Below are 68824 nucleotides of genomic sequence, written 5' to 3' on the forward strand. Positions count from 1 at the left end.
AATTTTTAAAACTCCATTAGGAAAGCAGTCCAGGAAAAGCCAGAGGGGCCTCATGTTAGTTGACAGTGATAAGAGGAATGGAGTATTTTGAAAACAAGACATTATCTAGTAGAAGTCAGAGAGGCAGCTTGAGGGGTAGGAAACTCATTTATTCTCCAACGACAGTGTGCAGCGATTATAAAATATAAATAAGATCTCTTTTTCCCAGTAAGTCATCTTATTAACAGTATAACACCTCATGTGAATCCCAGGTCACTAAATTACCACATCTCTTCATTGTGTAACAGCTCAAACCTTTTCCACCTTCTCCCTGTGCCGTTTTAAGTCAGCATCCATGACAGCTGAGAAATAAGCCTTAGCAAAGATGAGAAGAGAATGTCATTAATGCATGCACACACATGTACTCATGCACATAGTTACACCTTTATCATTGTCACGTACCTATAGGAGCCATGGCTTTTAACTGAGTGCAGAATTCTTGAGAGAGTGGATCACAATCTGCCCATCACATCAATTGATTGACCTGATGATCACTGCACCAGATATTAGCCATAAGCACCCAGAAGGCAGAACTTGATTTCTCCTATTGTGTGTGCTGAGTTGTAAATGGGATGCAATATAAGAATAATTTGCAGCTGCCTCCCAAAGTGAAATTAAATGACAGAAAATCCACCAAGAGCTGGTTCACAAAGACCTACCATTGACTCTGTAACCCTTGAAAATTATTAGCACAGGATGGACTTTGTATCAACTTGCAACCTCTGTTAGTGTCATTGTTCAAACACATTCATTCTCCAAAATGATAAAAGTTAAGGTGATATTGGATGAAAATGCTTCTCAACAGGGGCATGTGCCTTCCTCCAGACCATTGAACATGATAAATGAGAGAACTGGAAGTAACAGAAATAGTAAGTTGCATATATCCTTCAGTTTTATTTCACAACTGTAAGGGAGTGATCCATGTGAAATTGTAAACAATTGTAAACAACAAATTACTCACTTTCTTCATTGGAGTAAGTAGGCCTAGTAATAAAAGTCTTGTTGAGATTAAGAACAAGGGTTTCAAAATTATTTGGAGGGCTTTAGGTTCAGTGCTCCTGGGAAAGGAGATATCTGTTTCCATAAAGCAGCAGGAGTTTTCACCAAACTGTAGTTATCAGTTCAGAGACTAGGGACATTGGGTGTCAGGTCAGAGAAAATAAATCTCTCTCTGTTCTTCACTGGCAGTGGATTTGGAGGAGAGAGTCTACAATTCTAATTGCACGTATGTCCTGACACAGACATTGCAACACAGTCTATGGGGAAGACTACGAGGTTTCAAGAAAAATTCTCTCAAATATTGAACTGTGACAAACAAACAAGCTTCTTAGGAATGTGTCACTTTTTTGCTGACTTTTAGCTTCATGGTTTAAAATGCTTTTTCCTTTCAAAAAGTTTACAGACCAATTACAGCAAAAAAATTTCACTTTAAACTTAAACTAATTTGAAGCTACCACAAAGTGTATTTTTAATCTATTGGAAAAACATTTTTCCTGATGAAGTCAATTTTTTTTTTTTAAGCTACCATTGCAATTTTGGTTTTTTTAAGCTACCATTGCAATTTTGGATAGAAGAGAGACTTCTCTGGCAGCATCAAGGAATGAGAACAGCAGTGCTGTGCCACATTTGGTTTCCAAGGAAAGGGCAGACAGTGCACTAAAGTTGGTTTATTTGAGTGCAGATTAGAATCCAAGGCTTCAGTGGATCACCCATGTAGATCTAGTGATCTCCCAAGTAGAATAATATCAGTTGCCATTCCAGGGCACTCATAAATATCCTGGACTTTAGCAGCGATGGACAGAGTAAACGTGCTCTATTCAAGCACTGATGCATAGGAGGTGAAACCAGACTTATTTACAGTCTCTTCTTTCAGCTATAAATTCAGCTGTTGCCAAGAGAGCTAGCAATAATTCTTGAAGTATTTTAGCTTTCATGAAACTTTCAAAGGCTTTCTAAAAAGTCCTTTTAACAAAAGTAACATCTTAGTGTAATTAATGGCAGTTTGATGCAGTCGTCTAAAAGTGATGGTGTTAAAATATCTGCAAGCCATTATCACATCTGAAGGAACATCACACTGTAAATTAGAATGGAATGAGTATTACAGCAAAATTGTTTAAATAACAGCTTCAATGACTGATATTTTCTTCCATCTTAATCTAGAGGCCTATAAAAATTGTATGTCCTTTAATATGTGATGAATTTTTACTGCATTAAAACACTTTCTAATCAACTCAAGCTGCTTGATTTATCTACTTAATATGCTTTCCAGTGCAGAGGAGACCTTTAAAATAATGCAAAACAATGCAAACTTTCTACTTATCTTTTATTTAGGAAATTTATTTGAATTTTTTTACCTTCTCTCTTCCTCACTCACCTGCATTCACAATGTAGGGCAGTTTTCTTGCTTAAAGCCTGAGAAAGGGGTTGGAAAGACATTTTGTTACATTTACTTGAGATTCTCTGAAATGATGATCATACTTGCACATAAGTATTTATATTAATGTTCAGTCTAGGGTACCTTGATTAAAACAAGTTTGAAAGGACAATGTGGCTTACCCACAAATAAGAAATCAACCTGAAAGAACCTTGGCTGATTAATTTTTGAAACATTACAGCATCTTTGGATTAAAGTTAAGGCCTCAGGATATAATGAACAAGGAAGACCAATAGCTATAAACATAAGAAATTTAAAAATCTCATCATGATTTTGGGTTTTTTGCAGGCTAAATTAATATTTCCCATGGCAAAATGTAAAAGATGAGTTTGAACAAATGTTGTTTCTTTTAGCACAAGTGTGAATTTTGCAACATTGTTAAAGTCAACCCAGCTGAAGCATAGCAAAGATATTCTGTTCTGTGTAAAGATCCTCTCATAGAGGAGTATGTTTTTCTTATGGCTGCAGTCATTTGTTTTGTAGTATTAGTGTTCTTCTCCAAATGTTTCCTGTATGAAGCTCCATATGTCTGTGTTACATGAAGTCCTGTATGTCTATTGCGAATAGCCAGTATATTGGAAGGAGCTGGCAAAAAGAGATTTAAAAAAGCAGGATATATCCCCTGGTATGTGGTCCCAGCAAAGCTTTGGAAGTGCAGTAGAGACCAAGAGAGTCTACAGGTGAGATTAGCATTCAGAGAAATGAAGACTGGGGATGATGCTTAGCTTTTCTCATATCTACAAGACATATTGAGAGTGACTAATAGTTTCATTTTCCTGAGAGAATAGACAACTAATTACTCCAAATGACCGGGAAACAGATCAACAAAAGGTTTTTAGTACTTAAATCTTGCCTAAATACAAAGTTGTGAACCATTAAAACCCATCTCATCTGGTGCTGAAAACTTGGAAGTGCATATATATATTTGGTGCAGCATCTGTATGAACCCAAGCTAGATTCAAGTAATCCAAGTTGAAATAATGTTTCCAAGACTTAAAGCTCAGATCCCTCTCTCTTGGCCCACGTTTACATCCTCCTAACAAGCTATGTCCCTCTCTGTCTGTGCAGACAGAGGGGCCCAATGTGCCAGATATCCTTACATCATGTCAGCTCAGGGTTGTCACAGAAGAGCACAGAGCCAGTCAAGAGACAGGGTCAGTGTGCAGGAACTGTGTTGTCCTGACTCAGCCTAGGTCTTTCTCCTCCAAAATCAGCTGTCTAGCTACTAGATCTTACACCTGCTAAGACATACCAAATATGGAAGGGTTTCAACAGGCATATCTCATCCTGTGTCCAGGACACATCTCAGATTGCGAGAGTCCATAGCTCCATGGTTAGGATGCTCTGGTTAGGGGGAAGAAAGAAAACCAAAACCAACAAACCAAATCAACTAAACAAAAAAACCTTCAAGGTGTGTCGATTCAATGTGAAACTTCCAGTCAGGGATTCATGGACAAGAGGCAGGTGCCTACATCTCACAGTAGGTTGAGATTTAAGAGCTATTTCTGTTCTGAGTATTTTCGAGTGGCAATCACAATGTCTGTTCAAAGTACTAGTTCCTGATTATCCTACTCTGCGACCCCTCATTTTTCCACTGTTCTGTGTTATGAAGAAGACAACCTCTGGTGGTCAGGCACCTAAAAAGTCAGGTCAAAGAACATGCTGCCCTGAGGCACTCTCATTTTCTTGTCTTTTTCACTGTTGGCATTTTCACAAGTTGGGAACTGAGATGGAGTCATAAGCTACATTCACCCATGACTTTGGACACAACTTGATTGAAGGCTCTCTGATAAAACTTAATCTCTAATGTCCATAGACTCACAAAGCACTGGTCTGTTGTGATTGTTTAAATAAATGAGGAAAAGATAGAAAAGGAACACTCTGAATCTAAACAAAGTTGGGAAAAAATCCCTAGAAAGTTTATACTTTGTTTCGTGGTCCATAAAAAAATTAAACCTCATCTTTAAAAAGACTATACAAAAATAGAAAGCATGGTTTCAAATTCAGTGCATATCACCAGCTACTTCTGAAGGCTTTCTATGGCTTCATGAGCCTGTAGCCAAAGAAATCATAATATCAGCCTATGAAATGGAGGGTGTGAGAGGAAAGTTGGAGAGGGCACTATATGGTGACATCTGCAAACTTTTCCATGGGTAAAGTTACTGTCTACCTAGAAACCGACAATCCTTTTAAACAACAACAACAACAACAACAAAAAAAACCACAAAACCAACCAGGAGTAACTTCTTGAACACATAGTGGCTTTTACCCTGGAGAAAATCCTTACCAAAATCTTTCTGAGTTTTACTTCCATCCTCTACCAAGTGCTGACACCCACCAGCACCAAGAGTAGCACCAGCACATGCTGGAACAGGACATACACAGAAGAAAACGACAAGTATGTAAAGGATGGGTGTCAGGAGGATGAAGTCGAGCTCTTCTCAATGATGGTCAATGATAGGACAAGGGGTAATGGGTATAAGCTGGAACATAAGAGGTTCCAAAGAAATACAAGGAAGAATTTCTTCAGTATGAGGATGATGGAGCACTAGAATGGGCTGCCCAGATGGATTGTTGAGTCTCCTTCTCTGGGGATATTCAAAACCCACCTGGACGAGTTCCTGTGTGACCTACTCTAGGTGGTCCTACTCTGGCAGAGGGGTTGGCCCAGATGATCTTTTGAGGTCCCTTCCAGTCATTGTGATTCTATGATTCTTTGAAGTAGCACTTGGTGGAGATTTCGTTGGTTATCCCCAACCTGGCAGAAGGGCTAACTCAGATTAAGTGTGAAAAGAGCCACAGAGGAAACAGTTACAAGATCCTTTAAAGGATATTGTCCATTTTTCCTATTTTCCAGTATATAAGTAGAAAAATCTTGTTTTATTAAACTCCCCTTCATAATAAATAATCTACACCATTCTTTTTTTTACAGGATAAAGATAATACCCTAAACAAATGTCTTCTGTGAGCATACATAGAGCTACAAGAAATTTCAGTGAGCATGAGGGACACCACAGACTGAATAAATAACACAACTCCCAGGAAAGGAAAAAAAAAAGGAGACTAAACTTAGAAGTTATTTTCCTAGATTCCCAAGTTTCAGATGATTTATTTGATGCAGACACCTACTCCTCTCCCAGTCTGCCTGAAATTTCGGAAAAATCATGTTTGTTCTGTGTTTCCAAGACACCTCCAATGAACTGGCAAAGTGGGTTTCACATCTCCCTGGTTGATAGTGTCTTGCCTGGTGTGTCACAGCATGTGTCACAAAGTACTCGTCACCCGGAAACTGGAAAAACTCCACATTTTATTCTTTAAGCAAGAATTACACAACATGTATCTAGTTCCACCTGATTCACTTTGGTGATAGGGAAAAGGAGAGTATCACACAATGGACCAAAACCAAAAAAAAAAAAAGAGAGAGAGATTCAGATGACTCCAAGTGTAATATTCACTGTCTTTTTCTGACTGATATGAGGCTGAACTAATTTACACGTGGATTTGACCACTGAATGAGGCAAGCGGGCATTCATGCACTTTCACTGGGGATTATTGAAGGGCAGATCGGCAGCATGAGGTGAATGAGTAACTCACAGTTGTTCACAGTGAAAAGTGCTACCCCCAGATCAAGAAGTAGGGGTAGCTTTTTTTCTTTTTTCCAGTTGCACTGCAGGTCAGTCCTCGGTGGAAGAAAACCCCCTGGTCCTCAAAGGGAGCTGCATAGCAGAGAGAGTCTGCATAGTAGAGCACCACACAGGGAAACACCCTGCATGATGTTTCCATGCCACAGTAAGCCACAGGATCTTAGCCACCAATTCTTGAAGGAGATGTCCTTTACCAGATCTTCCAGCTAGTCACTGCATAAACAGGGATAGGTTGTCTCCTTGCCTGAAAGGGATGTGTACGTCCCTTACATCCTTTCTACTCTGGATGCCAGGGTCCTTTGGTGCTTTGACTAGGGATATGGAGACATGTTTCTGAATCTGAGTAAACCTGTGTCATAGTTCAGTCCCATCTGGAGACAAAGCACCGTGAAGCCACTCTCACTCTCTCCCACACACTACCTTCATTAGGATGGCAGAGACTCCAATGAGATGGGAAGAGAAGAGATAACCAAGGACCTTACAGATCGAGACTTGGGCAGGGAGAGCTCACTGCCAGTTATGGTTCCGGGCAAAACAGACTCGACTTATGGAAGAAAGTAAGAACAATTTAATCCAGTACCAACCAGAAACAGTACACATGAAGTAAAAAGAAAATAAAAGAAAATAAACCAAAACAGAATTATGAGAAAAAAAAAATAATACGACCAGCACTTTAAGATGTCTTTCTCACACCTCTTCCTTCTTCTTGGGCTCAGCTACTTGCTCCTCACATCCCTACCTACTCCCTGTCAGTGGCACAGAAGGTCAGGGCATGTGGGTTGTGCTCAGTCCCTCAAAGATGGTCTTTGCTGCATTTTTCTTCTCAGAGGACTCCCCACATTCTCTCCTTACTCCAACACGGAGTCCTTCGCATAGGATGCAATCCCTACCAAACCTCTCTGGCATGAGCCCTTCCCAAGGGCTGCAGCTCCTCACTAACTCCTCCCCATGGGTCTCCTCCACAGCAACACAGCTCCAGCCACCTTTTGCCTCAAAGTTGACTCCCCACAGAGTCATGGCCCCTCCAGTCATGGCCACCCCCTCTGCCCTGGGATCCTCCACAAGCTGCCGGCAGATCTCAGCCCCACCATTGTCCTCCATGGGCTGCAGGGGGACAGCTGCCACCTCACCACGGGATGCAGGGAGGTCTCTGCTCTACCACATCTCCTTCTCTCACCACAGTGTCAGGCCACCAGGCCATACTGGTGGGCACAGCAAGCCCCACTTGGGATGCCCTGGATGCTGTGGCTTCTCTCCATCTTCCCACAGCTCCAAGCACCAGGAAGACTGCTTCATGTACTGCTTACCAGGGATGGACTCTCTTCAAGATGCCTAATTCAAAGAAGTAGACTTGGTTTTCTTATTCTGACTGAATGATAGGATTTGCACGCAGTCCTCAATGATGCTTATTGAAAAAGGCAAGGCTGGACAGAGCTGTAAATAGCAAAAAAAGTCAAAGTTGCATCTTGCAACTTTATTACGGTAAAATTTACCTAGGAAGGTTTCATAGCTGGGGGGAGCTGAAATCTGCTGCACCCTCTCTGAGGTCAGAGATTACTTTCCTCCCAGAGCACTGTATTCATTGCTCCCCACTCCCTCCAAATCTCAGCATTTTGAACAAGTATTTTGCATTGATGCTAAAATAAATAATTGACAGTTTCTGGAAAGGGTTGGGGGAGAGGATCTCAGGAAAACACATTTGTCTGAAAGTAGAAGCTAGAAAAAGTCAACTTGAAATTGAAGTGCAATTATTCACCAGTGAGGCATTGCAACAACTCAGCTACAGATCTGGCAGATTCCCTGTCATCTGAAATTTTTCTCCCTGCATTTAATATCTTTCTGGAAGGGATGATTTAGTGAAACCAAGTCAAGATTTTTCATGCAGGAGTTGTTGGGTAAACACTCAATATGGTTTGTACAGATTAATGAGTATAGAAGTTATTTTTTAGATTTAAAAATTATTCTCTTTCTAAAAACAGTGCATGACATCCCACAAAGATTTATTTTACAAATCAGAGGAGCATGTTAGTAAAGGGCTAGTTCTTCATTAGGGCTGAGCATGATGTGTGTATACGGTTGGCCAGCTCAGAATTGCAACCATGAATGTGTAAAGCACTCCAGATGCTCAAGCACTTTGCTCACTAGCCTGGACTAAACATGCAGTTTTGCAGCCTTTTTTCATCTGCAGACTCCCAAGTACTTTTTAGTAAGCCTCTCTGTAGTATATTGCAGCTTGCTTAGAAACAATTTGCTCTTCCTAATTACCGTGCTGTAGAAATAGCCATGGGAATGGATTTACGGATCTGAGAGATCTAAAAACCACTGTACTGAATGACTTTTATCTGACCCTATGACAATTCTGAGTTCATGCCCTCTTATCCTGTTACCCTCTTTAGTCTTCAGCAGGGATCCATGTTTGCCCACATGCTACAAATTTCATCCAAATCCTATTGGACTTTCCAAAACCTCAAAGTTTTATTCACATAGCAGACAATGCTTTGTATGGAGGGAAATAAGAATTAAGCTTAAAGTAAGATCAGTTCATTTTATTGGAGTTGGAGGGAAAAAATCATTCTGCTTGACTCTGCTTGTCACATTTCATATGTCTCATTTCCTAACTCTGTGAAAAACCTAGTGCATTCTGGGGTTACTTTGTTGTTACATTGTCTGTCTGCCTGATGTAAACAAAAAATACCTTCACTAATGACTTTTTTGGCTTAGTGAGACCCCTGCCAAGACAATGATGCTCCACTCCCGTCTTCTGCCTTATGCCTGGTTATTTATATCTATGTAGACAGTTGATATTTCAGGTGGCCAAGATGCATCAGAAGCATAAAGCAATTAAAATAAATGTATCATGCCTCTCTCCTATTTAATGAAGCTTAGCATTATCTGACAGCCCTTCAACTTTCCTCTAATTAACTTTCAGCTCTCTGAATAAACTCTTTGAACATGGTGGAACTGTCTGTGAATGCAGTGTTTTGCATACTGCTTCAGAAGATTTTGACCTCTTTGGTGTGACTGTGAGGCCAGATTTTTTTAGTTTCTTTCTCCACTAATTGCTCTTTCCCTTGGGAGCTGTATTGGTGCATTTCCCTAAATAGAAATGTTATTGTACTTTCATGAGAAGGCTTAGCAGGATATTATATAAGCTCCAGAATTAAAAATATTAATGTGCATCTTATTAAGCAGAGTTCTATGTATTCACCTGTTTCTAGTCACGTTCTCCTTTTCAAACATGGGCCAAAATAATGGGGACTGTCTTCAAAAATTGGCTGGAGTCTCTGGCATCCCTTTTTTTTCCCCAGTTCTGTGTCACCCTCTCCTCCAAATAGAGCTGAATGACAGCCATTAGAAGATATTTTGAAAGATACTTAACATGGAAATATGAATTCCTAGTGTCAAGATTCACTTATTATTGACCAAAAAAGCTAAATGTCGTATTTTGAAATCACACTTTGATTCATCCAAATTTAACACCTTGTCCCTGTGATGAACGGTAGGTATGAAGCAAGTCATGATCCCTTTTCTCCCTTCACTCATCATCTTCTGTCACAGACTAGCTCATATGTCCAAAGAGGATTTAAATCCTCTGAGGGATTTAAAGCCTTCAGATGGAAGATGGAGCCTAAGCCACCCTTATCCTTAGAGACGGCTGTAAGGAAGTGTTGTATTGCACAAAAGCAAAGATCTTTTGCTTTTATGTACTATATCCTATATGTAAAAATCTTCCTTGCTCTCTTGGGCCCCAGTGTAGGTGGTTTCATGCTGCTGATGATGGTGGGTGGTTGCAGCAAGTCATAAACTTCTGTTGGGAAGAACCTGATATTTACACTGATGGTTTCTTCTTCCTCATCCCAGGATCCACCTATGGGCATTTTAATATTTTCTAGCATGCATTTACACCTTTACTCGTTACCCACAGACACCCAATTAGAAAAATATTATTACAGCTAAACCAAGTAAAACAAAGCTGTAGGCACGACATGAAATATTCATATAGAGCAAGCCTGACATGCCTCAGCCCTGAGACCTTGCAAACTCAGGATAAAGCTTGTGGCTATTATCAGCAGTGGCAACACCGTATTACATGTATACAAAATAATAAAATCCATATTAGCATATTTTTCAAATGAAAATTTCAATGATAAACAGTTTGTCTCTATTGTTACTATGTGGACTCTGTGTGTCACTGGAAGTCTTCCTAAGGCAGATAGAAAAGTTTTCTAAAAATCTGCAGCCTGTACACCACATCTGCAGCTCCCTGTCCTGCAAAATATTATTCCATACTATTTTTGATGCCAGAAAAAGATAACAGGGAGAAGTTGAATGGTATTGCTTGCTCTGGAAAAAGAAAATCCCCCCAAAATCCCAAAACACCATCTTTCTCTTCCATTTCTGTGAAACTGCCTTTCAGGACCAGAGAGGTTAGCCTTACACTCATAAATCTGCTTCCAATTAGTGCAAGTATCAAATGAAGATTATATACAGGTAATTGAACATTGCTGTTGTGATTGAGTAGAGAATTGTAAGCAAGCTGTGGATTGTAGACCAAGCTTCTTCCCCTCTAGAAGCTACCTGTGGTAGCAGCATAAATCACAGAATCACAGAATAATTGAGACTGAAGTGCACCTTTGGAGATTATCTAGCCTGACCTCATGCTCGGAGCAAGGTCAGCTGGAGTAGGTTGCTCAGGACTATATCCAATCAGATTTTTAATATTTTCAGGGATGAAGACTCCGCAGTTTGTCAGGGCAACATGTGCCAGTGCTCAGTCATTCTCACAGTATTTTTTTTTTTCTTTAAGTGGAACCATCTGTGTTTTGTTTTGGGCCCACTGCCTCTTGTCCTGTTACTGGGCACTGCCAAGAAGAGACTGGCTCTATTTTCTTTATTTGTTTCTCATCAGGTATTTATACATGTGAGTGAGACATCTCTGAGCCTTTTCCTCTCCATGTTAAGCAGTCTCAGCTCTCTCAGCTTGTATGAGAAGTGCTGCAGTTGCTTATTCATCTTTGTGGTTCTCTGCTGGAATCTAGTGGTTCTGTGTAGTCCAGAGTTGAACTCAGCACCTCAGCTGTGTCTCATCAGTGCTGAACAGAGGGGACAGATCACACCTCTCAACCTGCTGGCAACACTTTGCCTAATGCACCCAGGAGACTGTTGGCCTTTGCTGTAAAGATGCATTGCTGCCTGATGTATATCTTGGTATTAAACCACCCCCTGAGCCTTTTCCTGAAAACATTTTGTGTCACTTGCAAACCTGCTGACAGTGCACTTTAACCTGTCGTCCAGGTCATTGGCCTTAGTATTGATCCCTGGTATGTGCCATTACTGACCGGCCTCAAGGTCAGCTTTGTGATGCTAGTCACAAGCAGTTCAGTTTTCAGTTCACCCCACTGCCCATTTATCTGCCCATTCAACAGTTTGCCTGAGAGGATGTCACAGAATATAGTTTCAAAAACCTTGCTAAAGTTTAGATAAACATCTGCTGCTCTCTTCTCATCCACAGAACCACTAATCTTGTTACAAAACGCTATCAGTTTGGTCAAGTAAGACTTTACCTTCATAAACTCATTTTGACAACTCCAAATCACCTTCTTATCCTTCTTGCATTGACATGCAGAGAGCTGGCAGCAGCTGAAAACTAAAGACTAGAAATGGGGGTTTTATTAACCTCATTCTCATTTTCAGGTGAAGAATTTCCTTGCAGTTTCTTTTCCTAAACACTGGTGCCTACGGTGTGCTGGCTATCAGAGAAAGAAGCAACAAGCATCACGACTTTATGCTCTCTCTGCTGAGTCCCAAGTATGGTACAACAGAAACCCACCTTTTTAAAATGAAGACAAGGTTTGAATGATGGCAGAAAGAGATTAGATGGGGAAAACTAAATCAAAGAATGTTTCTAAGGAAGTCAGGACTGAAGCCGGGAGTAGGATCAGAGCAACATGGAAAACACAGAAAGTGAAAGATGGACTCTGGAGATGGAGGTTGAACACAGAAAAGGTGTTGGTAGATAGGCAGGAGGTTATTTAAGAAGGGAGGAAGAATCAGGCATGAGTTTTGTGATGGGGTCAAACACAGAAGGGCTTCAGGACCATGCTTGATCAACAGGGAGGGACTGTTGAGCCACATTGACGGTGAAAGTCTGTCCTGAAACAAATGCTAAGCTAATAAAGTGTGCTGGGATTATTACATTGCATTTAACAACTGGCTTCCATTTCTTTAGTCATTGACAATCATAGAGGGCAAATAGAAGCAAAGGGAGGAGCAGTGGAGAAGGAAAGAAAAAGAAAAAGGGAAGAGAGAGGTGGCAGAAGAGAACACAGGACTGGAAGCTGAGGTTACCATCTCTTGTTATTTCAAACAGCAGCTCCATCTCCAGCATTTACTCCTCATCTCTAGTACTCTTGTGTTCAGAGATGCTGTTCTGAAAGATGTATTTGTTATAGGAGCTGGAAGCTACATTTTTGAGGGGAAAAATGAGATCCTGGTGCAGAGCGTTGTAGCCTATCCTCACAATGTGAGTCTTGTTTTGCCCTTACCAACTGCTCTGTATATACTGCCAGGCAGGATATGTAAACATGGCATTTAAAATAGATACATAAATATGGCATTTAAAAAGAAGCAGTCATGCTATGTGCAACTTCTCCACATCTAACTTGATTATCAATACCTGTCTCACAGTTGCAACTAAAATGAAAACCGGCTGCATAGTAGGTATTTACAGTGCTACATATTACTGAACATTGGGGGGGAAAAGATGCCATATACTTCAAACCTGCATTCAAACTTGGGAATCTTCTTGTGACTCTGCTCTTATTGTGCAGTGGGAACTGTGTAGAAGACAGTCATGGCAGTGATGAGGCCCAAAGAAAGTGTTGGAGGAATAATTAATGACATTATCATCAGGGCATGGTTTAAATGGCCTACAATGAATGAGTCAGAGTGTCAATGCACTGAGCAATGAGTAGGAACTATATTACTCCACACATGTCTGTAGTGACAATGTAGGGCCTAAAAGAAGAACAGCTAAATGCCATGGCAGGATCCTTAGGTTTGTGGAATCTGAACTAAGGTTGAATGGGTAGCATTACTCCTAGCACTGCTCAGCTTTTAGAGATTCATCCTGAAGCCTTAGTTCTTGAGATGATAATTAGTTGGTATTAGTAAGAAAAGCACTATAAAGAAGAAAAAAAGGAGAAATGATTTCAAAGGATTTTATTTTACCTTGTGTATGTTAAAAAAAAATCTATAGACTTAAAGAAAAAAAATAGAAGGCATGAAAAATCAATGCTGCTTTTCCAAGTAGTATTCAAGTTAAGTCCAGTGAACTTGCCACCACTAACATCCAAAGCCTTCATCCAGCTATGTTTTCCAGAGCTCAGCACTCTCCTGGAGGCGAGCCCTGATGGCAGCAGAGTTCCAGGGCCTGCCTGGCTGGGTAAACCTGGATGCTTGCCACAGTCTATCACGGAAAAGGGCAGGAGGACATCAACATACCTGTTTAATGGACCACAGTCTCTCTCTTTCCTTCTTGGTCCATCTCTCATCTTGCCTGTCATTTTGGCACCTGAGACAGCTTAACAGAAACACAAACTCAAAATCTCTTCCCATACTTTTACACTGTTAAAAAAGCAGCTTTCATCAGAGGTTAGTTACTGGTATAAGCCTGACAGGTTTCTTGGCTATTGGCTTCAGAAACAGTGGACAGACCCAGCATCATGAACAGCTGCAGTGTGCCTGTGCCACTCAGAGAGCAAGGCTGCTGCCTAGCCATTATTAGACACCAAAGAATCCACACAGGAGAAGGTAGTACCTATTCTCAAGAGGAATGACAAAAAACTCCAGCTGGGGTCTCTGACCTGTGAGATCCTTGTATTAAGGACCTGTGTGCTAAAACGGAGAGAGTTTATTCTCCAGGTTCATATTAAAACAATAGCTCACTATCCATGCAGAATGACAGTCTTAAATCACATGTGTTTTAATGTGTCGCTGTGGTTTAGCCCCAGCAACGTGCTTGAGCCTTATGTTTTTAGCACTGCAGGAGCATGCTTCCCAGACTTCTTGGTGGGCAAGAAGTGGTTTTAGTAGAAAAAATCACGGCAAGAGAACTTTGCACTTGGGGTGTTGGCATCTAGCGATTTAAACATCAAAGTCGGTATCTTGAACTTCAGCTAGGTATCAAGTGGATCCAGCCCTGTCTCAAAAGTAATGACACTATGTTCTCCCAGTACCTATTTTTTATGGGCAATTTGATTTTGCAGCAGGTGTACCCTGAGCATTCTCCAAACACAGCTGACTGTACTACACAGTGCATTAATCCAAACCCCAAGCTTAAAGTCAAGCTATCTTAGGTAAAAATATGTGTTTTGGAGAAATAGCCAAAGCTTTCATGCAAAGCAAAAATGACCAACAAAGCCTCTAAGATTTACCTTTATAAACACTAGTCAAAACAAGGGAAGGGTAGGATGATGCATTGAATTGTGCTTATTACTCCAATGACATTCTGCCTTCCCAAAAAAGCTGTAGGACAAATATGGAGTTTTTTGTCTTTGTTCATTTCTTCACCAATATTTTTTGTCATTTTTTCGTTTTGTTTCTCTGGGAGAATCGTGACATCCAATACTTCATGAAACAAACCAGACTAATTGTTCTGATCTCTTTAATGGCAACTTGGCACCCTTCTCTTGCTCACCCCCTATCAGATAGTAAGCTTACAAAAAGTTTGGACTCCTTAGATAGTCAAGGACTGTGCACAACATCCTATGATTCTCAACTGTACTGAGAATAACATCCACAATTTGACTATCTGAACACATCACTGCTTCAGATATTCATGAAATATCATTTTATCTCTTTGGTGGGTGAGTCAGGTAGATGCTATCTCTGCTTGTATCCACCTTCTTCCTTATAGAAAAGACATTCAGTCACAGTGTTCTAAAGGAGGCCTTCAGTCACTTTGCAGTCTAGTTCCTGATGCTGGCAATGGGTGGAGCAGAAATCAGGATGTGCAGTGACCCTCAGATGCAGCTCAGCTTCAGTTGATACAAATTAATCGTGAGCTTCTTTTTAGCAATTATGAAACACCCACTAAAGGGTAAATCCTTAATTCCAATTTCATCAAGTAATGCATTTTAAATAGATGAAATTCCGCCATGCAAGTGCAGATATGTGAACCTAAATCCCCAGGCCATTCACACTTCAGAGGAGGAAGGCCTCTAGTAGTCACAGAAGCTGGTTGTAAGGCATCCAGGAACCACAGGTGGGATGGAGGGTATGCTTGTATGCCTTGCACTGTGGAGTAACAGGAATTTGGGAATTTCTTTACAACTAATTCCTGGGCATCTGTGAGTCCATAGGACTTTTTATTCACTCTCTGGCCTGAACAAAAGTTGTGTACCTTGACACCTAAGTAGCTTTGAGGAACTTGATGTCAAGGGAAATTGTGTGACTGTATCATTTGGAGCATAAACAATAGTTGCCAAAAAATTCCAGGTTTATTTTGTTTGGGTTTTTTTTAGTCTGGATTTGGATGCAAAACTGCCTTGGAGCCAATCTATAATTTTCAGCGTTCTTTTTTTTTACATATCTGCCTTTTGGAGTCTTTCAAAAGTGCTTTCCAGATCCCACAACAATATTCACATTTATGCCTCATACTTGTGATGCTTTGAAAATACTAATGGTCATCTTTCATGAGGCTAAGGGAACTGAAAAACCTCTTAAGTAACTACAAAATGCTGCAAACTAAGAGCTGCAAGTTTTCCCCCAATGAATATTTCTTTGGAGATTCAGCAACTGATGTTTTACTGAACTTGTTCTGCCTGTGGGCAATCATAATAGCTCTCAAAAAAGTAATCCACACCAAAGCTTCGAGCTATAAAGCAGAAAACTGCAGGAAATTAGTTTTAGTTTGCTCTTAATGGAAAGAGGCAAAATCCTGCACTAACTTAACTGGGGTTTTTTTTCATTTTTAAATGACTGAAAGAGATTAATAAAATTTGAGAGACAGAATGAACTTGTGCTTACTATGAGCATGAAAGGCCACTGTATACTAACAGTAGATCTCTGCAATAACCATAAAGCAGAATTTAATGAAATTGCTTCAGAGAAATGCAGCAATAAATACATGTAATGAGCCGGCAAAAGGAGCCAGGAGGCAAGGTGCTTCCATAGATATGAGTCAATAAGTGTATTAGCGAAAGGAAGAATGGTATCTTAGAGAGAAAATTGTTTAAAGTGATCAGAAAACAGAAGTCATTTGTACAAAACTCCTCCAAGAAATCTTTTTTCCCCTGATTATATTAGAATATGTGCACTTTAATAGAAATCTGAGGGGACCAAAACAGTAACTATGCTTTTTCTGTCAGATAAAGTAGCTTCAAAGGCTGATGTGTGGTATTAAACAAGGTTGTTCATTCCAGCCCATATGCATCATACCAACCAGAACAGAAAATACAGTGCTGCTGCTAAGGAGACCAGCAGCCTAAAGATGACTTTTGCTGGCTGGAGCTTAATATTGAAATATGCATCACTTAGGATGGGGTGCATACTAAATGAACTAGAACTCTTCAGAACATAGATCTTTATGGTTCACAGCACAGTCTCCACTCAACTGGTTACGGCAGTCCCCTTATCATGGACTCAGGCTGCAAGGGTGAGTTCCAATAGAGCAAGGTCAGAGGTATGCAGGTGATAGCAAAGTAAAACTCCTGTCCCTTTTCCCATATGGCTTTTGTTAAGCCAGAAGAAACTGGTGAAGGAGCTGTGCATCCTATAGATGCTGGCCAGCCACAATTTGCTGCACAGAAATAGCACAAACACAACAAGTTAGTGATGCCATTCCTTGTCCCCTACTTTTTTTTTTCACTGATATTTGCAATATCTAGACAGTTTCTGTAAAAGACTCAGAGAAATGAGAGAACTATCAAACTACCTCTGTTTGCATATGGCAAATGCACATTTTCAGGCAGTCACTTGTATGTCTCACTGAATTATTTTACCTAGAAGGATGCATGAAGATCTGCGATAGTAATTTATGGCATGTGTTATATTTAAAAGACCTAATCTAAATGTAGTCAGTGTGTAAAGCTGTCTATTTCTAAAGCATGAGGTGGAATTCAATTGTCATATGCAATACATACATCTCCTGGGTCGCAGACTGTGGAAAGCAGTATAAACAAAACACTGTAGAGAGGACATGGAAATAAGACATTTTCCTGAGATCAGAGTCACTGCACAGGATAGAGTACAGGTGTGATGAGCACTGCTATGACACCAAAAGGCTTTGTAAAGTCCTGTGTTGCATGGTTTGTTTGAGATGTTTTTTAGGAGAAGGTTCCAGGGAGCTCCAAAGAGTACTCTTGCCCAAAATAAATTACAGAAAGTTCTCTTGCCTATAGCTGCTGCCTAGAAAATAATTACAGCTAACCTGGGAAATTAGAAATCCAGCAATAGTGATTATTTCCATAGAAAATAAGTGTCTTGAAGGATATTTAAACTCCAATCAGTACTCATTCTCAACATTGAAGCAGATTTCAGTGTCTAATTGTTTAAGTATGTGTAATTTCAACAGATGTGGATGTTCCATCTTCTACAATTGATTTTTTTTTTTGGTCAAATCTTAATAGATATTGGGGGAAAATTATCTTCATAGAATCATAGAATGGTTTAAGTTGGGAGGGACTTTAAAGATCATCTAGTTTCAAAATCCTGCCATGAACAGGGACAATTTCCACTAGTCCAGGTTGCCTAAAGCCCCATCCAGCCTGGCCTTGTACACTTTCAGGGGTGGGGCAGCCACAGCTTCTCTTGGCAACTTGTTCCAGTGCCTTACTACACTAACAGGGAAAAACTTCTTCCTTACATCCAATCTAAATCTACTTTCTCTCAATTTGAAGCCATCACTCCTTGTCCTATCACTACATGCCCTTGGAAAAAACTCCCTCTCCAGCTTTCTTCTAGGTCCCCTTTAGGTACTAGGAGACTGCTATAGGGTCTTCCTGGAGGCTGCACTTCTCCAAGGTGAACCACACCAACTCTCTCAGCCTGTCTTCATAGGAGAGGTGCTTCAGCCCTCTGATAATCTTCATGGCCCTCCTCTGGACTCACTCCCACAGAATCCCCTCCCTCAATCTGATGACCTCGCTGCTTTTGATGCACCTCAGGATATAGTTGCCTTTCTGGGCTGCAAATGCACTTTTCTGGGTCATGCTGAGCTTCCTGTCAACCAACACCTCCAAGTCCTTCTCCACAGGGCTGCTCTCCATGCATTCTCTGCCCAGACTGTATTTGTCCCATGGGCTTGGGATTGCCCTTACCCATGTGCAGGGAGGGTTTTGCAGTTGACCTTATTGAACTCCCGGAGGTTTGCAGAGCCTTATCTCTCAGGCTTGTCGAGGTCCCTCTAGGTGACCAACTAAACTTTCTTTCCTTGTTGGTGAGAACAAGCTCTAGCATAGCACCTCTCCTCTTTGGCTCCTCTTAAGCAAATTTCTGTATAAAAACCTTTCAACAAGCAGACCTTTCTAAAACTAGGAGTACTGCAGGATACTTCTCATTACCAGGTTATTGACAGCTAGTGACCAAGCAGGAGTGTTCCAGAGTTCCCCAGTGCTTTCTTCACAGCATCTCTGAATGGCAAAAATTATAGCCTTCACCATAAAAGAAAGGTAAATATAAAGCACAGTTAATCCATCAGGTAAGAGAAAGCCTGGGTGTTGCCTGCATCCTATTGAATCCCACTTTCAGACCAATGTAGAAAGTCTAAGCAAGAGTAGGGCAGTAAAAAACAAAAGTTACACAGCTTTCCAATAGAAATGGGAATGACGGGCAATTCCTTGATCCATGGGAGCCTGAGTTTACATTCACTCCTAGAACCATGACTCTCCTTAGCTCGATTTTCCCCCAATTACTCGTCTCACCAAACTTTTCTGCAGACACATGTGTCAGCAATACCATCTACTGGCTGAATTTAGCTGTGTCCAGAGGAGCAGGCAAAGGCAGTGTGGTTGATTGCCCACATGGCTTCTGCTTTTCTGTCCCTCTCCTTCCTCCCCCAGGAGGGTTTCTGTGCCTGGGGCAGCAGACAGCCAGAGTCAGGGTGATGCTGTAGCAGGCAGAAGGCAGTCTCTCTCAGTCTGTCGAGTCAGAAATGTATTCAGTTACTCCTATTCCACATGTCTGTCACTGTTCTGTCTCTCAGCCCTGGTTCATAGGAGTTGGGGATTTAGAGACTTGTAATTATCATCCTTAACAGGAAAGAAATGCCTTGCCTGAACACTTCTCTGCTCATTTGCCCATGCACATGGAAGAGCAGACACAAACTCCAAACAGCACAGGAACTGGGCACAATCCCTTTCCCATATCTCAGGAAAAGCAGAGCTCTCTGTGCTGTGCCCTTTGCTGGGGCTTTGACTGTAGCAGTGCCCCTTTAATCCAGGATAAGTGTGCAAAACAATTAAGATCATTTTTATGGCATGAGATAACTGAAAGAAGAGAGCATGTGCAAAACCCCTTCAGGAGCTGAGTTGAGCTGAGTGTTTTCACTAGGTTTTTATTTTGGATTAAGCTATCTGGTTACATGAACCAGGAATGGGGAAGTATCTGAGAAAGACTGAAAGCAACCTGGAAATACTAAATAGCTCTGGCCATTTTCTTTAAACTATTTTTTCCCTGGGGTGATACTGTATTTACAAATGGAATCACAATATTTTTGCCACTTAGCTTCTGTCCAGGGAGTGGCTAAAGAGACTGGGAGTCTTTGGCCTGGGAAAAAAAGAGACTGAGGGATGGATGAGATAAAAGACCGTTATGAGAGTACCTAGGAGAGAGTAAGAAACAATTGTTCATTTTCTCCGATAACATTAGCTGGAAACTCTTGGATAACAGATGGCAGAATTAGCCGTACACAAAATATATGCCTGAGTTACAGATCCTGCCATGGATACTTAGAATTTTCATGGCTCCTTACAGGCTGGAGTGATGGGTCGAGGCCAATTGCATGAGGTTCAAAGCCACGTGCTGGGTCCTGCACTTGGGCCACAACAACCCCATGCAGGGCTACAGGCTTGGGGTACAGTGGCTGGAAAGCTGCACAGAGGAAAAGGATCTGGAGCTGTTAATTGACAATCATCTGAGCATGAGCCAGCAATGTGCCCAGATGTCCCAGAAAGCCAACGATGTCCTGGCTTGTATTAGAAATAGTGTGGCCAGTAGGACCAAGGAAGTGATTGTCCCCTTGTACTTGGTGCTGGTGAGGCTGCACCTGAGTACTACATTTGGTTTTGGGCCTATCACTACAAGGGCACTGAGGTACTGGAGAGTGTCCAGAGATGGGCAACGAGGCTTGTGAAGGGTCTGAAGCACAAGTATAATGATGAGGTCTGAGAGAGCTGGGGTTGTTTAGTCTGGAGAAAAGAATGCCGAGGGGAGATTATGATCACCGTCTACAATCACCTGGAAGGGAGCTGTAGTGAGGTGGGGGTCAATCTCTTCTCTCTAGTAATGAATGACAGGAAAAGAGGAAATGGGCTGAAGTTGTGCCACGGGAGGTTTAGATTGGACATTAGGAAGAATTTTTTCACCAAGAGCATTGTTGAGCATTGGAATGGGCTGCCTGGGGAGGTGGTGGAGTCACCATCCCTGGACATACTTATTTAAAAGATGGATAAATGAGGTGCTGAGACACATGGTTTAGTGATGGGCTTGGCAGTGTTAGGTTAGTGGTTGGACTTGATGAACTTAAAGGTCTTTTCAACCAAAATGATTCTATGATTCTAATGTCTTTGCCTTGAGGGCACCACCAGCACTTACTGTCCCATGGAAGCCCTTTGGGGTTCCCTCAGCCTGCCTACGAGCCTGGGTCCAATTTCAGTCCCCCCCAGTTGCTACTCTTTGCCCCAGAGATGCCTTATCAAAACATCTGTTTACATACTTTTGCACACTAAGATACATGAGAAACTATTAGTGAATTAAAGTCAGACAGTCTTGCTGGATAACTTGGGTAAAAGAGAGGCTTAGGTTTACAAGAAACAAAGAAGATCTATCTCCAATGCATCAAGGGTAGGAAAGACAGAGAACTGAATAAATTTCTTTCTAGGAGGGGATTTGAAATTGCTTACCTCTGAAGACTATGTCCCAATAGCCCAACAAGTAGAAAATACTTTACATATGTTTTATTCTGTTTCTGTAAGAAAGATCAGCAATTTACTTCATTTGAATTGAGCTATTTAGTGCTGCTTCTGTTTATTTTATAGCCTCAGAAAAAAAAAAAACGTATCTTGAAAGAGAGAAAAAGCTGCTTCTTAACCTTTGCTCTCCGAGGAAAAGTTTTAGGTAGAGTGTCTATCTGACTGAAAAAATCTCTGAGACCTGTGAGCAAAGCCATTCGCAGTCAGTGAACAAAGAGTAAGTTGATACTCCCAGGGACTGAGGAACGCCTCATCTTTTCTGTGGGATTAATTAATAGACTTAACTCCAGGGAAGTTACCCGCGCTCACTAAAATCTGATAAACTAAGGACCAGAAATGCATTTGTCACCTCTCCTGGACCCATGAATGTGCATAGAGCTATTTCAGAAAGAGATGTCTATAGTTCTCATTGAAGAGACTTAGAAAGGCAGAGGTCCTGCCTACTAGTTTATAGGAAAAGTGTTAATCTAAACAGTTAGAAGGGACAAAGAGTTTGTCAGCCTCAGCTCTCACGCTCATTGAAAGGGTGCAAAAGGCAAGTCATGTGCAGGAGTGATGCACCTTCGGAGAGGTTTAGTGAAAGCCAAGCAGCTGCTTGTTCCATGTAGAAGTTCACCTTACCAACAGTTCCTGTTTTGGGACAAATGTTTAACAAAAAACCAAAATAAACATAATCCCTGTTCCTCCAAATAAGTTAATAAAACTTGCAGTCTCAACGACAATGGGACAACCCTATACTTGTCATAGTCATAGCATCTTTCCAGGGTCTGTATGAAGCTTCTGGATTCTGAGTCAGTGTGCTTTCACGAGACAAAGAGCTGCTCTAACTGCTACCATTGTATTTTTCAGACCACAGAAAGAAAAGCTTGAGGGATTTCAAAAGCCCCAGACTCAGCAGAGACTCTATAATTTAATTTGTGAAGCGACACAGCTGACAGATTACAAACTCAATTTTACTTCACAGGTACTAAAGCTATGAATATAGTTCTGTATCTCTTTATGATGATCAGTGAGTTTCAAGCCCTTTACAAATGCAAAGGAAAGTAGTTCAGAAAGTAAAGACTTCACCTGGCATAGAAGAGAAACAAGATTGTTTCATTGTGACATGACCCAGTATTGTCCAGGTGTGCTACCCAAGCACTCACGTTGGGCTAGAATAAGAGTTACTGTGTTGAATGAGGATATAAGAATTTGAAACATTTATCTTCCCATCAATCACTGCTGTCATTTAAGGAAACTGGACTTCCCAAGTCATCCTAAAGAGCACTTTTTCATCAACTGTTGCCTATCTACATGAAAGTGAGTATCCTTTGGAGCAGTGATCTCAGTAACATATAAAGAAATAGCAAATGATTTCTTGATATGCAGAGAAATAACTCACCAGAATTTTTGGTCAAAGGCAGTAGAGTTCCAACTGGGACTGCAGAGGAAGGCGGTCTCCTTTTTGATAGATATAGTGCGTGAGTTAAGCGAGAAAAAGTGGCTTCAGGAGTATCAAGTCCTGGACATATGGCTCTCAGGAACATGAGTCTAGGAATTTAGGGACACAAGCACTCTTTTCTCTCTATGGTCTTCACTAATTTGTTATTTTACAGCTGGTCTGTCCCATTTTTCTAAACTAGTAAAGTAAAATTTATTTCCTTCCTAGTCATCTTGAAGTTAATTCATGTCAATGAAGAGGCAGAAGGACATTCTCTGCATATGCTCCAAAGGTGTATATTACATTTACTAGATTAGGATGTCTGTGGTTTCCAGTTAGGAGATAAAATGAAACATCAAGAAATGGGCAGGGTAGCTGTACATCTTAGCACACATCTGCAGAACAAAGAGATGAGTCCTGGGACATGGCTGATCCTACGTCGCAACTGCTGTAGAGCCAAATCAACTTTGCAACAATTTGTTGTGTCAGATATCTTTCAATAAGTCAAAAGAGAAATTTCTTGCTTAAATCAGTTTTATTTTGTTGAGATGTTGATTGTTTAGTTACATAGTTTCATAAACAGTCCTGTCTCCAATAGAAACAACATCTTGAGAAGCAATTTGCTGGCATTGTCCTCTCTTTCAGCTGGTCTCTGTGGGTAAAAGCTCCTAGACATGCATCTAATGGAAAGGGCATTACTGCCCTCCCATCTCTCTCCAGCCCCACAGTATACCTGCTGGATGCTGGCAGACATCTCTGGGACTTGTGACTATACAGGGATCTCCGTACTCTGACTTCTAGTAAAGATCTCCTGTTGTGTATACATACACAAAGGCACTCAGATCATCCAATGTGCTTCTTGCTGAGGAGATAGGAGAAAGAAATATGCAAATCAGCAAAAAAGAACCTAACTCTAGAGGGTTACCATCTTAAGTTACATCTTTTCCTACTTTGTGAAATCTCTATCTCCTTTTCAGTAAACCTCAAGTGAATAAAAAAAAACAATTGCAGGAGTCCAACTCTACTTTAAAACATCATCAGAAAGCACTATTTTCACGGTATTTGCATTTTAGTTTTATCTTTATCATAAGTCTATTTGAAGAAATTGTCCTATATACTACCCACCTGCAGGCAGGATTGCACAGAATTCAGACAATTCACAAAATCACTGCTATCATTTAAAAAGTGAATAAAAGTAATAATAATTAAAAAAAATGTATAAAACATTTTTTTTTAGAAAATATCCTATACAATTGTGGATGACTACTGTAAAACTGCTAACAAAATTACAGCAAGGAGTCTGATAAACAATCTTTCAAATCCTGCATTACGTTCGGAATGTTTTCAAATGTAGAAAAATATCCAAACCTTATCTATAATGAGCTTATTCAGTTTACATCTTGTACAACTTCTACAGTTTATAACTAGACAAGTGTTGATGCATAAAGCTGTAATTTGCCAGTGTTGATCACAATTTATATTAAAATAAATAAGCAAACAAATTGAGATGATAGAAGTTGTGCATACAGAATTCATACTAACTGCACTTGATCGGAGGGATTCAAGCAGAGTCACGCTATGAAATTTCCAGAAGAAAAGCAATCTAGAAGCAACATAACACCTTCTCAGAGCAATTTTCTCCTGGTATTAGCATTACTTCTATAAACCCATTGGCTGAAGTTAAAAAATAAGATGCTTAAAGGCAAATGATAAAACCATTACATTAAAAAATGTTTCTTCATCATCTAAAATGTAATAAGCTGGATCTTCAGCTTTCAGATGTGTCACCAAAGCAGAGATTCTTCACACTTTCATCCTCAAAAATTAAGCACTAGGCTCATTGTCTATTCCCTGACCATTTCCTGTTTAATGCAGATGCAGCCTAATCAAGATGCTGATTTTAGAAGGATCCACCTTTCCATCCAAAATGCCTGCTTTTCTTCAGCCTATGCCAACAGATGTCTATTACTCTTCCCCACCAGAAAAGAAAGAATATCGAGGGCCATCTTAAATCAGTCAATGAATTTTTACAGGGCTTAAATTATGCATGATGGGTCAGATAAGTGAAGATTTCTAAATGTGTCACAAGGGGAACTGCAGACCTAACTGTTTTTCATTTTGTCCCGTTAAGGCATAATCCAGTGTCCCACAAAAACAACAGATCTGCTCCTCCTGTATTTGGTCAGCACAAAAAAAAAAGTCAAACCATCATACTGGATACCTACAGCCGGCAGTTGTCTTGCCCAGCTTGAGGATTTCTGTTTCAGTGTACATCAAATATAAGCAGCCAAGTAGCATTTGATCCATCCTTTTTAACTTCCCATGTGCGAAGGGAAGACTTGCACTGCCCACACTGGCACACTAGTAAACATCAAAATAAGTTTGTGTATTTGAAGGCTGACAGTCTCCACACTTCTGAGATGAGGACTCATTGCTGATGTTAACAATGTTGTCAGAATTTTCACATACCAAGCCCTCTCTTCTATGAGACTCCACAGCTAAGTGAAAAAGAAAAGTGTCTCCGAAGTACCCAAGTGCAGTCCAAACCAGAGCTTCAGCATCCTCATTCCTGCCTGTACAGACAAGGTGATATTCGCTGGTGAACGCCCACGAGAGAGCAGAGGGATCATAAGCGCTCTTTGGTGTGTGGCAGCAGGATGTGTTTCTGGGAGGGAAAGAAAAACATACACTGTTAAAGTTTAGCTAGAGGAAATATTTCTTCTTATGACCTCAGTGGAATAAGAACAACAGGTCACATTTGTTTGAGAGACGCATAGGCTGAGCCAGCAGCTGACTGGGAATAGAAATTATCTGTTATCTTTTTAGTTTGTAATGGACTTTCACGTCAGTATTTTCATTGTTTGTTTTGTGACCACATACTAGAGGTGTTATAATACCACTCCCATGGAAAATTGCTATGAATGAGGTAGCACCTCTCCAAGAAAAAGAAATTACCTCACTCTTAAGATGGTCTCTTCTTGGGTGGGGAAAAGGGATAGAAGCTGTTGTTTTTCTGACACATGTTGAGAAATGCTTGGAAAATATCACCTAATTTTCAGAGCAGAAAGGGACAATATTCAATGCTCACAAGAGCCTGTTATAGTCTATTAGCCTGTGTCCTTTAAAAATAATACAGTACAAAGAGAAAATGTGTAGCTTAGACGTGTGACTCCCATACGTCTCAAAGCATCAGGAATAATTGATTTTAATAGTTGATTAAAAACTTTGCCCCCAAAATGATTGCACTGTAGGGAGCTGCCATCAGCAGTGACCTACATGCTGTCCTGACAGAAACACTGCGTTTCAGATGCTGGCCTAAATACAGATGATAGTTGGTTGATGCCCATCTATCTGCAGCACGATCTACTTAGAAAATAAATAACATCTGCCAGAGGGCCTCGCTTGCTTTGCAAGTAGGCTCATTTGGCTCTCTTTCCTTATCCATACAGCGGTGTGGATACAGCCCTCATGAGTAACAGGCACATGAGCACTGCTTACAGAGAAAATGTAGCTGTCCTTAGTACCCTTAATATATACGTGAAGTGCTGGGCTAGGATGCTTGTTTTCTTTGTAAGGAGCTGTCAACCACGAGATCTCTGAAACTGTGGCAGAGAATCAAGAGACCTATTTTCAAAGACTATAGTAATTTTTAATGCTTTTTAAGGGTCTCTCAAGATGCATTTCCAAGCTTCATGGTGCAACCATTTAGAATTGGTCCTTTTCAAGTGTCAGATTTGCCAGAAGTGGTGGCAGCAAGGACTGAGAGAGTTGGTCAGTCCTGTGCTTCTTGACCTCAGGATTTTACAAGAGACCAACAACAATCATAAATTAACACTGCAGGCATTTGCAATACTACTGATGAGATCAAGGTCTTTCCTCAACAAACCTTGCTGTGTTGTTGAAGGCACCATTTTGAACATGAAAGGCTTAAATGTGGAGAAGGAAATGTTTCAGCTCATCTGGGAGGAGAAGTTCAGTTATTTTTTGATGTTGCTTGTGTCCAAAACACCTCCTGATGCACAGGCGACACAACTGCATCAAGGACAGCGGCCCTAGAGAAACAGCCAGGGAAGAAATTGCACATGTGGCATTATCATGCCAAATTTGTCAAGTTGAAACAGCAGCTGCTTATCACCACTACCCCCTTCCTGTAACCCACCTCAAGCCCCAGAATGCTCAGCAGTGAAAAGCCAGACCTGCACTCACTGAAGGACATCAACCCAGCCGCAATTAAATTCAGGACTTGTCATTCACTGTAATTGCACAGCCACAATTAGCATTAGCGGTGTCAGTCTTTCTCTTTTAAGCTGCACAAGTATGAAACAGTTTCTATTGCCTGGGAAGAGGAGATGATCAGCACTTCCTCCAAAGTCCTCTATCACTCCACCAGTGAGATCCAAGTTTTCAGCCTACAGCTTTCCTAAGACTTATTTTGTAACAGTGACAAATACATAGCAAAAGAAATACTATATAATCTTTTATTTAAACCTTGCTGAAAACTGCTGTGCTATTGGAAGAGCTGTGCAAAGTCTTCAACTAGGAGTCAACAGATCAGTTAGTTGAGACATCAACTGTCCATCAGGCATGACCCTTCAGAGAAGGGCATGTTGGAGAACATCAGAAAAACACTATTCAGCAACAAAATGCCCTTCAGGCATTTATCATTTCTGCTTTTGATTGCTGAATTTCACTTAGAAAAGTTCCTTACTGTCTGAGTTGTCAGCCCAAGCAGAGTTTCTCAGGCTGGCTCGTCAGGGTGTGACTGAATTATTTTTCTATCTCAAGTAAACAGGACACATACAGTGTCAAAGGAGTCAGGAGTCTGAAGCAGCAGAGATCAGAGCTCAGAAGGATCACTGCTCTGTGCACCATAGATTAGGCTGGGAAACCAAATATCAGTTCCTCACAAATAACATGCACAGAACAGTTGTTTTCATGCAACTGTTTTCATACAATTATTTTCATGTTACTGCTTCAAGCAAGGCCTGATTCATCACTTTGTTATTCCAGTTTCTGCTCGATATAAGTCTTTTCATGACAACAATCACGTCAATGTGCAGCTGGAATAATAGAGCCATGGACTATATCATCAGGGACTTGTTAAAAAATAATGAAAATCCAGATTATTTAGTAATGTGCATAGTTAACTGACTGAATGAGAACATCTAAAGAACACAAACACACCAACAAGTAGAGAGGAGAGACCTTGCTCTAATTTTCGTCGAGAATGGTAAGTAAAATTTCTCTGCATAATTCATCAAAGTGTTCATAAGCAATGACATAAAATGATGTGGAAGTGTTTCATTCATAGATACAAACCAAGCATTTCCTGAAGGTTAACATTACTGTTTTTTACTGGTGGATAATTCAGCACAGAATGTATGCCTTTCAAGAAAGCTTAGTGTATAAATCTATATACACATATATATATATATATATATACACATTATATAATTCTTGTACAATTTCCCTTAATCTCTCCCCCCCAAAATAAGATAGAACCTTTCATTTCAAAGATATTTTTGAACCTACATAAGAACTCGGCCCAACAATGAATTTAAAGGGCAGAGAACTAGAAAATCAGTCTTTCAAATTTTTTTTTTCAGTATCATTTTATGGTTACAATTTTGCATTCATGATGAGACCAGTATCTAACATGTACCTAACTGTGTAACCAAAGATCCCAGTCTTAGCACTCACTTGCTATCTTCATCTCTCACCAGAGATGACTTGCTGCCTGCATTTGTCAGTATGCTCCAGGTAACACTCCTGGGTCTACTTCCCTCTCAGGCACAGGGCAACTGAAAGGTCCCCACTGTTTTCAGTGCTTTAGGTAATCAGAAAAAGCTAATATTAACTTCCAAGGAGTGTTTAGCCTGGGGTTTCTTAGCCTAAACTCTGTTCTGCATTATATTTCAAGTTCCACATAATTGCTCCCCAATGCAGTACATTCATCATTCATGGTGGTTGAAAGATGGGTTATTGTTGTTAGCTTTAACACTGATAGTGCTTTACTATATTCAGAGACCAGAAAGAGCCATGTCTATATGCCAACAAATGGAGGTAAACTTAGTTATTCCGAGTTTTACAGTGCTAGTAGCATGGAATAGCCTTTTACAGCATTCTATGGTTTTTGTCCTTAACAAATCCTGAGTGAATGAATAAAACAAGTGCTAAAGGGCACCTTCTTTCTGCAGAAACAGTTGGCCCACAGGACTACTGGGCAGGACCAGCTCCATTGGCCTCTTGCTCTCGGTGTTCTTCACCCAAATGTCTGCTCCAAAGTCAATCAGCAGCGTTACTAGCTCCACATTGCCGTTCCTGGCGGCTGCATGCAGAGGGGAGTCCATGCCTCTGCCACTGTTCACATTTGCTCCTGAACACCAAGAGATGACAAAAATTGACTATACAGTAGCCTATTTACATTTCCTGCATTAGTTGCTATTTCTCTGAATAATCTGTAACTGTTGTAGCATTCACACAGTGGTGGATTTCCTTCCACTGGGGCTCTGTGTGTACGTACAACTCACACTGGTTGAGAAAGAGCAGGGTTATGACCAAGAAAATGGTCCCAGAGGAATGTTGCATGGAGAGAGTTCAGCACAGGGCCACAAAAATGGTGGAGCGGAGCATCTCCCTTATGATGAAAGGCTGAAGGAGATGAGGCTCTTCAACTTGAAGGAGGTTGAGGGGTGACCTCATTAATGTTTACAAATATGTAAAGGGTGGGTGTTGGGAGGATGGAGCCAGGCTTTTCTCAATGATGTCTAATGATAGGACAAGGGGCAATAGATATAAGCTGGAACATAAGAAGTTCCAGAGAAATATAAGGAAGAATTTCTTCACTGTGAGAGTGACAAAGCACTGGAAGAGGCTGCCCAGATGGGTTGTGGAGTCTCCTTCTCTGGGGACATTCAAAACCCACCGGGATGAGTTCCTGTGCGACCTACTCTTGGAAGTCCTGCTCTGGCAGGGAGGTTGGACTAGATGATCTTTTGAGATCCCTTCCAACCCTTGAGATTCTCATTCTGTGATTCTGTGATCACAGGACTTCAACAATTCTACCTGTGGCCCACTTTTGTTCCCCATCCCAGGGTCCCATCTCCTTAAAATACGTGCAGGATTTCAACTTGCTCTGCACTAGTGGATTAATCTGATGAGATTACTAAATGTCAAAGTATTTGTTGGGGAAAAATTTTGGGATTAAGGCCTTTAGTAGAGGACAATATAAGAAAGCACCCCTGATGGGTGTTCCTCCATTCATTTTCATGGACTAATGGCTCCTAAAACGCTCTAAGAAGAAAGAGCTGCAAAACTAATTCAAAGTCATTTATAATGTTTTTGTAATATACATGCTCATATATAGAAGGCAACAAAAAACTAGATAGCAGAAAACAGAAAATAATACCCAGACTTTGAACATTTAGATTAATTTGTATTTGACTTCATCAAAAGAAAAAAAAAAAGAATCACTGTGCTAAATAGTGACCTATCTAAAAGGTGATCTACATAATGCTTGCTTTGTTGGTCCACTGTTTTCGTACTAGTTACCCAACTACTTTAGATTATGAGACTATTTTGCTTAGAAGAGTTGCACTACTGAAGATAAGAAGAAAAATGTCTTGCATAATGATCCAGGAGCTTAGACTCTTAGCTAGGTTTGTTTGATGCAAAGAATATGTAACTTTTTTCTATGTTGGAAATGTTTCAAACTTTTTATGAACTCAGTGGGAACTAAAAAGTGTTTGCTGAAATATTGGGTAAAATATTGGAGCTGATAATTTTGGACAAATAGGAAGGAAAAGAAATAAAAGGATTTTTTTTTCCCCCTATTCACTTCAAATAACTGCAGCATAACATACAGAGACAATGGAAAGGACGGTGTTTGCTCCAGGCACCATTGGCCATGTGAAATTCAGTATCATTCATTTTTTTGTTGAGAGCTATAAAGCTGAGTTCCTGGGTCAAGAAGACCCTAGTTACCCTGCTACCCCATTTAACCCAGAGTTACCATTAAGAGTAAAATGTCTCCTGGTCCCAGAGCGGGAGCTTCTCTAAATCTTTGATGTGAAGAGGATCCAAAGATAGATGTTGTAGAAAACAAAAAGCTCACCATCTTTTTTTTTTTTTACTTTTTACCTGACTCAAGCAGCTTCTTGGCACAGTTCACTTGCTGGTTCTCACAAGCTACATAAAGTGGAGTACCCAGATGCTTGATGTTGTGATCTATATTTACACCATGGGATGCAAGGAATTCAACACATTGCACATGACCTTAGAAAGGATAAAGGAAAAGTCAGCTCACAGATCAGGATTTTTTTTTCCCCCCCCCCGAAAATTTTCTATTGCAGCAATGTAATTTGGCAAAGATTCAACGTTCTGTCAAGAAGAGATGGTAGTATAATGCTTTCATCCACTCCAGTGTTTCCACCCTGGAAAACAGGAACTATAAAGCCATGGTTAGCAAAACAGGCTAAAGCCCTCACATTTTATCTGACTCACTTCAGATGTCTATTGAAGCTGAGACAAATCGCACCATGTTTCTCTCCACTGCTTTTGAAGACAGCCAGACAACTCCCTCAGATGTGCACATTGTAAGCAGCTGACCTGGACAATGCATCCCTTTCCACGTGTCACCACAAGAACTCAGTGCCCAAGAGCTGAGCTGAGCCACCCTCAGTGGGCACCAAGGGCAGGAGGAATCATACCACTTATAATGAGACCAACTAGAAAGGTTAATGTTCCTCTTGAACACGCTGCTAGTAACATGGAAAGAAGTGATAATGCCCGTTGGATTACCTCTCTTAGCAGCTTCATGGATGGGGGATGCCAAGTCACAGGGTGGGTGTAGGCTGGCTCCATGTTGCAGCAGTAAATTCAAGCAAGCCACACTGCCACTGACACAAGCGTTGAACAATGGAGTGTGCCAGTCAACAGTAACTCCATTCACCTGGGGGAAAAGATAACACAATCCAGACTTTTATTGTCCTCTCAGTATCTTAAAACTTGGAAAAATTATCCAGTTTCTCCATAAAAAATAGAGTTCTCAATACTTTTTATTTAATCCAGTGCAAAAACTGCCTACTGCTTCTGAAGATTACAACTTTTTATTAACAATATAATAGAAAAATGTTTTTAAAAATTGCCCCCAAGTGTCTCCTCCTGCAAGAGAATGTTTAACCAGTGCTGCTCTAGAGTCTCTCAGGAGTTAAATACCAAATTAAACATGTGCCCATTTTTCAGTTATCGCAGCTGAAACACGCCTGTATGTAGCCCTCTCCTGAAACACTTCATTTTTAGGTGAAGGTGTGCAGTCTCCTCTTCTAAAAAACCAATTAAACTGAAAAGTAATACATATAGAATGAGTTACTTTTTTGAAATTGACCATAATTTTGACAATAGCTTGGAAAAGAGAAGCCATGAGACACATCCATTTCATTTGCACGTTGTTTTCATTTTTCTTCCCATTTTAGCACTAGTTGATCCTAGCAGTCATGAAATCAACATTAGTTGATCCTAACAGTCCTACACATCTACTTAAGACTCTGTATATTGGCACTAATGAGATTAGTGTGTGCAAAAAACAAAATACACCCTCAACTGTTGCAGGATTAGGAACTCTTTGCAAGAATAACTTAATCTTATTTTTTCATTAGATGATGAGAGCATTGCACTTTCATTTAGAGAATAATAACTATTGTTTATATCTGTGATTTTTGGATCGCTTTATTAAGAAGTGCAGTTTATAACATTCATATCTCAAGGAAAGCTAAGTACAGTGTGTAAATCAGTGATATGCTGACAGGAAATAGTACATCAACAAGCATTAAAATATGGTAATACAACATACCAGATAATACATACGTCATTATAGATAATACATACAACACTAGAGACGATGGTCTGTCCATCACAAACTCACTTGAGCGCCATGTTTTAAGAGGATGCTGGCACAAGCAGCGTGACCTCCTAGGCAGGCTTCGTGGAGAGAAGACACATGGTCTGCTGTAACAAGATTAACATCACTCCCCTGATGAAATAACAGAAAATATCATTACAAAACATCTACCAAAACCACCAACCAACCAACCAAACAAAAATCCCCCAAACCCTGCAACTTTCTAGCTTTAAAGCTTTATGTAACCACATCTTCTTCCGCTGCCCTTGACAGGTAAGCAAAGACAGAGGCTATGACATTTTTACTGAAGTGGGTACTGGCACAATATGCCAGAAGGCAATGGTCATGCCTTCTACACACAACTAATTCTCATAGGAAGCTGTAGGCAATGTATTGTCCAGTAGGACAGTACAGATATCCTTTCAGGAACTCAGCATTGTTTTCTTTCTACTTCATCATGAATAGCAAAATCTAACATTTAAAAAAAATAAAAGGAAAAAAACCATTAAAAACTACTACTAGAGTTCTTGGCAGGGTCGTAACTGCCACATTTTTACATCACTGCTTAAGACTTCTGACCATTTGCCTGTCAATTGTTTGACTGGATTGAATCCTGAAATGCTTTTGAGGTGTTTTCTGCTCTTTGCAGAGAGGCACACTCTGAGGGAAAGCCAGTCCCTGTATTAGAAACCACTGGTTTGATTCTACAATATCTTTCATTCCTAATAACCTTGGTGCTTTGGCTAAGATGGAAGTCTCCAATGCCCCTTCCCTTTCCTTCAGCTTCTCCACAGGCTAAATCCAAGAATTTCAAAGAAATAGAGAAGTGAGGTTCAGAAATTGCTTCTCCCTAGATCTGCCCTTCTGCAGCAGGAGAAGAGGCCCCGGATACCCTCAGGCACTTCAGAAACAGATGTGTGGGTGGCTGAATTGAAAATTCAACTGAAGCTTTGTCTAAAGAGTTGCCCAGAGTACCAAATTCCACTCACAGGCACAGGAGCTGCAGAAAGAAACCCTCAGTTGCCCAAAGATCTCAGTGACTGAGATCTTACTACCTGCACCAGAATTAAACTATTACCCAGCTTATTTCTGTACATCATCAGCACAGAGCATGGAACGGCTTGAAGAAGAAAAAAGTACGTTACGCATAGATTTCACTGCATTCTAGTCAACATGATTTTCTCACCCTGGAGGTTTCACAGCAAAGTATTCAACTACATTCAACCACTGAATAAACCCAGCAGAGATCATATTAGCCGAGCGGAGGGGTACCTGTTTGATCAGTTCCTTCAGAGTAAGCAGACGCCCATGGATAGAGGCATCGTGTAAAGGAGACCAGTCTGAAACAAGGTCTGTATAAAAAGAAAGACAGGGAAAAGGCTAACAACTCCATGGAATGTTTCATCACTGTACTTCAACTATGTGATCCCAGAAAGCTTCTCTTCTTCTACCTTATTGCTTGAGCTGCCAGGCTCTCCCTGGAAAAGCTGCCAGGAGACAGGAGGACAGGTTCTCTCTGGATGTTTTTAACTCACCCCTGCTGAGCAGCTGCACCATGCTTCAGAAGACAAGAGGAGGATTTGCAGAACATCACATTGCTCTGACTGAGCTTGTCCCTCACTTTGAATCATTTCCAGTGTTTTTGCTTTCACAACCACATTACATTTTAACAATTAGCTCTAAAGGAATTAACACAATCTAAAGGACTATGTTTTGAAGAGGATATGGCTGCTCAGTCATTTACCCCTACTGAGAGCTGGGCTAGAGTCAACAATACCTAACAAAAGAAGGTATCAAAGTACAAGCAGATAAACTGTGTTATCAGTTGATTTTGCCTCTTAGTTTCAGTGTTTGGTGTTAGTCTGTGCAGTGGTGCCTTTTTAGATAGTAGCTGTACATACAGCAGTACCATGCTTTAAGCCCAGCCAGGAACAAAGCGCCACACAGACCCATTCCCCCATCCTCTCCCCATACTGGGATGGAGTAAAAATAACGGAGTGCCTTGTGGGTCAACACAATGATAGAGAAAGCTCACTCACCAATTACAATTCCAGGCAAAATAGACTCAACTATTCCACTCAGGGGAAAAAAAAACACTTTAATCCACTGCTAACCAAAGACAACTAAACAGAAGGCAATACAGAGTAGGATGATGAGAAAAAATCAACCAGCACTTTCTGCACCTCTCACTTCTTCCTGGGCTCAGCTCCCTGCTCCCTATATCTTTACCTCCTCACCCCTCGGCAACACAGAGTGGTAGGGAATGGAGGTTATGGTAAGTCCCTCATAGATGGTCACTGTCACTTCCTTCTCCTCAGAGAAGGAGAACTCTTCACATTCCTCCCCGGAACAGGATGCTTAACAGTGGGAAGTCTGCCTTCAGCAACAAAAGCTAATAAACCACCATAATTCTTTAAAATATTTTTTGCAGATTAGCTGATAATGTCATGTTGCATTGTACTGTTTCAGAACAATGGCTCATCAATGGACTTAGCTACGGTAGATTTTAATATTTCCTCTTTGGACAACAAAAATGTGGGTTTCTGTAACAAGCAGCTAGTCAAATTGGTATAGTCACATACACATCACAAAAAGGAACACAACTGCTCCTTGTCATAGTGCTCATTAGAATGAAGTAATTAAAAAAAAAAAAATAGTGGAATAATCAAGACCATCTCTCTTGAAAGAATCCTTCCATAACAACGCTCCAGCATGCTCCTGTCTCACAGAACAATCCCAGTGACATCCTAGGAATAAGCTCAGCGTGTGCTTGAAGCCTGAAGAAGGGTGAGCTTGTGGAACAATGCCTTAAGGAACAAGACACTCATTAGGGATGATTGGATAAGTAATTAATTCATTATTTTCAACATTTCTCCTCATTTCCTTGTCTCTGGTTATGACTTCTACCCCGTTACAGGAAAGGAAAGGAGGAGGGCTTGTAAAAAATACTAGTTCATTCATTGGGTTTTGCTAGCTTTATATTTACTTGACCTAAGCTACCTCTGGGCAACCATTGGGCCAGAAAGGAGGTATATTTTGTGTCCCCTGGGAGACTGACCATGACTAGTGACAGGGTGCAGGTATGGTGGATATCCTGGTCATATCCCACTCATAGGTGTAACTAAAATGACTATCAATCAGCTTTGAATTCTGAAGAAGAGTAGACTGGGAGGGATGATCAGTCCTGAGGCTGTGCTTCTTCTGAGAACTGGGCACAGTCTTTTTCTTGTGCTCTCCCCAGGAAGGAAGCTTGGTGCCTGCTCCTGCACTTCACATATGTTTATTACAACTGTGGTTTTGGGTCTTTTCCTTGAGATTGTAAGTTTGTTACCAGGGAACTAGGAAGGTGTTTGACGATCTGTTGACCATGGACTACATAATAGTGTTTGGTGAACATTTCAAAGCCTGCCGTCTTGTCCACCACTGCCTGTGACTATGAGACACTGTCAGAAACTGTTCAGACTTTGTAGGTAAATCTGCACTGACAAATAAAGAAAGATAGGATAATTCAGCACTGAGCTTTAAGTGGGTGAAAGTATGAAGGCAAATCAGCCTGTACCATTTGGTCTCAAAGAGACAAATGGTCCCAATCTCTTTTATTTAACAGTATAGAAATAGCTAATTAGACAAGACCTCATGAATCAAATGATCTTTTCCAGTCTTGTATTACTTTCACTATAGAAGTCAAAGGGAAAAAAATTAGAAACAGAACCAAATCAAACTTCAGAGATACAGGAAAGTTTATCAACTGAAATGTGATTCACGTTTAGAAGAAGCCAGAAAGCTGGAATTAGAAACCCAATAGAGCTTTATGAGTGGTGCAAAGTACATAACATGAACAGAGGAATGAACTTGAGAAATCCAGGTAATGTATGTTAATGAGTTCTTAAAGAAAATTATGTTCTTTGCTACAAGCATCATTTGAGCTCTTCCTGCCTCCTTCTGTATTCCATGGGGCACATCCCACAACAAGCATACAGTTCCAGTAAATTCACAAATATCTGTTGGCTTTAGCAAATGGACAGGCATTTCAAGAAGCTGTGGTTCTGGTCTCATAAGAATAGTCAAACTATGCTACAGCTACTAAAGCACAGTGTTATTAACTGACTAGGATAACTTTCTATAAGTGATGTGTGTCAAATGATGCTTATCTCAACATGCTGTTCTTGCTGATCCTGCCTGTGTTACCATCAGTTATGTTTCCAGACTTTGTTAAAAAGCTTTTGATTTTTCCATTTAAAAACTAATGGCATTGCCAAATCTGTGTGAGTTGCAAGGGAAGCATGCTTGTACTAATTCTAAAAATCTAGATTGAGGAACAAGTTTTCTGAGCTGCAGTTTGATCTTTTTTGGGGACACATGAATACAGGTGGGGTTTTGTACAAACTACCAAGTAGTTAGATCATTGTGTCAGCATTTTAATGACAAAGAGGGAGGTGCACTGTCATGTCACCACATCAATGTGCAGAACGTACTCATTCAGTGCTTGCTTGAGAAAAGGAAGGTTTCTACTGAGACCTTAAAAAAAAACAGACCAAACCATACTCACCTATGGACTGCAATTTTCCCAAGTTTTAACAATGAATTAAAAAACTGAACACATAAGTGTAAAAATTAAATTGAAAATAAAGAGAAGCATGTTCTAACATGTTGTAATCTAGCTGGGAATTCCATACCAAGAAGAACCTTTTTTTAGGCTTTTATCCTAAATGGAAATGAATGACAAAGGTAGCTTCACACCAGCCTTAGATACATTGAGAAAAGGGGTTTAAAGTCTTGGCTGGTGTCAAGGTGTATCTCCATGAACAGCATGGCCCTAAGCTGTCATCTCTCATGTCCTAGCTTTCTCTGTAGGAAACATCTCCAGCCTGAAGCAATCTTCCTGCAGGGGAAGACAACTTCCCTGCAGGGGAAGGCAAGTTTCTCCAATTCCTGCACCCAGAGTGTCATCCTTCTGCAAACCAAAAAGTTTCTATTTTCTGCCTACTCCAGGATCGAACTCATGTTTTGAGCCTGGAAGAGGAAGGAGGCTACAGTGGATGGTGAGACAGTGAGATCTCACTCCAACCTTCTTCACAGCACAGGATGCACACTGTCAGTAATATAAGTGATTAGTATTTATACCATACACAGGCTTTTGATGAAAACCTAAGCAAATGTCAGTGCTAACTGACCACCGACTTTTAAAATCCTGGAATAGTGACTTTGAGGAAATTCCTTAAAATGCTTTGTCTGTCAGAGCTGATAGTGAAGGAGTAAGATCGGGATATGTGGGTGGCACAGCTATGTTCACCATATGTACCACCACAGGAATGAGGATTTCTGATTGGCCAAAATATGTATAATTGCTCTTTCACAAAGAAATGAGACCATTTATCCAAATTTGAAATTTACCTACACCTTAGTCCACAGGTAAGCTGAGTCAGGCCTCAATAGTTTCAGAATCTAAACATCCAAAACCCAATGGCTTTCAGAGGCATGAGATCACCTAGCTCCCCTTTCACTACTCAGATTCCCAGGCAGCCCAGAGGTTTAATGTAATCATATTTGATTGCACCACCGTCATCTGAGTATATGAATATTGACAGGGTGATGTACACAGAGGGAACTTTAAAGCAATAACCACACAAACATGCAAACCCTGACTGCTCATGAAGACAGCAAAGCATTCACAGGACCTTTCCAGAAGAGCACTTGTTTTTGTGATGATGGCTGAAAGCATCTTTTTCCAACATCTGAGCATGTGGAGGGTGTTGTATACTCCATGCCTGTCTCCTGCATTGTTTCCTTCCACACTGGTCAGGCAGGGTGCAACTTATAAGGGGCTTTGAAATGTATTCCACAGAGGTATGCTTTTGCATACATATATGTCTATGACATCATATATAACAGTATTAAAAATGAGATTTTTCATATTCTAAAGCTTTCTCCTAAAGTTGGTGATATATGTAAACCTGAGCCAAATACATTCCTGCTGTAAATCACCAGGGGAGTTAATTGGCTCTGCTAGGGAGCAGGCAGACACAAGACAAATGAGCTGAACTCTGAGTTTCAAAGGACCAAATGATCTGTGTGCAGCAGTGTGATGTGGGGCTCCTCTTCCAGACTCCATTGTGCTGGAGTACATCTCCATTGTGGACCTGATTCAAGTATTGTTAGTAACATCTGCGCCCCTTCCCTCCCACCCCAGTCTCTGAATGTACATACATGACTCGTGAGGAGAGGCAGACAACACAGCAGATATACTAATCATCTTTGTATTGTTGTTTTAGGGTCTTAATTTTATGTTTGGCATGAATGGAAGCACAGCCCAGGAAAGCAGTGAGAATAGTGTAAAGTCACATTATCTTAATTTGTCTCATTCCATGTGCACTCACCACAAGCTCAGGGAGTAACTTCTCAGAAAACAAAGCTACAGGCTACACAATCTGCTAAAGTTATGTGAGGCTAAATTACTTGTCTTTTATCATCGTGTCTTATTTTCAACAAGTCTTGACCAGACAACAGAGCAATGATCAGAGTGAGGATATTCGTCTGAGTAACTGTTCACTGGTGACAATAACAGTACTGGTCACAATTGGCTGTAATGCCCTGGCCATTGCAGTAGAACATGCTAGGGTTGGTGGCTCAGCCTGAGCAACACCACTGGGGTCTGCTCATCTGAAACAAAAAAAGAAAAGGATAAAGGAAAAAGGAAAAGGGAAAAAGGAAAAACAAGAAGAAAAAACCCCAGGAAAATAAACCAAAAATAAAAAATGATAAAAAAGAAAAGAAAGGAGAAAGGAAAGGAGGAAAAGAAGGAGGAAGAGAATAAAAAGAAAAAGAAAGGAGAAATTGAGCCAGTTTTGATCTTTCAGATGGCATTGAGCGAAGTCAAACATTCCACATTGCAACTTTTCAGTGTGCTGTGACACACCAAAGAAACAACTAAAAATTCAGTACCAAATAGCTTACTAAAATCCCTTCTGACATACAAGGGCATGAGAGAGTTTTGTGGACTGACTGTGGACCTGCCCTGGAAGCAGGACGTGGGAAGCAGCACACCACCATAGCCTGACCCTTCCCTTTGCCACCGCTGGCAGAGGTGAAGGCTTATGGCAAGGCAGGAGTGTTACTTACCCCTCATCAGCGGGTTTGATAGAGATGTTGTAGACACCTGGCCTCCGTCTCCTTGCAATTTGCTGTCATGTTGATTTGTTCCCTCATCATCCATCTCAGCCCTGTCTGTCCAATTTATGTTTTTTCACTTCGCAGTCGGTCTCGAGAGTTCAAATTCCATCGTCCCCAGTGAGCCTCCCAGCAGTTGGAGTGATCTATTAAGCAGAGTCTGCGTGCATGAGTCTGACCTTGCAGCAGACCGGGACGTGGTGCCAGCAGCACTTTGTGCAGAAACTCGAGTACCTGGGTTGGGATTTAATGAAACAGCTCCCTGACTGCCCTGCTAGAGCAGCCAGCAATCCAGTGAAGCGAGAGATGTGCCTGATGTCACATCCTCTCCAACACAGCACCCAATCGGGGACGCCTGCCGACCGTTTTTATCAGGAAGGAAATTCTTACTTTGCCAAAAAAACAAGATAGAAAGAGCCAGTTCAACAAGTTGAGCAAATTCTGCCTGCAGGGGATCTGCAAAGAAAAACCCACAGAGGTATGAATGCGCGTGGATCTGCACCACTCCCCAGCGACTTTTTGCAGGCAACTTTGCTGTGTGCTTCCCTGGGTGCTGTGCAAAACCACTTCTCTTATCTGCCAAGCCCTCACTGTGCAAGAAATGGGGAGTGGGGGTGGGGGGGTGGGGAAACTCCTGCTGTGCAGCAGTGGTCGTCTCATACCCTACGGATATTGAAACCACATGTCTGAGTTGCTGTGCTTCCCTTGGCAGGCCCTGTGCTGTCTGCACGGCATGGAAATCACAGCCCTGCGAGGGGCTCCTTCCCTTCATCCCTGGTTCGATCGACAGCTTCCTCACTCACAGTCACAACAGGAGCTTTGGATCTGAGTGATGTCCTTTTAATTTTTAAGCAATTTTGTGGTCTAAAACAAACATTGCAAACCTGCTGGGGAACAAATGGCAACGTTTTTTCAGGAAGACCTCTGCCTCAGTTCTCTGGGTGTGTTTGCAAAAATTCTGTTTTCCTGGATTGTCTCCTTTTGCACATTTTTCTTTCCCAAATTAGTATCATTTAAAAGCACAAAATCACTTTTCTGTCCCTGAATATTTGCCTTTTTTTTTGCACACATGCACGTAGACAGAACTTCCGTACAAAAAACTGTATAAATAAAAAATGAGGTTTTTCTACAAGTTGTCTACTAGAGTAGAATTTGCATTTGTATGTTTGGAGATTAAAAAATTGCTGATTATGAACCTAACTCAGCTGAGCCTGAGTATCTCGGTTTCATTTTTATTCCTATCTATAACACATGCAAGAGATCTGGAATCATATTTAGGGTTTCTTTGTCCATATCTTTAAAAAGTCAGTTATGTTAAAAGATACAAACAACAGCTAAATGCCACCCACAAACCCCAACAGCAGGGAATCTGTGAAGGCAACCTGGGCACATGCTGAAGCACAACTGCTGATCAAATGCAGATGAGGACAGGGCCAGACTTTCCATGGCTCTCCCTACTCAATGCCTCCTGGATCCTGGGCTTGGCCCCTGTGCTGGATGCAAGCTGGTACTTTGGTCTGACTGGAAATTACTCTTGTGCCTTAGCCATTTAAATTTTCATGTTAAAAATGTTAGGGGGGGAAAGTGTGTAAATTCAGAAAGTGAGACAAATATTGGTTATGATGATTAACGTAAAATGAGGCATGGAAAACCAATTTTTCCCCTTTATCTGGAGTTTAGTGGCTAGGTTCCCATATCTTATATATGATCATAGACTCATAGAATGGTAGGGGTTGGAAGGGACCTTTAGAGATCATCTAGTACAAGCCCCCTGCAGAAGCAGGGTCACCTAGATCAGGTTGCATAGGAACATGTCCAGGTGGGTCTTGAAGACCTCCAAGGAAGGAGACTCCACAACCCTTCTGGACAGCCTGTGCCAGGGCTCCCTCAGCCTCACAGTGAAATAGTTTTTTCTTATGTTTAAGTGGAACTTTTTGTGTTCCAGCTTCATCCCATTACCCCTTGACCTGTTACTATAGAAAAGAGGGATGTCCCAACCTCCTGACATCCACCCTTTAGATATTTATAAATGTTAATAAGATCACTCCTCAGTGATCATAGCTTTAACAGTAATAACAAATGTCTAAAAATGTAATAACAAAAATGTTTACAATTCCACCACTAAAAGGAATTTGAATATGCCTCCAAATATACGATAGCAGTTACAAGAAAAGAAACATTAGATAAGAACTTTAAATTCAATCACAGTAAGGAGCCTGCAAGACAGAAATCCCTTAGTCCCTAGTCAGCCACAAACAGAGAGGTTTTGATCATTTACTACCTTGACCAAGAGATCTGATGACTGATAGGGTAATTATTTGAATAGATTGTTATTGGTCACACATACTTTGGTCGAGTTACATAAACCTCTGCCTTGATATATGAGCCTTGTCTTCCTGGATGCTGGTAAGGTTTCAGAGAACACCTAAAGGGGTCATTGAGACTTCAGTCCTTCTACCGTGGGCAGATATCCCTGCCGTCCATCCCTCTTTCTGAAACAGGAGCCTCTGAGATCCCCACCGCAGGATAATAGCCCACAGGCATACTTGATCCTGGGCTGTTGATGTCCTGGTCCTCATATTTGTGTCTCATGGAGTTAATAGACACAGGATTCACAAAAGGAGTTTCTGGTTTGATCACACATCTTCTGCCAGCACCTGAGAGGCAAAGACCAGGGCAAAACCACAAACAGCACAGGATCTGGTTGCTACATACATTTCTTGGAACTGTGTCTTCTTTTGGAGTTATGGGACCACAATCTGTAATTTCACCTTTTGGTCATGATTTCTCCTTTGGAATATGCTATATTCCCAAATAGCTAAACACTTGTCATCTGGGCTGGTCTTGAAAACTTTACTTAGTCCAAGTATCTTCAGTTCCTGTTCCCTCATCTTTGCTCCAACCTGGAAATATCTTACATTACAAAACCCTACCCGTCTGTTAACAAACTGGAAAAGAGTGACCCTTAACCGGGATGTAGCCATCCCATTTTTGGCACAAGCAGAATTTCTTCAGGTGTTAACGGTCCTAGCAACAATTCTACCCAAAATTAGGCACTCAGTTGGCTCTCACTCTTTCTGTTAAGAGTATGATGTTAAAAGTCAGTACAGCTAATTACTTCACATTTACAAAAAGTTTGTGGCAGATGGGAAGGTGATGAAAGGTTTGCAAGATGGAAATGTCTAATTAAGAGGTTCCTCTGCTCCAGTGCTTCTCTTCCGTGCTTTCACTGGGGTTAGACATTCACTGCTCATCCAGGACATAGCGTTGCAATAAGTATTTCCATCCATACAAGGGCTGCTTTCCAGACCTTGTTGGAGCTTACCTTTAGAAATTTCCCTCACGTGACATATCTTTCCACATATCTGCCTGTGATGGGAACAGTCAGCATGCTCCAGCTGCTCTCACAACAACGGCCTCTCTGGACTTCTTCATGGGGAAAGTTACCAACACCTTGTCACTATTGCAAAATGTAGTTTGTCAGCTTTCACAAAAATTAGCCCATTATCTCTTAAACTCTTGTTCTGAACTGAAGCTTCTGTTGGCATCCAAAAATGGCCTGCAGAAAGCTACACTTTCAGCTCTGCTACCTAGGCAATAAGGATAGAGGGAGAGAAGACCTCGCATACGATTCTGTTCCTTCCAGCATCCTGCTGGAATAGCAGATGCTTTCATTTTCTTTTGGTAACGTTTATTAGCAAATTACTAAAGTGAGTGAAATTACTAGACTCTCCAGAACAACATTCTTCTCTCCTTGCCCTACTCCTGGAAGAATGCACACTGCACTGTGGGGAAGATGGCTTGTGGAATAACCCAAGCTCGTAGTATTTGAACTGTTCCCAATGTTGTCCTAAGGAATCTACACACCTAGTGTCAGATAGATTAGCAGCCCAAATCAGGAGTTATCCATACTTTCTCTCTTGAATATGCAAGGTTGGGACTGCAGTAAGCAGTCATCTACAGCAGCAGTGTGCCTTGCTAGATGTTTCCTTTGCTGTCCCCAAGCACAGCTTTGCTTTTGTTTTGCATGAGGCTGGAAATCCTATGAAACAGTTAACGGATGCTGATTCACAATGTTCATATTGTAGAAATAAGAGTTTCCCTTCCTAAGGGGTTATGATCTGAGCACAGTGCTAAGTATACAAGTTTGCCCTAGTTGCCATCAGTCCAGCTTGGCCATTTATCTGAACAACTGATATTGTGGCAAAAGGGAAACCACCTCTGAAAACTGATGTACAGAGTTCAAAGCTTACCTGAAGCTGCAGCATAAAGACCAAAGTGTGTGGCAGGACCACCTGGCCACCTTCTTTCCCCGATTGTAGGGACATCCCTGATGCATGGCACCTAACCTGGTATGTGGTCTACTTCACACCAGGTCCTTATGTCCCAGATCAGGAACACCACAGTCTTCCCAGGACACTGACTTTCCTTTGAATAGTGTCAGGAAGGAAAAGATCTACACATAGCCCTCACACTGCCCACTCTGCAGCGGAGGACAGATCCACACACTCCTGTATCCTCCCAGCCTGTCCATCCCTGTAGACTGATTGAAGGAGTCAATTCCTGCACCTACCCTCTTCAGAGCAGACCTAGAATTTGCCCACAGTTGTAGATCACAAAACAAGAGTTCACTAAATCATTCTTCGTCTTGAAAAAGTGAGCAGAATGCACACAGATATTATTTTCTCCTCCCCCTGTTAGTGACACTATCAGGATAGGCATCTGAAGATCTGGAGCAAACTCCTCACTCAGCTTACTCTTTCTTCAGGCAACAGACTTTGATAGAAATTTATGATGACAAAGAGAAATATCTGTTAATATGCCCAAAGGATGAGCCTTTTTGGTTGCTACAGCTAAGACATCCTAAAAAACCACAATTGACTAACATGTGATTTCATGGCCTGTGGCAAACCCATATTTCTTTCCAAGGTGCTGCAAGCTTGAAAAGCCTAAGTGTTTCTCATTCATTTACAATGGGTGAATAGCAGGCAGGGAAATTTTCTGCACAGAATAAGTCACTTCATCTCAAAGACTTTAATAAATGCCAAAGGAGTTACCATCTCTCTGGACATCCATAAGAACAGCTGTGGTGCCTTGTTACCACAGCTTCCTGTAGTGGGTGGGAGGGGAGGCCTTCAGGGACAGAGCTGGAAAGCACTTCTAGCAAAAAAGTTGTATCAGGCCCAGAGTGAAATTTTGTGCCCTGTCTATACCAACAGCCTGTAGGAACCTGCATGTGGAAACAAGCTGGCATTTCTTGTTGGAATCATTTTAGCGGAAAGTTTTCACTGAAGTCTTGGAAAATCCCAACACAAAAATCCATTCCTCAGTCACTATAGCTGCTCAGGATGCCATGTTTCACCTATTTTCCTTGCTGTAAATCTGTAGTGACACAAGTAGCAAACCAAAATTATCCCACTCATTCATTAGAAGCCATACTTGGGACTAAATGGTGTTTGACAGGTACTCAGTGATGAAAAGCACGAAACTCCTGGGACAAAGCCGAGGTGTTTTTGTAGACAGCTCAGGCTACAGGCAGCAGGAGCTCACCTTCTGAAACCTGTAAAGCAATCATCTCTCTGTAGGATAAAAAGATACAAATAATAAGCAAAACATATGCCTCTGGGACAGTGTCCTTAAAAATATTTCAGCTTACATTGTCAAGAAGACAGCATGAAAAACAGACATAGTGCTTACATAGAGTTTGAGAGTGATCTTTAAGCAGTTAGCAGTTCACGAAGGCCCACCTGTAAAGTAGATATAATCTTGTATTTGGGGATAACTATACACTGATTTAATATTTTAAAATGCAGTAAAATGATGAACTTTTAGTCACTGCATGTTCTGTGCCCTTGCCATGTTCCCTATCCTCATCCAGTGTCACCCTACTATTAGTTCTTCAGCTAATACTTCTGGTTGCCATAACTAGTTGGTATACTTTGTTGTTGTTAAAACGTAAAATGTGAAAAATTATGCCTTGTTTCCACTGTTAATAAACCCTAGCACCCTCACAAGGATTGCTACGTAAGCCTTCAAGGAAACATGAGGCCGTTGTCACTATCTATAACCATTTGTTCATTGTGACTAGAATAAATCAGGTATTTAGCCAGCTTCAAGCATGAGTGCAGTAAACAAAGATTATTAACATCCTAGCTCTAATCTAACTTTCTTCAGAATTCATTGAGTTTATGCGTGCCCATTCTCCAAATGAAAAGCATAATACATGTTCCTCATCACCACAGGAAAACAAACAAAAAAAAAAGAAAATAACTTGAGATAATGTCTGTGAAGCTGGTGGAGCATGACGTGTGCATCATTAAATGATTAAGTCATGAGGCCTGTGAAGTCTTTAATTCTCCTCTTCCTAGAGGGAAAAATAAAACCCAAAACCATTTTACTCACAAACGCTCCTAGGACAGAAAAATATGTTAGAACAAGTTTTCTCTGAAAATCTCCCTCCTTTCCCACTTTGTCTAATTTCTACACTGTTACAGCATGTTAATCTCTATAGCCAGCAGGGAGACTTGGCAAAAAATGAACCACCCGCCGCAAAAAACACACTGTTAGCAAGTCCCTGGTAACATACAGCTAAAAATATGGCAGGATGCTGCAAAATTCACTTAACAAATGCCAAAAACCATCACGTTAGACATCACAGCCATTTTTTCCCTTACTGACCTTATTTTTCCTCTTATTTATTTTCTATAATTTTGAGTTACCAGAATGGCAGGCACCAAGTCAGCAGGCTTTAGCCACGCATCATCCTCCAGTACGGTTCACTGTCTCACTAGTGGAGACAGTAGCTCATGACTCTAGGCAAGAACAGTTGTATGCAAAGGAGACAATCCTCATCACACCACCTCCCTGGGGCTGGGGTCTTACAGAAGCAGAGCATCTCCTGGGCCTCTTTGACCTCCACATTTTGTAAAACACGTGTAGCCTAAAGCATGGTCTTGGTTAGCGCAGTTACTGGGCGAGGTCCTGTGGTTTGCCTTGCAGAGGAGATGAGATGAAATAGCGACAATCTCCAGGCCTGAAAAAGTATTAAAGGCCAGGATATTTCTTCTCCCATTATCTTCAAGTTTTTTCCACTGAATCTCTAGGTCTGGAGGAAAGGCCAGAACTAGGAAGCCCTGTCTATTAGTTCACTAGGTTGTTTCAAGAAAACATGGATTTAAATCCAAATCCTGCCTTCCATGCAAAGACTGGTTTGGGAATCACATTTCCCTCCCCCCTTCCTAGTCACCACAGAATTTGATACATATTGGGGCTAAAAGTATTAAATCCCTTGTTGTCATAAATACCAAAATCACTTTATGTTTTTTTCACATTGCTGGAACATAATTGTATTTCTCAGACCTCAGCTTTGTTCTTGAACGAAATTGAGGCAAGTTAATGCCTGTGATTCTGGTAACCCAAACTTGTAAAAAGATAATTCCACAGAGTAGGTGTATCATGACAAAAAATCGCTATGTTCACCAAGCATTAGGTCTTGGCACTTACTGTAGTTTTGTTCTAAATTCTGTACTTAAAAGTTCTGGATATATAAGTTGAATTGCCTGAAAAATAAGTTCAAAATCTTTCACACAGGTGGAAATATGGTAAGTACATATATCTTAATTGTATAGCTAGCAAGTATATATATTAGTTGTAATGATTTGCTAACTAATGTGTTACTTTGGCTGATTTGTTAAATAAAATGCTAGAATGACATGCTCTACTGATTCATTCCTCATTTCCTTTCCAGATGTTATTCTTAACTGGATATGCAAATTATGCTTTCTTCCTCATTTCCTGGTACCTTTTATTGAAGATTTTTCAGTTCCAAACCTGACGTAGTTTTCCATTGGCCTGCAACATGCATCGTGAGTTTCTACAAATTGTATAAAATGTAAGGATAAAGGAATTTTCAAGAAATAGAAGGTCTGTGTGGAATAATCTGTATTTGACATTAACATTTATACATCTGTCACAGAACATTTAAAAAAACAACATCACAATGAGGAGCAATTGGCATGTGGAAAAAGTTAATTTCTGAAAGAAAAAAACCCACAAAGGCATCATAAACTGTCAGATCAGCATACGGGTCAGCCATATTTTTCAACTAAGAGTCAATGAATGTTTTTCGTTTTCATCATTATCAGACTTATCCTAGTGCCCTACTGGGACACAACACCAGTATTTTCAATCCAGTAAGGACTGAATGGCTGTTAAATTACAATAGTAGAGTTGCACTGTGAGAGACAGAGCTCAGGTTTGGGGTAGAAAGGTGTCAGGCAGCACTTGCGCCTCGTGCCCTGCAGAGTAGACAACAAGTGGAGCATCCAGAATGGCACAGAGGAGACACTGACCCACTTTGCAAGGGTTTGCACAGGGGCAGCAAAACATGACTTTTTGGCATAGGTGGTGAGAAGTCTAAATGCTGTGGGGTGGATGTCTACAAGGCTCAAGTTCCTGAGGGTAAGACAGAGTTGGGAGACGAGCCCCTGGTCCCACTGTCCAAAATGTCACAGTCACATGATGCCACAAGAAGAGGGAGCAAAGAAGTGGAAGGATAGACCGTGTCCCTCAGAATATGCATCTGCCTGCGAAAGTGGAATGTCAACACCTCAAGGCAGACGTGGGGAATTTCAGATCCTACAGGATGATAACAAGTTTCAACAGCTTAGTATTTTCTCCTCTTTTTAATTTCCCTCTGTGAATGGAAGATTCATCCAGAAAGACAGAAAATCAGGTACTAGCACAGCTGCTGTGAGAAGCTGAGTCCTAGAGAGGATGGAGGGCTGTTAAATGCCAATAGAGACTTATGCTGCAGTAGACAAAGATCACCTTGAAACCAATAGGTTGGGCAGGAGCTTAAAACTTAGATCTTTCAGGGTCAAAATTAGAATTTAACTTTTACTACCTACCACAAGAAACATTGTTTATTAAACCCTTTCAAAAAGTATTAGTCTATTTTCACTGTTGTATGTCCCTGAGGAGGTGGCCCATTAGCCAGACTGCTTGCAGATAAAACTGTGGCAAAAAGTGCTCTTGAGCTATAAGGAAACAGGAGACAAGTTTTGGACCAGGGTGCTGAGATAGGAACAAGAGAGGACTAAGAAGAGCATCACTTTGTAGTAGTGCAAAGTGGGAAAAGCAGCACGTCTCCTGTTGTGATCAGACACATAGAAAACCAGTTTTGCGCAGCCAGTCAGCAAGTATAGGTGTCATGCCCAGAGGTAGCCCAGAAAGTAGTTGAAACAGTAAAATTACTTGTTCCTGCTCTGTATGAACATGGTGACCAGTACAGTCCTGCTCCTGCAAGGATGTGCCATGTCAGGAGTCTGTGAGCAGGACACGTGCCACTGGAGTGATGGCTCCCTGTACACCAATGCCCTATCCCAGGGCTAGGGAGGGTTGAAATACACAGATTTGGAGAAAAGGATCCCAACACATCAGCCTGGTGAGTGAGAGAATTAACACATCCAACAAGGAGACACTAAGATCCCTGCTATTGAAAGTTTAGATTTCTCAGGGAAGAAACTTAATGACAGCCAAGAAATATATTAATCCAGAAGAGAGCTGATCTGGAAAGATGTGTTTATGAACAAGGGGTTAGTAGTGTGAGAAAAAGTACAGTGGGAAGAAAAACAATAAGGTTTGCAAAAATGTTTGGAGATGTGGGAATGCATATACTGGGAAAAAGAACTTTGATATTAACACTGCTTATTTAAAAGATAAAGACAGAGCTGGTACAGAGCTCATTTTTGTTTTGCTTTTGATCACGAGCAATGGTAGACATATAATGAATAATGGCTTTAAGTTAACATCTGATTAGGTTAATATCTGTGAGATCCTCACTACTTGTATTTCTGAGTCTACACTGGATATAGACTTAGACTTTCTTATCCAGTCATAATAGATGAATAAGAGAACTGGAAAGTGACCCAACAGATTGAGAGGAATAAAAATTAGTCTTTTGGGTTTATATTGCACATCATTCACCTATTTAAGCTACTCCTGAAAAATATAGTCAGGAGCAGGAGTCTTATGGCTAGCAAGCATCCATAGCCCAAGCTTATGCTTTATACTGTAAGTCAATGTCTGTACTCAGAATCAAAGTGTTTGTGGTTCAGAAAATCTTTTCCAACAGCCAGCATATTGTGTAATTATTCCTGTTGAGACAGGCAGCTCTTTTCTCTGAAGTAGATAGCACTGGCAGTTGTTAGGGGTAAAGTCATAGGAATGTGGTATGGCAGTGGACATTGCAGCACAGAAGGATGTCTGTGCTCTCAGGAAAACCATATTTTAGCCCTTAAAAATTGTTTCTGTCAAAGGTCATAGAACAACAGAGAAGAAACCACCTGTCTTGAGGGAAAGAGACCTTATGAGATGAATTAGCTCTTCTCCTGTCTGGAAAAAAGCAACTGTATCCACACTTGACAAATGTTTTTCAAACTCATTCTGAGGGATCACCAATAAGATTCAGTAGTCTCCTAGAAAATTGTCTCAATCTCTCCCTATCCTCACATGAGATGGCACATTTGCAAAAAAATGAAAAGCTTCCTCCAGCTATTTACTCAGTAATATTTCTATGCATAGTTACAACACACAGCATTGTGAATGAGAATTGAATGGGTAACTTAATCTTTTGAGATAAGAACAAAAAACGTCTAGATAGAGTTTCTAATGAAATTTCTTAACATGAGGACTTTTGAGTTTCTCTTCTGATTTATTAAGGCTCTTTTCTCTCAAGACTCTCTGATGTATAGAATTTCAGGAAGAATGATATCTAACAGAAAGCAAAATTGATGTGATTTTTTGATGGGAAGCTAAGATCAGCAATAAATATAGGGCAGCTTCTGGTGCTTAACATAAACCTTTCTGAGATGCCGAATAGACTTTTCATCCTTAATGGAGACACATTTTTTCAATTTAAAATCCTATGCAAGTGAAATAGTGCTTTCATTGATGATTGCAGTAGGAAATCAATTCAGCATTACACATTCTGAAATAGATCCCATAAATTGCCTTAGCTCCATAATTGCAATGCAAGTGTGACAATCCACACAGCTGAGGCTCTGTCTATTTAGATAGTGGATAGTATCATGACTTCCACTTTATAAACAGAGCAGGTGAGCCAGTAGTAAAGATAAGAGAGAGAGAGATCTGTTGACATCAGATTAATATAGACATTTCCTTCTTGGTAGTATTTGATTTTCAGAGGCTCTTGAGAATTTTAGACTTTAAATATCTGAGATTTGTGATATGCTGTGTTATACTAGGCCATTCATGTCACTGACAACTTCATGGGCAATAGCTCTTGCTGTCGGCGTTCAGTTTCAAACACAGGTTGAAAACTACATTCATTTTTGGCTGTAACATTGCAGATCCAGTATCATGAACTCCTGGGAGCACAATTTATCTTACTTGTGCTAAATTAACCATAAGAAGGTACAGGAAATGTTAGATCTATGTCTCAGGGAGACTATCATGGTGAAATGGAGGGATTAGCATCAAACCAGAGAGGTTGCTGCTGGAGCAGGGACGAGTGCTCGAAGATTGCTGGAAGCCAATCCCATATTCAGGCTCCAGCAGGCCAATTCCTACCAACTTAAGAAGCATGGGCAGTGAAAATTAGTACCAGTGCGCATAGCTCACTATATCTCATAGCCTGCAAGTGTGTGATCAGCCTCTTGGACCTGTATGGTTGAGCTAAGTGGGGATGGACACTCCTTTTAACTCTGCTTCCCATTTTACTACAACTAGTGAAACATTATTGTCTATCTCATTTCAGATGTTTACCAAAACTCAAGTCTGAAGAAACATTTCTGCCCTCAGAAAGACTTCCACAAAAAAACCTAAACAAATTTTTACAGAACCATGAAGGCATCACATCACTTGCTGGATCCCATATTTACCAGCTCAAAGAGGTCAGCATTTTTAGCTCTACTGTGTCCAAGCTGTTAACCTTGACAATATTTAAACTAATAACATGTTGGACAAAGCCATGACACTCTAAAAATCCCTTCCCACAGGAAGGTGACAAAGCTTCTAGAGTAAGGAATGAGGGAGCAGACAAATCTGCAAACTTCTCCTCCTGGTGATCCATTAAGAAGAACATTCAAATGATGCACAACCATCCTCAGAAGCCCTGATTTTTTCCTGCTTTAGAGTCTGAAGATTTATCTTGAGAGACATCAAAGAATGCAAAGTCTGAAAGAAAAGCAACAACTCATTCCTTTGCTTATCTTTAAACCTTGAAAAGGACAGACATTGAAAGATGACCTAGTGTGCCTATGAAAACATTTGCAGTTCTGCCATGAAATTCAGCTAACAAAAATTATTCAGATAAAAAACACAGCCAGATCTCAGGTGGCAGGAGAGATTTGTTGGTTTGTTTGTTTGTTTTCAGAAGAGATGAAGGAGTTTTTAAGACTTTCAGACATTTTCATGTGCTTACTCCAAATGCCCACATCCTCTTCGGTAACAGGACTTGCACTTAGGAGAACAAGATGCACTAGCATCAGGGACAGCTGGGCTCAGGGCCATGTACAGTGTCTGGACAGACAGAGCCTGCTAGAAATTGCTACACCTCCACTAGACTATAGGAAAGAGATGGCAGGGTGTGAAGTCAATGCTGACAAAAGCTGCGCAATATATTATATATGCCTGATGCTGGGCACTGAAGGCTTTCATCATGATATTAGTGGAAGAATAACAGCCACTACCTTGATTTTGATAGTGAGACTGTATAGGCAAGAGGAAGAAGCTGAAGAGATATTACATGAATAAATATAGCACTAAATACAGGGGAAATCTCTCTGTGCGCCTGTGTGTGGGTGAATGTGTGCACGTATGTCTGCAAACATATGTCAAGTGAGGTACTCACAAACTACAATTTCTTAGGCTGGCATAAGTGGATGTGGCTGTGAGGGAACCATATCCATAACATCCTCCACTGTCTGTGAAAACATGTTTTCCATTTGCACTGTCACATAGCAGCTAATGTTTGTTATCCAAAGCAGACAGTAAATGATGTCTTTGATATTTTTTTTCTCTTTGACGTAATAATTTAGGAGTAAACAACCATTTGTTCCTCCTTCTTTTCCAGTGAAAATATAGTCACAGACTTATCGATAAAGGAGAAAATTCTCAAGTGGCTCAGGCAGGTGCAACTTGTGGACTGTGTAAAGGCACGACCGACCCAGATGCTTTCGGATACACAACCGGCACAGCTGGGCAAGGCTGGCAGGACCTGGGGAAAAAAAAAAGGCAATAACAAGTACCCCCAACCACACCACTGGTGTAAGTCAGAAGGCAACAGACACCAGAAAGATTTACAAATCAGATCAAGCGCTACACAATGACCAGCTGAAGTCAGCAAGTGTTAAATACATTATTGTTCGTATTTAATTTATGTTGCCAAAGCTGGTTGAGTGACTTCAAAATGATGAGTACTAAAAATCGTTTTCTGCATGCATGACCAGGGTTTTCTGCATCTTTTCTTGAGCAAATACTTAAAACTTCATAAAGATGTCCACAGAGGAGAGAGAATGTCAAGATGCATAGCCCTTCCTCAACGTATAAGTCAACTCCCAGCAGTGTTCTGAGGATAAAGACCAGAGGGATTATGCAGAGCCATGAGGTTCTCATCATAGACCAGCTGTAATTAGGTGGATATGGTAAATACAGTTGTTCATATATACAGAACTCTCTTCTTCCAGTCACTGTTGCTTTGGCAGGTACCTGGACAGGTAGTAACTGCAATTTAGCCTTTTTACATGACAATGCTGTCTCTGAGTATTTATGTAGGTACATCAGCCTACCAGTGTTCCTCAAAATAATTTCTTCATGTATCACCCAATTTTAATTAAGCCTGACTGAAAGGAAAACTTCTTGATGATAGAAAGTCCACAGAAATTTTGTGCAAAAAGGCACTCTGTGTAAAAAAGTTTGTTTGTTTGTTTGTTTGTTTGTTTTAAGACAAAACTAATTGAGGTCTTTTTGCCCTTCCTTCACCTTGAGGGATATTTTGCTGCATACAAAAAACTTCTGTTAAACATTGGAGAGTTCAGTAGTATGAAAGCTGTTGGAGAACTCATTGAGATGACAGTGAGGCCAGCTTGAGCAGTGGCTTGAGCAGCAGGTCAGGTGAAGACCACACCAGGCACAAACTCACTGGAAATTAGGCTCTGTTGCTTCTGTAACTCCATGCTTGAATGTGCAAAAGTGACTTGCTAGTGAACACATTCATGTCTACCTTTTGCTTTCCCCTTGCTGTATCAGCACCAGGTTGAACCTTTACATCTGCTGAGGCACTCAGTTTTCAAGCCCTGTCTCTGTCTGCCCTTCCAGTCTGTGGCCAAACAGTGACGATCACAATAGTATTTGGCAAGCTAGAGGTAGAGATATATACTTAAAAGCTTGCCCTATACCTTCCAATTAAAAGTCACAGTTTGTGCCTTTTCTACAAGAAAATTCAGGAGCCTAAACAGGCTGATAATACTCCCTCTGAGAAGAAATTGATAGAAAAAAAAAATACAGAAGAGAGTACTTGTACTGCTATCACTGGAAGTGAAGAAAGAAGCTATCGTCTTCCAAAGCAGTTAGGAAAACATAGATATTTTATATCCTTTATATTTTAAGAAGAGGAACAGTTAAAGGGAGTAATCTAAGTAACCATAGCAGAAGAGTCAGGGTATTGAAAGAAACCTATTCTACTTGTGGTGCTCATTTCAAACAGAAGGACCTCTGGAAACACAGAAGCAGGGGAAAAGGCTTGTTGCACATGTTAGATATAGTAAAGTATATGAACATGGTACTAAAGAGATATATGAGGAAATGAAGGAAACTTCATTTTTGAAATATAGAGTGTCAGCAGGAACTAAGGTAGCCCTAATAATCCTTCTGACTGTCAGGGAGAAGAGAGTGACAAGTTTTATCTACACAAATTCTTCTTTATCTTTATCTACACAAAATGTCATTCACACAGGGCAACTGGAGCAGGACAACTACAAGGAGGTTTGAACATCTCAGATATGGGGAAAGAAGTCAGTGAGAAGCATTACAGTAAAAGTCCTCTCAGAAGGTTTTAGACATGAAAAATTAAAGCTTTACATGAAAAGTCATGCAGATAGGGAGTAGGATAGAGGATATTAAGCCAATGTTTCATTTCCTCTTTAAAACCCATCTGTGTGTGGAGGGCCAGCACAAAGCCTGTGTACAACATTGACAATATTAATTTTCCACCCAAGAGCTCTTTTTCAGCTGGAATTGGGCTGTCCATGCACATGTTTTGCTTCTTGCTAGGGAATGAGCAGTCTCGGGAAGGTGGCAGCATGGGGTAGAACCACTCACATTCCATATTAGCTTAGCCCACAGGGGGCATAGGCAAAGTAACAGGGTATCAGTGAGCTGGGAAACACAAAGGTTAGCTGGGAACTTAATCCATCATATCCACATGGCAGGAGTATCCATATGGCTATTAGACACATCAAGTTCTGGGTGTATGAACAGGTGAAATGCACCTTTTCACAAGAGATTAATATCTACTCAGAATTTTTTTCCTGTAGACTGGAAAGATGATTAGAAATACTGTAGGAAGGCTGAAATTAAGCTGCAAAGGACATTACTGGTTTGTGCTGGGATTGTAGCCTCATGAACTGCATGGAAGAGCTGTGTGCCATGAAGTTAAATAGCCACCTAGCAAATAGCTCTACATTCTCCTGGTGACTGAGGGCACACACACTTGTGTTGCTTTTTTTGCAGGAAACAGGACATTGAGCCTTGGTGTTAGGTTGAACACAAGATAATGGCACCAAAATATGATCTCGTGTAATTTTTTAATCCTTAATAGTCCTCAGTAGATACATAATTTTCTTTTAGTAGACAGGAAAAGAAAGTACAGAACATATGACCAATTCCATGACATTGTTGGCAGAGCTAGCAACAAGACATAGGTCTGTTACTCATTTCTGTGTCATGTGCTGCAGGCTTGACAGCAGTAGAGAAGCTAAGAGAATTTAAATAGGGCATAACTTAAAGAAGCAGTTCAAAAATATGCTTGGGTAAAGGAAATAAATACTGTTCTATTTGAAAAAGAAAGATAAAGGGGAGGGGAAGGGAAAGGGAAAGGGAAAGGGAAAGGGAAAGGGAAAGGGAAAAGGAAAGGGAAAGGGAAAGGGAAAGGGAAAGGGAAAGGGAAAGGGAAAGGGAAAGGGAAAGGGAAAGGGAAAGGGAAAGGGAAAGGGAAAGGGAAAGGGAAAGGGAAAGGGAAAGGGAAAGGGAAAGGGAAAGGGAAAGGGAAAGGGAAAGGGAAAGGGAAAGGGAAAGGGAAAGGGAAAGGGAAAGGGAAAGGGAAAGGGAAAGGGAAAGGGAAAGGGAAAGGGAAAGGGAAAGGGAAAGGGAAAGGGAAAGGGAAAGGGAAAGGGAAGGGAAGGGAAGGGAAGGGAAGGGAAGGGAAGGGAAGGGAAGGGAAGGAAAGGAAAGGAAAGGAAAGGAAAGGAAAGGAAAGGAAAGGAAAGGAAAGGAAAGGAAAGGAAAGGAAAGGAAAGGAAAGGAAAGGAAAGGAAAGGAAAGGAAAGGAAAGGAAAGGAAAGGAAAGGAAAGGAAAGGAAAGGAATCCTTACCTTCCCGAAGCAGAAGTGCCCGCTCCACTTCACTGTTGGGTACAGCAAGATCCAGGGCACATTTGAGTTCAGCATTTCTGCATTTCAGGTTAGCACCATAGTCTATCAGCAAGACGACTACCTCCACATTGGATTTCCTTGCTGCCGCATGGAGGGGGGTGTCTAACCTCTTCCCCAAGTTAACATTGGCTCCTTGATTAAACAAGAGTGCACAGTAAGATCTGGGAGGCAGCAGGGATTCTCTAAACCTGTATCACACAGGCTTGTTTCCACAAGTAGCGTCAACAAATTAGAATGGACAGTGCACAAATCTTCCTCATTTCTCTCAGTGGAAGCAGTGCAAAACATGTCAGGTTAAATGTCTATTTGGCAAAAGTCCTCTTAGCTACTAAACCCTATCTAGGATAGACGGAACTAAGCAACTTGACCTTCAACCCAATTGAGGTTCAAAGCCTACCATAGGCTCTCTAAATTTGTTAATAACATAGTCTAACACAGATTATGTAAAAGGAAAAAGACCCTATAGATACCTTTGTAATAACTCCAGGAGCACAGCAAGTTTGATGCTTGGCCTGGGCTCTCCAAGCGCTGCAGGGCCACACCTCTAGTAGGTGTAAGTCAGTTAGTATACAATGACAGCAAAATATTTGTGCTAGCTCCCAGGCTGTGCCTGGACCTGCAGTGATTATTCTTTCAAGCAGCTTTACTGCTGTCTTCATCATCCACTGAGAAGTGGGTAGCATTAATGCTTAGCATAGCAGTTTATCATAGCAGTTGATTTTGTTCACTAACATTAGCCAGCACTGTTTGTGCTTCCCATTCTCATCCTAGAGAACTGAAAGTCTTTTCTTTTTACTTTCAGGCAATCTCAATGAGGTTTCTACAATTATTGACTTTTTTTTTTTTTACTAGGGAAATCATAATCACTTCATGAATGCAGGTGAAATTTTTAATAGCTTCAAACAAATCTCACAGACTTGGGTTGCCCAAATACCTCTTGGGAAAATAACCCATGATGTTTGCAGTGGAGAGGCTGCCTGATGAAACCAAGTGTTGGCTCATACCACCACAGCTGTCTTCCAGCCCCTTTCCCAGGTGTACCTAGCTGCAAAAGCTTCTTGACACAGTCTGCCCTTTGGTACGTGCAAGCCACATAGAGAGGAGTTCCATGCTGCAGGTCTTCTTGGTCAATGTCAACCTCATGGGCCAGAAGGATTTCCATGCACTCCCTGTGACCTGCAGATAGAAGAAGAGCCAAGGGGATAAGCCAAGCCTATTCATTTGTACCACTGTGGAAAAGCTGTTTTTTAAATAATATATTTTAACATCAATCAAAAATGTATTCCTCAGTTATTGTCAGCTTCACTCAGAGCCTGAATGTTACCTCTCTTGACTGCTTCGTGAATGGGTGAAGCAAGATCACTCCTGAGCTGTGGCTTGGCTCCAAATTCGAGTAGCATGTTGACACAGGCCACGCTGCCACTGCAGCAGGCGTTAAACAGAGGAGTGATCCCATTGATGGTGACTGCATTGACCTGGAACAACAAGACATGCTCAGGATCACTTGATTTAAGAGGAATGCCTTTGCAGTATGTTTCTTGTGCACACCAGAAGAAAAAAAGACGCTTGTCTTGTTTAATTTTAGAATTGATTTTGTTATCAGCTTTCAGAGTTGTGTGTTGTGGCACAACATATATAACATTCCCCTTTGAAGTCTGCCCTTTTTCCTGAATAGCTAGTGCCACAAGGCAGCAACACTCCCTGCAACAAATGCTATTTTTATGTGGAGAACTTAAGCATCTTCACGGCCATATACTTTGCACAAGCTCAAAGCCAGAGTATGCTCAGATAACAATATATTTTCTTTTTAAATGAAGACATTTACTTAATGTTTAATACTTTCACCTGAAAACATATTTCCAGCTAAAGAAATTTTCAGTGTAGCATAGTTGTAACCTTGAACAGAAAAGGAGCTTGAAAGAGTTGGTGTTCATATGCGTGTGTGTGTAAGAGAGAAAGAATTTCTTTATTTAAAGAATTTCTTTAATTCTGTGGCACACTGAAGAGCAATGGATTATGCAAGCACAAGGAAATTTGTGTGGTTTCCAGATTAAGGAGAAGAGGATATGAGATGGAAGATGAAGGACTGGAGAAGTTCTAGGATATCATGGAAGTCGGAAGACTCTGCTACCAGTGCAAGCACAGGAGCCACATTGCAAAGGGCACCAGGATAGAAATATCTGAACTCATACAATTTAACTAGCAAGATATTTTGCCTTTAAAGCAGAGAAAGGTAATGATATTTAAGAACTCATTTGTTTATTCTGAATAATTCAGACATGGACCTTCTGCACTTGATACCTTCCTAGATATTATTTGTCTTTGTCCATTCGAACTGATGATTTGGTTTCAATGCTGTATGAGTTAACTCCTTTTCCCACAAAGCATTTTTCCCACAATTACAAGCCAGTCCTTGCTATTTCCAGTATTTCAGTCCTTGCTGTCCTCAGCAGATTCCAACCATACAGCAGCCAGTGTGAGGCCACACTCCCCCATGAGAAGCTGCACTTGCAGATTAAGCAGGTGCACTGGTAGAGTCAGTCCCTGTTCCTTAGTGCCTCCTCTGCCTGCTCACTTTCACAGAAAACCAGTGTAGGGAACAATTCTGGCTTGAAAATAATCACGACAGGGTCAGGAGGTGGGCAAGCTGGCATCATAGGGGGAGATACCAGCTGCCGTAGCATGAGGGAAAGCTGTCTGCTCAGATTTGGAGCCCAAAATGCAACTTGCTCTTGCCTGAAATTGCAAGCTCCAACTAAGACTGTTTAAACACTGTCATTAATACAGATCTCAGCCTCTTGCTTGATCTCCCTCCCCTTCTATCAATTGCAGAGCTAAACTATCTCTCATCCTATACAGCTTCTAAAACAGTGAAAGACTGGTTATGCCTTGGGTGTATCTGTTTTTATGTCAGATTAGATCCTGCAGCCCTATAGCCCAGGACTGCCCTCCACCTCCTCCCAGTGTCATCAGGTAGATGTGGCTTTGGTACTGGAAGCATCAGGGGTTTATATCAGCACCATTTCACAACAAAGCCAGTGATACAGGCAAGCTGATAACCAAAGGTAAACAGGGAGATAGGCAAAGAAAAATTACCCTTTGGTTTCCTTCTTCACTGGCCATTGCTTTAACTGGTAAAGGAGGAAAGAATTGTAAGACAGATGTGGAGTAAATGGTTTGGTAAAAAATGGAAATAAAAAAGAGCAGAGTAGAGTGCAGCAGAATGGCACGTTTTCTCCCAGAAATAATACAACAAGCTGTTGTCTTTATTCACAAATAGAGAGCGGGGTTAAACAAAAAAACAAAAAGCCATGAGAGCTATATATTATACCAGGTATAGGCTGCCTTATTAGGAAAGCAATAGATAGTTCAGAGATAATTCTCTAAGTTACAAAAAGGCAACGCTTTTATAATTAATACATTAAAATTAAGTAAAACTCTTCAGAAAAGTATTTTTCTTTCATCTTTTTAAAGGATTGAAATTTGACATACATTTTAGGAAGTTAATGAATACATTTTCTTCTGCAGAGAATAGCTTGATTGTCTATTTTTCTGTTGCTCAGTTGCTTGCCACATAAAAATCCAGATGAATGAAATTATCTATATATATTTCAACCATTCACATATCTACATTGTAAATAGGTATTCTACTTTAGATCCCACTGGGGAAAATGTTATTTTATTAACAGATAAAATATTTCATTGCTTCAAGTATATCTATTTTTGCTTATGTTAGATTCCCATTTCATCCCACAGAAAACCAGAGGCAATCCCAGTGTTCATTAAGGGGGTTAAAAAAAAAAAAGGGGGCTAAGTCATATTCTCCAAGGTTATTTTCATCTAGCATCTCTCATTCAGCTGAAGGAGCTGGGGATGTTTAGCCTGGGGTAGAGGAGGATGAGGGGAGACATGATCACTCTCTACAGCTACCTGAAAGGAGGTTGTAGTGAGGTGGAAGTTGGTTTCTTCTCCCATTTAATGAATGACAAGACATGAGGAAATGGGCTCAAGAGGGTTGTTAAGCATTGGAATATCTGTCCAGAAAGGTGGTAGAGTCACCATTCCTGGAGATATTCAAAATACGTATAGATGAGGTGCTGAAGGACGTGGTTTAATAGTGGTTTTGGCAGTGTCAGGTTAGTAGTTGAATTTTATGATATTAAAGGTCTTTCCCAACTGAAACAAGTCTATGATTCTGTGATTCGTTACTTTTCCATCAATTGTGACTATATTTTGCATACAGAGGAAAACAAAACAGAACAAGTGTGTCCCAAGCAGCCACTGGGGTAAGGACATAGAAACAAACTACTGGTTTATTTTTCCCTGTTTCTGCCAGCAAGGCTCCTGTTTATCTGCATCCTGTCCATGCCACATTGACAGCCCTCCTGACATCCCCTGACAGCTATGCTCCAGGTACCCACATCCCCAGGACTCACCTGAGCGCCATTCTCTAGCAGCACCTTCGCACAGGCAACATGGCCGCCCAGGCAGGCCTCGTGGAGAGCTGATACATGGTCTACTGTCACCAGGTTCACATTGAATCCCTGCAAAGCATGGTGAGGAGCATGAGGGAAAAGGCCTGCCCAAGCCCCAAGGCTCATGTGGGTGCAAAGGATAGTCAGACTGTGGTGGATGAGAACTGTGCTGCTGCATGTGTGTCCAGGGAAAGTCCACAGGTTGGATTAATGTTGTTCAGTGCTTCAGCACTCATCCCTAAAGCTCATGATGGGGTCCAAGAGGAAACAAGGACAAGTTATGTCTCCTATTTCTACTTCTTTACAATGCACAGTCAATTGCTGGAAAGACATCACAGTCCTTTATCTTGTAAGAGTGATGTTAAGTACTTAAAGGGTGGATCTCAGGAGGATGGGGCAGTACTGTAGTGTCCAGTGACAGGACTAGGGGTGAAGGATGTAAATTGGAACACAAAACAGACCACTTAAAAATGAGGGAAAACTTCTTTCCTGTGAGGGTGAAGCAGCCCTGGCACAGCCTGCCCAGGGAGCATGTGGTGTTCCCTCTGTTTTTCAAACTCATTTGGATATGTTCCTGTGTGACTGAGGTGAACCTGCTAAGAAGAGGGTTGGACAAGATGATCCTTAGAAGTTCCCTCCAATCTCTATCATTCTGTGATTCTGAGCTACAGATGGTGGGAGTCACCTCCTTGAACAGGGATGCCTCTGGCACAGGTATCAGGACCTCAGCTGGAGCTGTTGGCTCCTTCAATGGGGAGAAATAGGCTCCCCTAGGGTATGATTCACCCCATGCTAAACCAGCTGTTTCTCATCAGACAGATTAATTATGTCCTAAAAATACTTCCACTGAGTATATAGTGTGCCCACTGTGTTGTACTCAGAAGTGGTAAGTACCTAGTAAACCCATAAGACAGGTGAGACAAAACCCACCCGCAAACCAGTTAATCTTATTTGACCACCCAGGAAATGTTTTACACTGGAATAAAGAACTATAATTTACAAATATCTTAATGCAGTTATTTCACCAAATGACAGAACTTACATTTATTCTTGCACAAACAGAAATCCCAAGTAATAAATAATAGAACAAGAGGAAATGGTCTCAAGTCATGCTAGGGGAGATTTAGGTTGGATATTAGCAAGAACTTTTTCACTAAGAGGGTTGTTAGACACTGGCATAGGCTACCCAGGGAAGTGGTGGAGTCACCTTCCCTGGAGGTATTTAAAAGCCATGTACATGAGGTGCTGAGGGACATGGTTTAGTGGTGGGCTTGGCAGTGTTAGGTTAGCAGTTAGACTTGATCTTAAAGGTCTTTTCCAATCAAAACGATTCCATGGTCAAAAAGGGAAAAGCAATTGCATATGTGTTTTCCCTGTTTTGCAGCTAAGTCTCCTGGCCATTAAGATTTTACCACCATGTGTGAGTACAGGCCTGGAAGCAGCTCTAGTTTCCTCTTGATGTCTTGTGTTAGCAGTTAGTCTCTACTTGAAGTGCTATAAGCCAAGCAATTCACCAGATGGCAGCAATGCACTTTTTTGGTTAAGTAGTAGCAAACAATGGGCAGAAATCACTTTGTCAGCAGCGTAACACTCTAAAAGTCACCAGTCCCCATGCAATAAGCATTAAAAACAGCCACTGTAACCACTATAAGGTAGAAATTGCATGACAGAAAAACAATTGTTTTTCAGTTATGTGAAAGCATTATTAATCCAGAAGCTGTCATGAAAAATTTGCTGTACGTCACATAACTGCTGTGGGAATAGTTCAAACCTTGAAAAAAAAAGTTGAAATTATTCCATTTTCTAATTATACTGGTGTTTCATACTCAAATGATTAGCATATTCATCCTTCTAGAGGAATGTCTTTGAGGTATTCCTGATAAGAAGTGGAGAGATAATCTCAATTATTATTCAGACACATATGTTTCAAAAATGAAGCTCAGTCATGGGAAGTGAAAGGAGAAAGAGCATTTTGTTTTATTATGAAATTATGATCAAGTTATAGACCTTACTATATCTGTTGGACAAACACTGCTCACATTAAACCTTTTTTTCAGGTGGTTCTAAAATTTTCCCAGTGTATGTGAAAAATCAGACTCTTCTTTTGGTGTTGGAACAGCTACTTTTGAGTTGTTGAGCTCTTAAAAAATTCCATCACTCCATTGTGCCCTTGTGTCCTGGCATCCTCTGGGGAGCAGAAGCCTCACTAGCTTTCTTGAAAGCTATGGTCCTACAGCAGAGTCTTCTGAGTGCCCCACATATATTTTAAAGTATAGCTTTGTGTTTTATTTTAAGCTAGTAGAGCAACTATATTTGAAGCAATTGAACAATGATTATGCTGCTCCATGAACAGCTTCATCCCTACATTTATCAAACTGTGGTGAATCATCTCCAACTCAACCTTTACAGATATTGCTGCCTTGATCTCTTTTCATCAGCAAGGACCCTCATCCTTCACTCCCAAAATTAAATGTCTTCTGGAAAAGGAGAAAGGGTAGATTGACTAAATGATGTATAACCACAACACAGGGTGCCCTACCAATCAGATGATGTAAGGTCAACATAAATGGAGATAGAGAGGGTCAGAAAACCAGCAAAGCCCTGAATGGATGAGCTCTCTTCCTTGTTATCACTAGCCTCCATCACTTTATTTTCCATAAAAATAATTTGGTATCAGCAAGTGAAGGAAAGAGGGATCAGAAAATAGGAGGGGGAATATTTTTTGTAAATAGTAACTCTTTTTAGCTGCCACCATTCATCAATAGATATCTGGAGTGGAAATTTTCACATTGGCAGCTCCATTCCTTGAGGACGTTGTCCATTTGTCTGTGGCCTCACTGGTGAAAATTATTTACTCTGAATATAAAAAGTCTGAAGGACAAGTCATGGAGCTTATGCTCCGTGAATGCATTAATTAAATGGGAATTAAATGCCCTGTAGCAAAGGTGAGGGAACTCCTCATTCATGCCAAATGATGGCACTGAGTTTAAACAAAGGTGGTAAGGAAGATGGTTGACAAAGCATGAAGAATCATAACCTGTCCTTCTGCAACTGCTCGCTACCATATCTAGCTATTTGTCCTTTCTAGTGTGCTCTTTTGTCCTCTCTTTCACCTGAGCTCTTGGTTCAAGAAGAAATAAGACTGACAGCTCTCTCCTTAGGAAGATCTGTTTTATAAAGCAAGATGTACTTTACAGCTTTCTACTGATTTTTTTAAAAGCTGATATATAGACTTCCCCTACTCCCAAGTCGAGTTTGCACAGTTTATCATTTAGAAAGAGCCCAAAGATCATTGTTTATCAAACAGTCTTTGTCCTGGGCTTGTCTTCATCATCCTAACTAAGCAAACTAATGCATGCCCAAAGACATACATGCAAAGGTATTATTTCTACTATTCCTTTTTTTATGCCCTGATGAAATTTATTACCAGCTCACCAACGCAATTCAACAGAAACTATGCTTCTTCCAAACCTTTTCTTTACTTGTGGGCTTTTACCTGTGCAATCAAGGTTTTCAAAGTCAGAAGGCGTCCTTGGAAGGCAGCTTCATGAAGAGGGGATCTGTCTGCCCAGGTGTCTGAAAGAGCAAATGGATAAGGTAAGCAGCAAAAGCAGATCCTGGCAGGACAGGAAATAGCCAGCTCCATGTAAATGCAAATCAGGACTGAAATCAATGTCGAGTCATCAATGAAACTGTTAGATAAATTGATTTCAGCAAAGTAGCTGAGGGCTCAGCACTCCTGAGAAAGCTGGCTGCTCACTAAGGGACCAAAGCAAAAGCTTCTTGGTAAAACTTCTAGAAATGGCTAAAAATATGCTTCATCAAAGACCAGGAGTTTATTGCTGCTGGGCCTCACCCAGGAACTTCAGAGCCCGGAAATTCTCCTATTCAAAACCTTATCAGTCTCCATCTTTCCTAGGGAGCTTTTGTCTCAAATCGTATTCCAGCTTCTCTAGCACTTTCCTAGGAGACACATAGCAGGGAGACATGGTGATGGGTTGTCCATCAAATGAGTTCTGGCACGTTCCTGGCAGTTTCATTTCCTGAACTGACAATTTCATAAATAATATCCTCCAGCTCTGACTACCAGGTAACAGGTTTTATCCTCCTCACTGGAAGGTTTCAGAAAAGACATGGAAAAATAAATTCTGCTTGAGGCTTTACTTTTCTTCTTTAATCATTTTGAGTTGTTGAACTGTTCAGACTCCTTCATGCCTAACTTGCCTTTTTCTTATCTTAATCGCTTCGTGTGCCAAGAAAAAGAAATCCTTAGCCTAGATACCTCTTTAGGCACAGTCAGCCCAGGTTAAATCCCTGCAACTCAAGTGGAGAGCAAATTTACTTGTCCTATATTAAAATTTATAACCATACAGCACCACAGTGTGTAGTAAGTATGTCTTTAAAGGCCAGATACATTTACAGTGCCACAGGACAGAAGAAATACCAATGTTTGTATTCATGCTCTGTTGTACAACAACCCCATGAGTACTGCATTTGAAACCCTTGTCCTGCTTAATTTTTTCAGCTACACTGCACATCAGACAGAATGGAAAGGGTGATCTATCTCCATTTCAGATGTTATCTGAGGCAGGGAGAAATCAATGAGAGGGACAGACACATCCCTGGAGACTTGATGCCAAGGACATAGCAGAGGCTTCAGCCTGGGCCAAATGGCTCTCCCTTTGTTACCTGAGAACCAAGATGCACTTCAGCTCACAGGGTTATAGTTTTAACGAGTTACTACTTTCATTTCCATTTGTTTAAGGAGCTGTTCCCGAGGCTCCTAAGGCAGGAAGCTGACATAGAAAAACCAGTCAGCACAATATATCACCAGGCTTCTAAGGACCATATAGGATGAACCAGGCAAAATGACAGAAACAAGAACTAGGTAGGTAGGGACTCCAAAATTATTTTCCTGAAAATATTGGAAAGCCCCCCATCCCCTCATCATGCTGGTGACTGAAACAAGCAAGCTAGAAGAACTTCTGAAATCAGAAAGTTAGAAGATATGGCAAATGACAAAACACAGTGCCTTTATCCAGCCAAAAGATTATGAAGTAACTCAGATAACTGAGCTACAGTGCCTTATTTAACCTTTATGCATATAGTATGGCATGTTCAAGTGCATACCACATGCATACATGTGTATGCACACACATACCTCACCATGAAAACACATGCTGCTGCATACTTCCATGCTAACCACACCAACCTACCTCCTTGAAATGTGTGGCAAATATAGTTCCCATATGGGGCACGTCTTCCCTTCATAGTTGCAAGTGACATGTCTGAAAACACAATGTCTTTTTAAAAGCCTACTGTTAAACTAAACAGCCCTGCTGCTGCTGCTACACTACTTCACTGCTAAGAGAAAAAGCTGTGAAGTTCCACCTGTAATCCAATATAGTGCCCCAGCAACAGCATCACATGATCTTATGTTTGGTAAGATTACCCTTAATATCTTTTTGCAAATGGCATCTCGCAGATAAAAATACATTGTGGTCTGCTAAATTTTGAGGCACTTCAATAAGAACCTGCAAGAAGGAAAAAATGTTGTTTGCCACATAGAATCATAGAATAGTAGGGGTTGGAAGGGACTTTTAGAGATCATCCAGTCCAACCCCCGTGAAGAAGCAGGGTCACCTAGATCAGGTCGCATAGGAACATGTCCAGGAGGGTCTTGAAGACTTCCAAGGAAGGAGACTCCACAACCCCTCTGGGCAGCCTGTGCCAGGGCTCCATCACCCTCACAGTGAAATAGTTTTTTCTTATGTTTAAGTGGAACTTTTTGTGTTCCAGCTTCATCCCATTACCCCTTGTCCTGTTACTAGCTACTATAGAAAAAAGGGATGTCCCAACCTCCTGATACCCACCCTTTAGATATTTACAAATGTTAATAAGGTCTCCTCTCAATCTCCTCTTCTCTAGACTAAACAGCCCCAGTTCTCGCAGCCTTTCCTCATATGAAAGATGTTCCAGTCCCCTGATGATCTTGGGAGCCCTGCACTGGATTCTCTCCAGAAGTTCTCTCTCCCTCTTGAGCTGAGGAGCCCAGAACTGGACACAGGACTCCAGATGAGGCCTCACCAGGGCAGAGTAGAGGGGGAGCAGAACCTCCCTTGACCTGCTGGCCACACTCTTCATGATGCATCCCAGGATTCCATTGGCCTTGTTGGCCACGAGGGCACATTGCTGACTCATATTTAGTTTATTATCAATCAGCACTCCCAGGTCTCTCTCTGCAGAGCTGCTCTTCAGCAGTAATGTCTGATTACAGTTGCATGAAGGCACTTGGAACAAAATGGCAGCAGTAAATGACTGGAATTATACTCTGGAGAATAACAGATAAATTAAAACCTCAGACATGGCTATATATAAAGCCTTTGTTAAAGATGTTTTGCTGCAGTGTTTCTTTTGCCTAGATTTTAATCTCTCTGCTTTGGGTGGCCACCTCACACCACCGATGCTCTGTTCACGTTCATGTGCCTGTTCATGGCTGCTCTCTTGATCATGAAACAAGTGCCCAAAAATGCGTCACAAAAATCTGTGATGTCACAACACTGATAAGAACCTTCGAGTAGGAAAATGTGTCCTCATCAGTAATAAACTTAGAATACTGGGTCATTCTAATAAGTGGAATTACCAGACATGCAAACTCGTGTCTACTGATTGTTATGGCAGTGATGTGAAAGAGTGAAATCAGTTGGAAAAAATCCAAACAAATGGGCTACTAAGTACAGTATATTCCCATGATGAGTACTTTTCAGATTAATTTTAGTTGTCTTCATTTTTACCATATGATTTAACAAAACAGGAGTTCTTGGCTTCAATTCTGAAAGTCATTAGTTATATAGTATTAGTATACTAGTATCTCCTTTCAGAAAATCAACAAAATAAAACTTCCCTAAATATTCGCTGGAAATAAAGTTAGCTATTTAGTAAATCCATCTGCAACTCCCTATAAAAAATGCTTTGCTTCTGAGAACAATATTTTTGTTTACCATCATTCCTTGAGTAAATGTTGTCCTCATTCTAGCTGGGTAATTGTTGGAGTCTCATATTTTGCACACCTAAATCATGCCAACACATACTGACACTGCAAAGATCCCAGAAATAGAAAGCACTTCAGGTTAAAACATTCACCCATGCATTCAGTGACAGTTCCCTCATTTCATGGCAACTCAATTATTTAAATCTTCAAGTTACAAAAATGTAGCAAATATATATTTAAATGTTAGAATGTCCATATTTTTACTTTACCTGGGACTATTCCATAGATCTCTTCTGCTATCCTGGCAGCCTCTTTTCTATTGCCTTTAACAATATAGAAGTGTGTCAGCAAAGCCAAGGAAATCTTAATTAAAAGCTTGAAACAAAACAAAGCAAAAATGGCAAAATAAATGTTAGTGAAACCATGGAGTACTGAACTGCCCTCCATTTTCGTTTGCTCTTTGAATAGTTTTTCAGGTTTGCTAAGCTACACCGGGCTATTCTTGCTATCATATGTCTTCTATTTTAAACCCTCTAGACCCTGCTGCTCATCAGTTACCAAAAATACATTCTGGTGTTATTTGGTGTGGGCTATTTGATACTGAATAACAATACTAAGGATAAGAGAATTTGAACACCCTGTGCCATACAGGAAACAAACAGAAAATCTTAGATAGTGGCTTCTATACCAGCTGAAAATCTATACGTCCACATTATATTTATTTTTTGATGAAGCAATTCCATTTACTAAGGCTGCATAGGTAATGTTGCAGAAATTGTTTAGGGATACTGCAAAAAGAATATTTTTCTATCTTTCCATTCTTGGTAACAGGTCTTGCTGGTACTCGAATAGAGAACAAAGGCAGGCATATCAAAGAAAAGCATTACTATGA

General features: G+C 40.8%; 2 protein-coding genes across 5 annotated transcripts; both read right to left on the reverse strand.

The window, feature by feature from the left end:
• Nucleotides 1-23256: 23256 nt before the first annotated feature.
• On the reverse strand, nt 23257-40079 carry ASB9 (ankyrin repeat and SOCS box containing 9). Of its 3 annotated transcripts, none has more exons than XR_009819011.1 (9): nt 39746-40079; nt 33899-33978; nt 32651-32758; nt 31528-31678; nt 30868-31002; nt 28913-29104; nt 26615-26780; nt 25198-25393; nt 23257-23590 (listed from the first exon to the last, which is right to left on the reverse strand). XR_009819011.1 is itself a non-coding variant. In XM_061998990.1 (8 exons), exons 1-7 carry the CDS (start codon nt 39837-39839, stop codon nt 26656-26658), a joined length of 885 nt encoding a protein of 294 aa, XP_061854974.1. In that variant the 5' UTR covers nt 39840-40079; the 3' UTR covers nt 23257-25393; nt 26615-26655. The 3 variants fall into 3 exon arrangements, 1 of the variants encoding a protein (XP_061854974.1); XR_009819010.1 differs by having other exon boundaries at nt 24954-25393; XM_061998990.1 differs by having other exon boundaries at nt 23257-25393.
• A 12829-nt stretch (nt 40080-52908) lies between these two features.
• ASB11 (ankyrin repeat and SOCS box containing 11) lies at nt 52909-68379 on the reverse strand. Of its 2 annotated transcripts, none has more exons than XM_061988560.1 (7): nt 68202-68379; nt 64438-64517; nt 60903-60959; nt 57791-57941; nt 57508-57642; nt 56407-56598; nt 52909-53033 (listed from the first exon to the last, which is right to left on the reverse strand). In XM_061988560.1, exons 1-7 carry the CDS (start codon nt 68377-68379, stop codon nt 52909-52911), a joined length of 918 nt encoding a protein of 305 aa, XP_061844544.1. The 2 variants fall into 2 exon arrangements, with proteins under 2 accessions (XP_061844544.1, XP_061844543.1); XM_061988559.1 differs by having other exon boundaries at nt 60903-61010.
• Between the last annotated feature and the right edge of the window lie 445 nt (nt 68380-68824).

Source organism: Colius striatus, chromosome 1 (genome assembly GCF_028858725.1).
Source record: "Colius striatus isolate bColStr4 chromosome 1, bColStr4.1.hap1, whole genome shotgun sequence".
NCBI classification, from domain to species: domain Eukaryota; kingdom Metazoa; phylum Chordata; class Aves; order Coliiformes; family Coliidae; genus Colius; species Colius striatus.

What these genes read in the sequence shown, in the direction of transcription:
- ASB9 (XM_061998990.1), bottom strand. Translation starts at nt 39,839, where the DNA reads ATGGATGATGAGGGAACAAATCAACATGACAGCAAATTGCAAGGAGAC. An exon ending in ATCAAACCCGCTGATGAGGG is followed by an intron (nt 33,979 to 39,745) that starts GTAAGTAACACT and finishes CTTTTTATACAG; the next exon opens with ACCTTGTTTCAGACTGGTCT. An exon ending in CCATGAAGCTGCTAAGAGAG is followed by an intron (nt 31,003 to 31,527) that starts GTAATCCAACGG and finishes ATCCTTTCTAAG; the next exon opens with GTCATGTGCAATGTGTTGAA.
- ASB11 (XM_061988559.1), bottom strand. Translation starts at nt 68,379, where the DNA reads ATGGAGGGCAGTTCAGTACTCCATGGTTTCACTAACATTTATTTTGCC. An exon ending in GATCTATGGAATAGTCCCAG is followed by an intron (nt 64,518 to 68,201) that starts GTAAAGTAAAAA and finishes TTGCTCTTTCAG; the next exon opens with ACACCTGGGCAGACAGATCC. An exon ending in TGCTAGAGAATGGCGCTCAG is followed by an intron (nt 57,942 to 60,902) that starts GTGAGTCCTGGG and finishes TTGTTGTTCCAG; the next exon opens with GTCAATGCAGTCACCATCAA.